A 72,089-nucleotide genomic window follows, 5' to 3' on the forward strand; every position below is an offset into this window, starting at 1 on the left:
GGTTGGTTTTTGGGTGCCAACAGTATCAGCCCACTGATTCCTTCCGGTTCTTGGTCAGAAATCTGAGGAAGAAAAAAGCGGCCGCTGTGTGTCTAATCTCTGTGTGTCTCTGTTTTTTGTGTCCTTTACGTGTCTAATAATTGTTATACTGGCAATGGGACAGACAGTGACGACCCCCCTTAGCCTGACATTAGGTCATTGGACAGAAGTGAGAGCAAGGGCGCATGACTTGTCGGTAGAAGTTAAAAAAGGGCTGTGGCAGACTTTCTGTACCTCCGAGTGGCCCAATTTTAACGTTGGATGGCCCCCGGAGGGGACTTTTGACCTCTCCACTCTGCTTGCAGTAAAAGCTGTTGTTTTCCAGAATTCAACTCGGGGACATCCGGATCAGCAGCCCTACATTGTGGTCTGGCAAGAATTGGTGGAAAATCCACCGTCTTGGGTAAAGTCCTGGGTGCGAAAGAAAGCGAACTCTCGAGTCTTATTGGCTCAGGCTCAACCTCAGGGAAAAGGGAACGAGACCACCAAAATACACAGTGACACTCAAGACTTGCTCAAGGTTGATGATCCCCCTTGTTACCCTCCTGCCTCTGCCCCGGCGCCCGAGGCCCCGGCGCCTGAGGCCCCAGTGCCTCCGGCCCCGGCACCTCCGATGCCTCTAGCCTCTGCTACCGAGGCATCGGGGCCAGCTCCGGGACCGGCCCAGGGAACTCGGCAGCGCTGAGGGGCCAAATTGGACCCATCAGGTATTTTTCCCCTCAGGTTTATGGGGCCCCCATTGTCGGGGAGGAAGGAGACCCGCCTTTCCAACCTCTGCAATACTGGCCATTCTCTGCCGATTTATATAATTGGAAAGCTAACCACCCTCCTTTTTCAGAGGAACCGCAGAGACTAATGGGACTGATAGATTCCCTGATGTTCTATCACCAGCCCACTTGGGATGATTGTCAGCAGCTCTTACAGGTACTCTTCACGGAAGAAAGAGAAAGGATCCTCCTGGAAGCGCGAAAGAACGTGCCTGGAGCTGACGGACGACCGTCGCAACTCCCTCATGGTATAGAAACGGGGTTCCCACTGACCAGACCCAACTAGAACTTTAATTCTCCAGAAGGTAGGCAGCGACTAACCATCTTTCGCCAGGCTCTGGTGGCAGGTCTTCACGGGGCTGCAAGGCAAAACAAGCAGCCCAGGGAATGAATATCTTACCCCTCCAAGTGTACCCGGAGGCCACTTGTATTAAGAGCTTCCAGTATACAGCCGAAGACCTCGCTTGTATAAACAAATTAGGGTTTAAAAATTCCTCACCCCAGGAGATATACAAGTCTGAAAAAGGAAGAGTTGTCCTGCCACAGAGAGAGGCAGAAGAAAACTTAAGGCAATTGCATCAATTGACACATTTGAGAGCAAAAAACATAAAGACCTTGGTTCAAGACTCCCCTTATCATGTTATTGGATTAGGAAAACTGGCTGACGAGGTTGTAAGAAATTGTGTTCCCTGCCAATTACTAAATGTGAGTAAAAATCCAGTAACATCCGGGAAAAGACTTAGAGGGGATCGCCCAGGAGCTTACTGGGAAGTTGACTTCACTGAGATCAAGCCTGCTAAGTATGGATATAAGTACCTTCTAGTTTTCCTAGACACATTTTCAGGATGGTCAGAGGCGTTCCCCACCAAAACTGAGACAGCTCAGACGGTGTCTAAAAAGATCCTTGAAGAAATATTTCCCAGGTTTGGAATCCCAAAGGTAATCGGCTCCGACAACGGCCCTGTCTTTGTTGCCCAGGTAAGTCAGGGATTGGCCAAGATTTTGGGGACGGATTGGAAATTGCATTGTGCATACAGGCCCCAGAGCTCCGGACAGGTAGAAAGGATGAATAGAACTCGAAAAGAGACCCTGACTAAATTATCCATAGAGACTGGTTTATATGATTGGTTGGTCCTCCTTCCCTTCACCTTATTCCGAGTTAGAAACACCCCCAGCCGTTTTAGACTAACACCCTTTGAAATAATGTTTGGAGCCCCGGCTCCACTAAATGCAGCTCACCTCCACGTATCCCCTGAATCTGTGACTAATAAGTTTCTGCTTGAAAGGTTACGGGCTCTGGAAGTTGTGCACAAAGAAGTGTGGGCCTCTATCTGAGAAGCCTATTGGCCAGAGGACATTTCAGTACCTCACCCGTTCCAAGTCGGAGACTCTGTCTACGTAAGGTGACATCGAACGGACAATCTTGAGCCTCGGTGGAAAGGACCCTTCATTGTCCTTTTGACCACACCTACAGCTGTGAAAGTAGATGGCATCTCTTCCTGGATACATGCTTCACATCTGAAGAAAGCACCTCAACCAGACCCGGACTGGCGAGTAATTCGAACTGATAACCCTCTTAAATTTCGCTTGTGTAAAAATGATTGTGTCACTAACAATTCTAATTCTAATGACCCAGTTACTTCCCACCTTCCAGAACCCTAACCCCCATGAACCCAGGTTGCTGAAATGGCAGGTTTTCTCTCAGACAGGAGAGGCAGTGTGGTCTGTTTCTAAGACTGCCCCCGTTAAGACCTGCTGGCCATCCCTGCACCCTGATGTTTGCGCCCTACTTGCTGGATTAGATACCTGGGACATACCTAATATACCTTGGATACAGGCCCACCTAATTCGACCACCAGACCGCGATTATTCGGCAGCCCAGAGCCAGGTTTCCTATGGAGACAGCGGGTGTATTTATCCCCGAGCACGCAATAGGATAAAAACTACTACATTCTGTCGGCCCCCGTGACGGACCAACCCACCAACAAGCCTGACAGTGTGGGGGCTTAGAATCCTTTTATTGTAGCTCTTGGGGCTGTGAAACTATGGGTAATGTTTATTGGAACCCCGTGTCCAGTTGGGACCTCCTTAAAGAAGTCCTGAACCAGACATCCCCCAACTGTGAGCAGACAGGGATATGCAACCCCTTAAATAACACGTTCAGTGATAAGGGGCGCCAGTAAGACGGATGGGTCACTGGACAACAGTGGGGGCTCAGATACTATAAATCTGGATATTATAAAGGCATTATATTTACTATCAGGCTCAAAGTTGAGACCCTTCCAGCTGCCCCAGTAGGACCCAACGCTGTCTTGCGGGATCAACCGCGTCTCGCAGCCCCAGCCCCAAAACAGGCCCTAGCCCCACCTATAGACTCTGCCACCACTCACTCCGCGTCCACTCTTGGCCGAGTCACCTCCTTTCCTAGCACCGGACAACGCCTTCTCAACCTCCTTGAAGGGGCTTTTCAGGTCTTAAATACCACCAACCCTAACACTGCTGAATCCTGTTGGTTGTGTTTCTCTTCTGGGCCGCCTTATTATGAAGGATTGGGATTGTTAGGCAGTTTTAACAGGACAGCCCGTAACGAGATCTGTAGCTGGGGAAGCAACAAGAAGCTAACTCTGACTGAAGTAACTGGAAGAGGAAAACTGTTTAGGTTCAGTCCCTCCCACCCATAAAGCTTTGTGTAATGAAACCATAGTTGTGACCTCCTCAGGTGAAAATGAGTATCTAGTCCCTCCTCCCGAAGGGTGGTGGGCTTGTAACACTGGAGTGACCCCATGTGTCTCTACTTCTGCCTTCAACTCCTCCCACGATTTCTGTATCATGGTTCAGCTGGTGCCCAGGTTGATGTATCATGATGACCTCTCATTCGTAGCTGAATTTGAACCTAGGCATAGATATAGGAGGGAGCCGGTCTCGCTGACCTTAGCTGTGTTGTTAGGGATAGGAGTTGCAGCCGGAGTAGGAACAGGGACAGCTGCTATTATCCAAGGGAACCAACATTATGAGGGACTAAGGACAGCTATTGATGAAGACCTAAAAACCGTAGAGCAATCCATTACTAAACTTGAAGAATCTCTGACTTCCCTCTCTAAAGTAGTCTTGCAGAACAGACGAGGGCTGGATCTGCTGTTTCTAAAAGAAGGAGGATTGTGTGCAGCTTTAAAGGAAGAATGCTGCTTTTATGCAGACCATTCCGGAATAGTAAGAGATTCAATGTCAAAGCTTAGGGAGAGGCTAGACCAGAGAAAGAGAGAACGAGAAGCCAGCCAAGGGCTATTTGAATCTTGGTTCACTAGGTCCCCGTGGTTTACAACCTTGATATCCACTCTGGCTGGGCCCTTACTCATCCTTGTGTTGCTCCTCACTTTAGGACCCTGCATATTGAATCGGCTGATAACTTTTGTTAGAGAAAGAGTGAGTGCCGTTCATGTACTAATGTTGCCGCAACAATATCATTCACTCACCCAACAGGAAGATACAAACATTCCATGATTGGACTGCCCTTAAAGAGAAGTGGGGAAATGTAGAACCTGAAGAATCAAAAGTTAGCATAAGCACAGCCATCTTAAAGGCTCAAACACCATTTTCTAACCTAGAAGGAGAAAAATTACTAGAACTTTGAAAAACAAGTTAGTCAGCCAGTGTTAATTGTAGTGACCTTTAGTTAGCCAACCTCAATCAGTTAAGCTTATCTTGCTAGAACCACCCTAAACATTCCGAAAGTGATTTTATGTAATCAGACCCCCAGGATGAGGCGTCAGCCGAAAATTTATGTGTCTATGAAAAAAAAACACTGTATTGTGACTGTAGAAAATACTGCCCCTTTGAAAATGCTATAAAAACTTCTGGCTTTGTGTGTTCGGGGTCCTTGTTGAGACCCACTGCATCGGGCTAACTCATGGACCCCAGTTAGCTGGCCTCTGAATAAATTCCTCTTGCTTGTTGCATCAAGAGACGCCTTCCATGAGTGATTTGGGGCGGCGTCCTCCTCTGGGAGAATCCAACACTAACTGTAGTCATTATGTCTTGGTCTGTATGTTTGTGTGTCTAAGTGTGTAAATAAAAAATGTTTTCTACCTCCGGATGGTATTAATTAAAGTTGATTTAAAAACAAGCGCTTGTGAAAATTGGGCATTCTAAAACTTCCAGAAAATCTAAGTAAAAAATATTATGCATTAATGCTAATTTAAGCTTAACTGATACGGACATGTCCTTATAGTTATTAACTGCCAAAGTTTACTTAAAGTCATTTAAGTTGATGTTACCTGTTAAATATTTCAAGAAGATGCTTAAAGAAAAGCTTGACTTTGATGTTTAGTAAAAGTTTTATAAGTAATCTGGCATGTTGCTAAAAATAAGTAAACAAGTGCAGCAAATAAACTTTTTAATATTACTGTATTAATGTATGAATGTATATATCTGCAAACAGCTTGGGAATTTTTGTGGTAACCGAAATTCTTAAAGTTTGCTAAGCTATATAGACATATATTGTACTTAATGAGAAATTGTGCTATAAGGCACATTTCCAAAAATGATAAAATATGATCATAAATGTATCAATCTGAAGAATGCTGGTGTAACAGTTTACAGTGGCCTATTTTTCAGTGTTCACTGAAAGTTAAAGTATCAAATAGTTTTAAGTTCTAATGAAAACTACTTGATATAATAAGGAAAATATTTTAGTATGTTAAGATGTGTGTTTTAATAAAAGAAAGTATAAAGAATGGAAATTCGTTTTCTTGAGAGTAAAAGAAGGTTAATTGTTCTAAAGTACAGCTATTTATTTAAAGGGAGACAGAGAAACAGAGCAGTGTGGTGGAGTAGCATGGTGCCTTTTGTGGCAGATCCGCTCAGCCTGTTGCTTTGGGGGAGTGTCAAGATGTTTAGAGATGAAGCGGGATAAACCCAGTCAGGCCCAGGCAAGCCCAGGCATAATTCTCACTGGCTTATGTGCTTGGGACCATAGGGCAAATGAAGAATAAATTACTGTATCCTTACAGATATAATCATGCTATGTGAAATTAAAGCAAGTGAGTCTTAATATCGAGAACACAGCAAAATTGGAGTTTTGTTTTCAGTTGGAAAGACAAAGTATTCTTTAACTGTCAGTCTGCTCTTAATATTGAAAGATTGCAAAGGGTCCTCTATTTTATTAAAACAGTTTCTTATGCTTAAAGTCTTAATGAATTGTCTGAGTATTTAAGAAAATAAGATCTTAATATTAAAAAGACTAAGCTAAGTGTTAACAACTATGTAACCTTCTGCATTTGCTTTTAAACTTTCTTATTATCATTCTAGTTAAATAATAAGTGTTATTTAATAACTATAATTCTATTTAGGCAAGTGCCTTAAAACCTTTTGACAACTTCCCAAGACCAAATTTAAAAAAGTATTTTTACCTCTCAATTAACTCTGATATTTTCCAGAGGGCCCCTGGAACATACCAGTAGAATTTCTTCTCATCAAAGAAAATATTTGACTAATTTGGCTTATTTACCTGATATATACTTACCTAAAAAGTGCTGCCAAAAGGAATAATGCTAAACTTTATTACTGAATGTTTTATGTTACAGAAAGGTCACTCTTCCCCCTAAGACGCTTACTCCTGATGCCCAATTACATTTACCTGTTAGTACAACTATAATTACTGATTGTGTATGTATTAATTGTACTCATGTACCCTCTTACTGTAATTGTACAATCAATGTAAAATAGTCCTCTAGATATAGACTTCCAAATGGTTAAGTATTTTTGTGTAATAACAAAACATATCAAGCCCTCTCTCCACACTATCAAAGTGTTTGTGGGGTGAGACGCATTCTTCCTGCTCTAATAGACCATCCTGAATATAAGCACAAGAGACTTCTCCAAGCTCTGCCATCTGACTGTGATGAAAACTTGAAGCTTTGAGTTCCTGCTGCTGTTGCAGTTGCAGCTGCGTTCCTCCTGCCGGTTCCTGGACTCGTCGCTGAAGTGCTAAAGGAGATATCTAAGCTAGCCTGCGCATATAGCAAAACAACAAAATTGACTGCTTCTGTATTATCTGAACTCCACCAAGAACTGAGAGAATTGCGAGCTGCGGTGCCTCAGAATCGCGCTGCTGTGGACTGTCTGCTGTTAAAAGAGCATGTAAGATGTGAACAGTTTCCAAGAATGTGTTGTTTCAATTTGTCTGATTTTTCTCAAACTACCCAAAATCAATTAGATGATATCCCTGGTCACCACAGAACCATTTAAATCCTATCTTATTTGCAGCCCAAACTGCATCTGATATATTAAATCAGATGAAAGACATGTGCAAAGAACCCCTGAATAGTCTCTGACACGCTGTCACACCTCTCTTAACTCTAAGCATTTTATGGCTTTTGTCGCTGTTACTAGGGCCTTGTGTCCTTCGCAGCATGTAGAAACTCATCCAACAAGCCTTAAGAGGCCTGCATCATTTGAAATTGCAGACGCCCCCCCCCCACTTGTAAATCATAAGATCTAAAGTCAAGTATGGTAGCCAATGACGGGTAAGATATGGTTGAATTGTAAATACCAACCTAAGACAGGGAGTGGTCGACAGAAGACTATAGCCCCATGACGGGTAAGGATTTACTTCAACCATACAACCTAAGACAGGCACCTACCTTGACCCAGTCTGAGTTAGACTGGTTGTTTTATTAAAGAGAAAAAGGAGATGAGATAGTCAAAGACGGGTAAGCACCCTAGAGCCTCTGGCAACCTAAGACAGGGCTTCCACACTGGAGTGGGAGTACCAATGACGGGTAAGATCAGAGTCGCTGCCTTGGGGCACCTAAGACAGGCACTGTCTTCTTATTATAAAATAAAAAAGGGGGAGATGTTGGGAGCAAACCTGTGGGCCTTTAGGCAAGCTTGGTTACAAAAGCCCCACCCTTAAAACCTCCCTCCCAAGGGCCCCCACCCACAAGATGGCTAACTCCCTGCTTCTCTTCTGGGTCCTCCGCTCCCGCCGGCGCCAGCCAAGGCTCAATCACCCCTCTGCACGTTCCTGCTGGCGCCACCTAAGGCCCAGTCACCTGACCCACCCCTTCCTCGCTACCTGTATAAATTGAGCCTGCAAACAATAAACTGTGTCAGCTTGATCAGACATCCTGTCTTGCTGTCCGTTCTTTGTGTCACTTGCCCCTTCATTCTCTCCTCCAGGTCGTCGACCCCCGTTGATAGTCCCGCGGGTCGGGACAACTCCAAAGGATAGATCCACCAGAAAGAATATAAGTAAGGACACAGAGGCACTGAACAACACACTAGAACAGATGGACCTAATGGACATCTACAGAACTCTACATCCAAAAGCAACAGGATACACATTCTTCTCAAGTGCACATGGAACATTCTCCAGAATAGACAACGTACTAGGTCACAGAAAGAGCTTCAGTAAATTCAAAAAGATTGAAATTCTACCAACCAACTTTTCAGACCACAAAGGTATAAAACTAGAACTAAATTGTATAAAGAAAGCAAAAAGGCCCACAAACACATGAGGCTTAACAACATGCTCCTAAATAATCAATGGATCAATGACCAAATTAAAATAGAGATGAAGCAATATATGGAAAGAAATGACAACAACAACACAAAGCCCCAACTTCTGTGGGACACAGTGAAAGCAGTCTTAAGAGGAAAGTATATAGCAATCCAGGCATGTTTAAAGAAGGAAGAACAATCCCAAATGAATAGTCTAATGTCACAGTTATCGAAATTGGAAAAAGAAGAACAAATGAGGCCTAAGGTCAGCAGAAGAAAAAAACAGAGAAGAATAAAACAATAGAAAAAAACAATGAAACCAAGAGCTGGATCTTTGAGAAAATAAACAAAATAGATAAGCCTCTAGGCAGACTTATAAAGAGAAAAAGAGAATCAACACACATCAACAGAATCAGAAATGAGAAAGGAAAAATCACAACAGACCCCATAGAAATGCAAAGAATTATTAGAGAATACTTATGAAAACCTATATGCTAACAAGCTGGAAAACCTAGAAGAAGTGGACAACTTCTTAGAAAAGTACAACCTTCCAAGACTGACCAAGGAAGAAACACAAAATCTCAACAAACCAATTACCAGCAAAAAAACTGAAGCAGTAATCAAAAAACTACCCAAGAACAAAACCCCCGGGCCATATGGATTTACCTCAGAATGTTATCAGACATACAGAGAAGACATAATGCCCATTCTCCTTGAAGTTTTCTGGAGAATGGAGGAGGAGGGAATACTCCCAAACTCATTCTATGAAGCCAACATTACCCTAATAGTAGAGCCAGGCAGAGACCCCACCAAACGGGAAAATTGCAGACCAATATCCCAGATGAGCATAGATGAAAAAATACTCAACAAAATATTGGCAAACCGAATTAAAAATACATCAAAAGGATCATACACCATGACCAAGTGGGATTCATCTCAGGGATGCAAGGATGGTACAACATTAGAAAATCCATCAACATCATCCACCACACACACAAAAAGACTGAAACCACACGATCATCTCCATAGATGCTGAAAAGGCATTCGACAGGATTCAACATCCATTCATGATGGAAACTCTCACCAGGATGGGTGTACAGGGCAAGTACCTCAACATAATAAAGGCCGCATATGATATGCCCACAGACAACATCATACTGAACAGGGAGAGGCTGAAAGCTTTTCCTCTGAGATCGGGAGCAAGACAGTGATGCCCACTCTACCCACTGTTATTCAACATAGTACTGGAGGTCCTAGTCACAGCAATTAGACAAAACAAAGAAATACAACCAATCCAAATTGGTAAAGAAGAAGTTAAACTGTCACCATTTGCAAATGACATGATACTGTACATAAAGAACCCTGGAGACTCCACTCCAAAACTACTAGAACTGATTGGAATACAGCAAAGTCACAGGATACAAAATTAACACACAGAAATCTGTGGCTTTCTAACTAACAATGAACTAATAGAAAGAGAATAAGGAAAACAATTTCATCCACAATGGCATCAAAAAGAATAAAATACCTAGGAATAAACTTAATCAAGGAAGTGAAAGACCTATACCCTGAAAACTATAAGACACTCTTAAGAGAAATTAAAGAGGACACTAGAAATGGAAACTCATCCCATGCTCTTGGCTAGGAAGAATTAATGTCATCAAAATGGCCATCCTGCCCAAAGCAATATACAGATTTGATGCAATCCCTGTGAAATTACCAACAACATTCTTCAACGAACTGAAACAAATTGTTCCAAAATTCATATGGAAACACCAAAGACCCCGAGGGGCCAAAGCAATCCTGAGAAGGAAGAATGAGGTGGGGAGGATCTCGCTCCCCAACTTCGAGCTCTACTACAAAGCCACAGTAATCAAGACAATTTAGTACTGGTGCAAGAACAGACCCACAGACCAGTGAAACAGAAAAGAGACTCCAGACATTAACCCAAACATATGTGGTCAATTAATATACAATAAAGGAGCCATGGACATACAATGGGGAAGTGACAGTCTCTTCAACAGATGGTGCTGGCAAAACTTGACAGCTACATGTAAGAGAATGAAACTGGATCACTGTCTAACCCCATACACAAAAGTAAATTTGAAATGGATGAAAGACCTGAACGTAAGTCATGAAACCATAAAACTCCTATAAAAAAACATAGGCAAAAATCTCTTAGACATAAACATGAGTGACTTCTTCATGAACATATTTCCCCAGGCAAGGGAAACAAAAGCAAAGATGAACAAGTGGGACTATATCAAGCTGAAAAGCTTCTGTACAGCAAAGGACACCATCAATAGAATAAATAGGTACCCTACAGTATGGGAGAATATATTCATAAATGACAGATCCGATAAAGAGTTGACATCCAAAATATATAAAGAGCTCATGTACCTCAACAAACAAAAAGCAAATAATCCAATTAATAAATGGAAAGAGAAGCTGAATAGACAGTTCTCTAATGAAGAAATTCAGATGGCCAACAGACACATGAAAAGATGCTCCACATCGCTAGTCATCAGAGAAATGCAAATTAAAACCACAATGAGATATCACCTCACACCAGTAAGGATCGCCACATTCCAAAAGACAAACAACAAATGTTGGTGAGGTTGTGGAGAAAGGGGGACCCTCCTACACTGCTGGTGGGAATGTAAATTAGTTCAGCCATTGTGGAAATCATTATGGAGGCTCCTCAAAGAACTCAAAATAGATATACCATTTGACCCAGGAATTCCACTTCTAGGAATTTACCCTAAGAATGCAGCAGCCCAGTTTGAAAAAGACAGATGCACCCCTATGTTTATCACAGCACTATTCACAATAGCCAAGAAATGGAAGCAACCTAAGTGCCCATCAGTAGATGAATGGATAAAGAAGATGTGGTACATATACACAATGGAATATTATTCATCCATAAGAAGAAAACAAATCCTACCATTTGCAACAACATGGATGGAGCTAGAGGATATTATGCTCAGTGAAATAAGCCAGGTGGAGTAAGATAAGTATCAAATGATTTCACTCATACGGTGAAGTATAAGAACAAAGAAAAACAGAAGGAACAAAACAGCAGCAGAATCACAGAACCCAAGAATGGGCTAACAGTTACCAAAGGGAAAGGGACTGGGAGGATGGGTGGGTGGGAAGGGATAAGGGCGGGGGTGGGGAGAACAGGGGCCTTATGATTAGTACGTATAATTTGCGGGGAGGCACGGGGAGGGCTGTGCAACACAGAGAAGAGAAGTAGTGATTCTACAGCATCTTACTACGCTGATGGACAGTGAGTGTAATGGGGGTTGTGGGGGGGGACTTGGTGAAGGGAGGAGCCTGGTAAACATAATGTTCCTCATGTAATTGTATAGTAATGATACCAAAATAAAAATTTAAAAAAAAGAAGCTTGTTGTGTAAGAGAAGACTGATGACTCACAACAAAATGACTAATGAGCACTGCTTTCTGCTCTTGTATGCATGACAAAGTTTTGTTTTGATCTGAATCAAAATGTTGATCACATTGATCTGAATGTGTACTCTTAAAAGGGACCATCACTTCCATGTTTTTGTGCTGCTTTGTGCATTTCATAACCATAGATATTGGAAACAAATAGAGTAATATGTGGTTCCTCACATTCAGAAAGGCTAAAAATCCTGAGACTTGTGTTGTTTTCTGTTATTTTTTAATATAAACTATGGATACTCTCATTAATGACACAGATAAGGCTAAGATAATTTTTTTTTGGGTGGGGGGCACTCGCACCCGTATCTGATATCTTTTTCTCATGCTGCTTTCTCCGAGGTCAGGCCGAAACTTGAGAGACCAATAATGTATCTTTTTCACCATGCTATCTTGGGTCCTATCTAGACAACCAGTTGGTAACACAGAAGTATTGCTTCCTGTGCTTCTAACACACACCATGGTGCTCAAAATCGATGCTAGAAAAATCAGATGCTCTGTTTTTTCTTAATTAATTCAACAGTATTATATTGGGTGACCTGTTTATTGAGCACAGAGCATGGGTAATATTGTAAAGAAAAGGGAAAGTGCCATTGATATATGTATTTTCCAGTGACCATATCTCATTTCAGAGTCAGTAAAAGTACACATATGTTCATGTACATCCGTTTTCAGACCAGTTGAAGTTACGTAGGCACAGCAGCTCATACAGTAACTGTCAACAAATTGATTTCTAATAAGATTTTTATCTTAGGTTTAATGTTTCTGCCAGTTGGCATCAGTGGTGTCAGGTGGCATCAGGATGGATTGGGATACACTGGAAATTCATATTCTCCATGATATGTCTTTCCCTTCAAATTGATCATCAACTGAGACCTTGTGGATTGGTTATGGATAATCCCCATTTACTTATGTTTCTCACTAAAGGATTCTATTCTCCATTCAAATGTTAATTACTAGAATAATTAATGACAGCCATTGAGTCTGTCAGCAGGTTTCTTATCTTCTCATACTTGACTACGAATGTCTGGCTACAGGGCAGAAACTGAGTCTTCTGGTAGAAAAATCAAAGAAAAGAAAGCTTTGGAGTTTCAATGGGGAAGAATATGCCAGGAATTCTTAACTATATTGCAGGGGAAAAGACTCTCAGTACTGTATTTTATTCACATTTCACTTAATATACAGCTCCCATCTCATTTTGCCGAAGTAGCCAGTATCATGCGGTCCTCTGTATCCCTTTTGTTCATATTTTCTGCTTTACCAAATATATGTGCATCCACAAACAATAGATCGTTTTCGTGTTTTTAAATGTACAGAAATGAAATCATACTGGAGTAATTATTCCAAGTTGCTGTTTTTCACTCAACTTTATATTGAGAAATTTAAAAAATATTATATTATGCAGTTACTATAATATTGTTATTGCTGTTTTTAAACCAATTATTATTATTTAAACGACAACTCCCATAACTTGGAGGTGGACAGGATGGTGGTGGCGAGTTAGCTGGTCAGTGTCCAGGAGAGTGTGGGCATTTCTGAGCACCAGCCAGATTCTGAACACAGAGTTTGTGAGCTCTTGTTGAATTTCATACTTCCCATCTTACTTTCTGCACCCCTAGACTGGGACCGTTTTCTCCCAGAAGTCTCCAGTTTGTCCGTCAATAATTAACTACGTAGGACTGAAGCAGAGACTAAAACCACCAATCAGAGAGAGCGGGAGGAGAGGCGAAGGGGAAGGGGAAGAGGTAGAAAATGGGAGAGGTGGCAGGAAAGGGATAGAGTGAGAGAGCATGAGAGAGAATTCTAACGGACCCTGCAGGAAACGAGGACACACTACCCTAATCTGAGACATGGTCTGTGCTTCATTCAAGCACTCATTTATTCATTCAGCAAACACGGAGGCAAACTTCGCTTGTGCTGGGCACAATCACACCACACTATTGTTTGTACGGGCGTCTTCGAAGCCTGGAAGGGCCAGGGGAAAGCCAGTACGCGCACGGCAGGATGCAGACAGAGCTCCCTAGTCAGCACAGAGGCGTTGGGACTGTGTCGCGAGCACCCTGCTTGTAACAGCTAACCTTGGCTCATGAGTTTTGAATCTCTGCTTGGGTGATAAAGTCTTCATTCCAGGAAAACCTCAAAAATAGTAATAGTCCTTACTCGTTGAGCATGGGCCGCAGCTTGAAGCAGGCCGCGGAAGCAACCGCAGGGCTCCAGTTGGGGAGGTTTCCGCCAGCTCCGTTCCCCGCCTGGCGCGGAGTAGATCTCGTCAGACCCGCGCAGAGGCGCCTCGTGCTTCGCGCCTTCCAGAGCTCCTACCCAGACAACCGCCCCATAAAGGAGGTCAAGGCAGGATACTCCACCAGAAAACGACACTCGCCCCTTTTTTTTGATTTCAAGAAGGGATTTGAGGGTTAAGCTCATTGCCTAGGAGTCTCCCTTTTCCTAGGCCTTGCGGGGACCGAGGAGACGGCGGGACCGTTGTCTAGACAATTTCTCCACCCCAAACTCCGTGCCGAAGAGATATTTATGAAAAACCCAAAGGGAAAGGCTCTACTGGTATTCGAACGCAGTACCATACTGTCTTATGCGAGAGGAGCTTTAACCAACTAAGTCACGGAGCTGAGCAAAGTTTCTCTTTTTAAAAAGCAACCTTTGTTTACTATACCATATTTCTTTTTTTCCTTCTAAACATTATTGAGTTCTTTTTGTTTCACTTATACACAGGCAATTTAAATGTGTGCATCTCAGTTGCTGAACAAACGGCTTGACGGTGTAGTGATTACTATGCCTCAACAGGAGCTAAAGTGAGACAGACACTATCTGAGTCCAGACTTTTTGATGAAAATAATATAAATAACTTACATTTCTATAGCACATTAGAACTCACCAAGAGCTTTAAAATTTATTTCCTCTTTGAACATCAATGACAACACCAAGTTACTGAGTGTATTATCATCCCTATTTTATATTCAATTCTAAAAAAATTAAGGGATTTGTTCAGGTATGCCCAGATTGAGAAACATTTAATTAAGACAAACTCATTTTCTGATACTAATTCAGTCACATTATCATTATAGCATTTTCTCAGCGCTGTGGGTACAAATCCCCCAAATTATACTGGCTTGCAGTAACAACTGCCCTCCCCACCTCCATCCTAGAGTCTTGCTACTCATAGTGTAGAATCCTTCACTAAGAATCAACCTTATTGAAGATAGAAAGTTAGCATAAGTATAGCCATCTTAAAAACTTAGACACCATTTTCTAACCTAGAAGGAAGAAAATAGGAAAATATTAGAACCTTGAAAAACAAGTTAGTCAGCCAGTGTTGACTGCAGTGACCTTTAGTTAGCTAATCTCAATCAGTTAATCATACATACCAAGCTTACCTTACTAAGAACCACCCTAACATTCCGAGGGTGATCTTATCTCACCAGACACCCAGGATGTGGCGTCAGCCGAAATGTATGTGTTTTTTGGAAAAACAATGTGGTGTGCTTGTGGAAAAATACTGCCCTTTTTGAAAATGCTATTAAAACCTCTGATTCTAAGTGCTCGGGGTCCTTGTTGAGACCCGCTGCTTCGGGCTGACACTTGAACCCCAGCTAGCTGGTCTCTGAATAAATTCCTCTTGCTTGTTGCATCAAGAGACGCCTTCTGTGAGTGATTTGGGGTGGCACTCTCCTCTAAGAGAATCCAACAATAGCATGATTTGTGAACAAGTAACCATTTGCAAGCTTATTAGAAATGCAAAATCTCAAACCTCACCCAGACCAACAGAATCAGTTTCTGCATTTTAACAACTGCCAGGTGATTCATGTGCACATTTTAGGTACAAAGCTTGGCCCTAGAACAAGTGTGCATCAGAATTACTTTCAGGGCTCATTAAAACAAATTTTGCAGTTTCTGAGCCCATACTCTTGTATGTTTATCGCTGTAGTTTCTTGTCAACTTCCTCATATCTTTCATTCCTTGGCCACCATTAAATTATTATTCCCGGTTTTCTCCACCGAAAGTACTCTGAATAGTCAATGACCTCTGTTTTTACAAAACTTAAAAACAGTATTAAGATTTTTGGTGACAAATGGCAGAAATCCTACTTAAACTAGCTTAAGCAAAGAGGAGTATTTATTAGCTCCTTTTAATAGAATCAAAGGAAAAGTCAAACAATAGAGCTTTGGAAAGGACAAGAATACAGCTCACCTTTGGCAACAACTGAAATCTGGGACTAGAGTGCTCTTTGCCAAGGACTCCCTATCATATCTGCTCCCTTCTGCATGTAAGCTTTGTTCTCTCTTATAGTAAAATAACTATCTTTACATGAAAGAGAAGCTCTCAAGTTTTATGTTCGGGTTTATTTCCCTTCACGACCAAAAATCCTTGAAAAGACAGTCAGGAGCCAGGAGCCTGGTTACATCAGGTGTGCAAAATGAATCAACCAGTTCTGGTCAGGTCAATGGGCTTGGGTAAAATAAAGCACCTGCCAAAGCATCCATGCGGATGTGTGTCTGTGTGTTGGGGGAGGGGGGGGGCGTGTAGAAGAATTCCCAATGGAAGGTTGAAGGAAAGGCTGAGCAGATTGTCTACTCACTTTAGACTCCCATTCGAACAATGTTGGATTCTCCCAGAGGAGGACGCCGCCCCAAATCACTCACGGAAGGCGTCTCTTGATGCAACAAGCAAGAGGAATTTATTCAGAGGCCAGCTAGCTGGGGTCCATGCATTAGCCCGACGCATCGGGTCTCAGCGAGGACACCGAACTCACAAAGCCAGAAGTTTTTATAGCATTTTCAAAGGGGCAGTATTTTCTACAGTCACAATACAGTGTTTTTTTTCATAGACACATAAATTTTTGGCTGATGCCTCATCCTGGGGGTCTGATTAGATAAAATCACTTTCGGAATGTTTAGGGTGGTTCTAGCAAGATAAGCTTAACTGATTGAGGTTGGCTAACTAAAGGTCACTACAATTAACACTGGCTGACTAACTTGTTTTTCAAAGTTCTAGTAATTTTTCTCCTTCTAGGTTAGAAAATGGTGTTTGAGCCTTTAAGATGGCTGTGCTTATGCTAACTTTTGATTCTTCAGGTTCTACATTTCCCCACTTCTCTTTAAGGGCATTCCAATCATGGAATGTTTGTATCTTCCTGTTGGGTGAGTGAATGATATTGTTGCGGCAACATTAGTACATGAACGGCACTCACTCTTTCTCTAACAAAAGTTATCAGCCGATTCAATATGCAGGGTCCTAAAGTGAGGAGCAACACAAGGATGAGTAAGGGCCCAGCCAGAGTGGATATCAAGGTTGTAAACCACGGGGACCTAGTGAACCAAGATTCAAATAGCCCTTGGCTGGCTTCTCGTTCTCTCTTTCTCTGGTCTAGCCTCTCCCTAAGCTTTGACATTGAATCTCTTACTATTCCGGAATGGTCTGCATAAAAGCAGCATTCTTCCTTTAAAGCTGCACACAATCCTCCTTCTTTTAGAAACAGCAGATCCAGCCCTCGTCTGTTCTGCAAGACTACTTTAGAGAGGGAAGTCAGAGATTCTTCAAGTTTAGTAATGGATTGCTCTACGGTTTTTAGGTCTTCATCAATAGCTGTCCTTAGTCCCTCATAATGTTGGTTCCCTTGGATAATAGCAGCTGTCCCTGTTCCTACTCCGGCTGCAACTCCTATCCCTAACAACACAGCTAAAGTCAGCGAGACCGGCTCCCTCCTATATCTATGCCTAGGTTCAAATTCAGCTACGAATGAGAGGTCATCATGATACATCAACCTGGGCACCAGCTGAACCATGATACAGAAATCGTGGGAGGAGTTGAAGGCAGAAGTAGAGACACATGGGGTCACTCCAGTGTTACAAGCCCACCACCCTTCGGGAGGAGGGACTAGATACTCATTTTCACCTGAGGAGGTCACAGCTATGGTTTCATTACACAAAGCTTTATGGGTGGGAGGGACTGAACCTAAACATTTTCCTCTTCCAGTTACTTCAGTCAGAGTTAGCTTCTTGTTGCTTCCCCAGCTACAGATCTCGTGACGGGTTGTCCTGTTAAAACTGCCTAACAATCCCAATCCTTCATAATAAGGCGGCCCAGAAGAGAAACACAACCAACAGGATTCAGTAGTGTTAGGGTTGGTGGTATATAAGACCTGAAAAGCCCCTTCAAGGAGGTTGAGAAGGCGTTGTCCAGTGCCAGGAAAGGAGGTGACTCGGCCAAGAGTGGAGGCGGAGGGAGTGGTGGCAGAGTCCATAGGTGGGGCTAGGGCCTGTTTTGGGGCTGGGGCTGGGAGACGCGGTTGATCCCGCAAGACAGCGTTGGGTCCTACTGGGACAGCCGGAAGAGTCTCTACCTTAAGCCTGAGCATAAACAAGACTCCATTATCATAGCCACTCTGGTAGAGTCTTAGTCCCCACATAAGCCTTTTTTCCCAGTTTGTTGCCCTTTTTCCTGCATCTGTGAAAGAGATGTCAACAGGGTTGCAGGTGGGATTAGTCGTGCATTGGGCACGAGCGGTATTCCACTGGATTTTTATGAGGCCTAGAGGAGATCTCCCTGCGCTTCCTGTCAGCCAATGGCATGTCCCTGTTTGTTCACAACCCCAATTTTTGCAGAAAAAATCTGTCTTCCCACCACACTGTGAGGCCTTGGCACTATCGGCTGAGGGGGCTGGGCATACATAGAAGCAGGTATTCTGGAGCTCTTTCATGGTCCCAGAGCCCCAATGCACTGTATAATCTCGAGTACCACATCCGGGTACCCCAACTTTATCTTCATACCATGGATCTTGTTTGAAGAGAGTGCACAAATCTACAGTGAGGGTAGGCCACCAAGTTCCCCTAGGGTGTTGTCCTGTTAACTGGACTACTACTTGTTGGGAAGCCGGGGTAATGATTTGCCATGTCAGTAACCTGGGTTCATGGGGGTTAGGGTTCTGGAAGGTGGGAAGTAACTGGGTCATTAGAATTAGAATTGTTAGTGACACAATCATTTTTACACAAGCGAAATTTAAGAGGGTATCAGTTCGAATTACTCGCCAGTCCGGGTCTGGTTGAGGCGCTTTCTTCAGATGTGAAGCATGTATCCAGGAAGAGATGCCATCTACTTTCACAGCTGTAGGTGTGGTCAAAAGGACAATGAAGGGTCCTTTCCACCGAGGCTCAAGATTGTCCGTTCGATGTCGCCTTACGTAGACAGAGTCTCCCACTTGGAACGGGTGAGGTACTGAAATGTCCTCTGGCCGATAGGCTTCTCGGATAGAGGCCCACACTTCTTTGTGCACAACTTCCAGAGCCCGTAACCTTTCAAGCAGAAACTTATTAGTCACAGATTCAGGGGATACGTGGAGGTGAGCTGCATTTAGTGGAGCCGGGGCTCCAAACATTATTTCAAAGGGTGTTAGTCTAAAACGGCTGGGGGTGTTTCTAACTCGGAATAAGGTGAAGGGAAGGAGGACCAACCAATCATATAAACCAGTCTCTATGGATAATTTAGTCAGGGTCTCTTTTCGAGTTCTATTCATCCTTTCTACCTGTCCGGAGCTCTGGGGCCTGTATGCACAATGCAATTTCCAATCCGTCCCCAAAATCTTGGCCAATCCCTGACTTACCTGGGCAACAAAGGCAGGGCCGTTGTCGGAGCCGATTACCTTTGGGATTCCAAACCTGGGAAATATTTCTTCAAGGATCTTTTTAGACACCGTCTGAGCTGTCTCAGTTTTGGTGGGGAACGCCTCTGTCCATCCTGAAAATGTGTCTAGGAAAACTAGAAGGTACTTATATCCATACTTAGCAGGCTTGATCTCAGTGAAGTCAACTTCCCAGTAAGCTCCTGGGCAATCCCCTCTAAGTCTTTTCCCGGATGTTACTGGATTTTTACTCACATTTAGTAATTGGCAGGGAACACAATTTCTTACAACCTTGTCAGCCAGTTTTCCTAATCCAATAACATGATAAGGGGAGGCTTGAACCAAGGTCTTTAGGTTTTTTGCTCCCAAATGTGTCAATTGATGCAATTGCCTTAAGTATTCTTCTGCCTCTCTCTTAGGCAGGACAACTCTCCCTTTTTCAGACTTGTATATCTCATGGGGTGAGGAATTTTTAAACCCTAATTTGTTTATACAAGCGAGGTCTTCGGCTGTATACTGGAAGCTCTTAATACAAGTGGCCTCCGGGTACACTTGGAGGGGTAAGATATTCATTCCCTGGGCTGCTTGTTTTGCAGCTTGGTCCGCCCTTCTGTTTCCTTGAGCTATTAGAGAGTCACTTTTTTGATGCCCAGGGCAATGTATTATTGCCACTTCTCTAGGTCTATGGATGGCTTCTAACAAATTTAGAATTTCTTGTTTGTTTTTAACATCTCTCCCGGCAGAAGTCATTAACCCTCTCTGTCTATAAATAGTCCCGTGTATGTGAGCGGTGGCAAAAGCGTATCGGCTGTCGGTATAGACGTTAAGTCTCTTACCTTCTGCCATCTTTAGAGCCTGAGTCAGAGCAACGAGCTCCGCTCGCTGTGCAGAAGTGCCCATTGGAAGTCCACTGGCCCACACGATTTGGTTATCATCCACTACTGCAGCTCCCGCCATTCTCTTACCGTCCATAATGTAACTCTCCCGTCTGTATACCAAGTCAGGAGTCCTGGTCCTTCTAACGGCTGATCTTGTAAGTCCTGGCGGGTCCCCGCCTCCTCAGCCAGGATTTCCTGGCAGGTATGAAGTACTTCTTTTTCTAAATCGGGGAGCAGAGTAGCTGGGTTTAGGATGGCGGGTGGGGCAAATTCCACACGATCACGATTCAGGAGTAAGGTCTGGTAGTGAGTCATTCTGGCATTTGACATCCATCTTTCGGGTGGTTGCCGGATTATGCTCTCCAACGCATGTGAAGCAACCACAGTGAGTTTTTGTCCCAGTGTTAGTTTGTCAGAATCTTTAACTAGGAGGGCCACAGCTGCTACTACTCTCAGGCATGCAGGCCCCCCACTACTAACGGGGTCTAATTTTTTTGACAGATAGGCGACAGGTCTCTTCCAAGGTCCCCATTGTTGGGTCAACACTCCTCGAGCTACTCCGCTCCGTTCGTCCACGTAAAGGTCAAATGGCTTAGTTACGTCTGGCAATGCTAGAGCGGGTGCTGAGAGGAGGGCTTTCTTGATATCATCAAAGGCCTGTTGATGCTCAGATCCCCAAACAAACGGGGGTGTCCCCTTGGTAAGGGGGTACAGAGGGGCGGCCAAGGAAGCATATCCGGGTATCCACAATCTACAAAACCCCACTGTCCCCAGAAACTCGCGAACCTCGTGTGCTGTAGTGGGGACCGGAATCTGCGTCACAGTCTGCTTCCGGGCTTCAGTAAGCCACCTTTTCCCTTTTCTCAGGGAATATCCCAAATAAATCACTTGTTGTTGGCAGACCTGTGCCTTCTTAGCAGATGCTCTATACCCTAATTTGGCAAGTTCAGTCAAAAGGGCTTCAGTGGCCTCTTGGCAGGTCTCCCGGGTGGGAGCCGCTATCAATAAGTCATCAACATATTGCAGCAAAGTTACCTGTGGGTTTGAAGCTTGGTAGCAAGCCAAGTCCTGATGTAGAGCCTCATTGAAGAAGGTGGGCGAGTTCTTGAATCCTTGTGGCAAATGAGTCCAGGTCAATTGCCCAGTAGTTACTGTGGTGGGATCTTTCCACTCAAAGGCAAACAGCTGTTGGCTGTTCTGGTGCAAGCGCAGACAAAAGAAAGCATCCTTTAGATCTAAAATTGAATACCAGATGGTTTTTTGGGGCCAGGGAGCTTAGTAGGTTATAGGGATTTGGCACGGTGGGGTGAATGTCCTGTGTCCTTTTGTTAACTTCTCTTAAATCTTGTACTGGTTGGTAATCTCCGTTCCTGCCTTTTTTACAGGCAGCAAGGGGGTGTTCCATGGGGATTGACATTTTACTAATATTCCCTGTTCCATAAGCTTCTGGATATGTGGCCTAATTCCATCCCTGGCTTCTTTACTTATTGGATATTGCCTCACAGTCACTGGCAAGGCCGAAGCTTTTAGTTCTATGATTAGAGGGGGCTGGTTCTTGGCGAGCCCCATGCCCGCCGTCTCCGCCCAGGCTCCTGGGAATCGGTCGAGCCACTCCTGACTAATTCGGGAGAGCTCTGTTTCCATAAAAAGACAGTATTCGTCTTCCAATCTTATGGTCAGAATACTCAAGCTCAAAGGCTTATTTTCCTGATTAGTCACCAGAGGTTTCTCAGCTTGAAAAGATATTTGGGCTCCTACTTTGGTCAAGATGTCCCTTCATAACAGGGGCGTAGGGCATTCCGGTATAATGAGGAACGAGTGACTTACTCATCCTACTCCTAAGTCTACTGCCCTTCGGGTGGTCCATGCATATTGTTTCTGGCCTGTAGCTCCAATCACCCAAGACTTTTTGCCAGAGAGAGGGCCCTTGTCTTTAGTTAATACAGAATGTTGAGCACCGGTGTCTACTAGGAACTCAACGGGTTGCCCCTCCACTTTCAGAGTTACCCTGGGCTCGGGGAGGGGTTCCGAGCGCCATGCTCCCTAATCTTCGTCTTCCAGCAGAGACAACACCTTTTTTGGAGGCTTCTGCAGTGGCTTTTTAGGGCATTCTTTCACCCAATGTCCTTTCTCTTTGCAGTATGCACATTGATCTTTATCCAAAGGAGGCCGGTTGCCCAGGTGCCGTGCCTTACTAGTTCTACCACTAGAGGGCGGGCATCCCTTACCTTCTACTACTGTGGCCAAGATTTTTGTTAAATTTCTCTCATGCTTCCTATCCCTCTTTTCCTCTTTACTTTCTTTTTCCTTTTCCTTCCTTAATTCCTTCTCTTCCTCAGTCTCTCTCTTATGATAAACTTTCTCAGCTTCTTTCACCAAATCTCTCAACGACAAATCCTGTAAGCCTTCTAGTCTCTGAAGCTTCTTTCTAAAATCAGGTGCTGATTGCCCAATAAAGGCAAGAGCCACTGAAGCACTGTGTTCCTCAGAAGTGGGGTCAAAAGGAGTATACCGCATGAATGCTTCCATCAGGCGTTCTAAGAACACTGTGGGTACCTCAGCGGCTCCCTGACTAACCTCCTTTACCTTGGCCAAATTGGTGGGGCGCCTTGCAGCCCCGCGAAGACCTGCCACCAGAGCCTGGCAACAGGTGGTTAGTGGCTCCCTACCTTCTGGAGAATTAAAGTCCCAGTTGGGTTTGGTCAGTGGGAACCCCCTTTCTATATCATGAGGGAGTTGCGACGGTCGTCCGTCAGCTCCAGGCACGTTCTTTCGCGCTTCCAGGAGGATCCTTTCTCTTTCTTACGTGGTGAAGAGTACCTGTAAGAGCTGCTGACAATCATCCCAAGTGGGCTGGTGAGAGAACATCAGGGACTCTATCAGTCCCATTAGTCTCTGCGGTTCCTCTGAAAAAGGAGGGTGTTTAGCTTTCCCAATTATATAAATCGGCAGAGGAGAATGGCCAGTATTGCAGAGGTTGGAAAGGTGGGTCTCCTTCCTCCCCGAGAATGTGGGCCCCATAAGCCCTGAGGGTTAAAATACCTGATGGGTCCAATTTGGCCCCTCGGCGCCGCCGAGTTCCCTGGGCCGGTCCCGGAGCTGGCCCCGATGCCTCGGTACCAGAGGCTAGAGGCATCGGAGGTGCCGGGGCCGGAGGCCCCGGGGCCTCGGGCGCCGGGGACTCGGGCGCCGGTTCAGAGGCAGGAGGGTAAGGAGGGGGATCATCAACCATGAGCAAGTCTTGAGTGTCAGGGTGTATTTTGGTGGTCTCGTTCCCTTTTCCAACTCCTGAGCCAATAAGACTCGAGAGTTTGCTTTCTTTCACACCCAGGGCTTTACCCAGGGCGGTGGATTTTCCACCAATTCTTGCCAGACCACAATGTAGGGCTGCTGATCCGGATGTCCCCGAGTTGAATTCTGGAAAACAACAGCTTTTACTGCAAGCAGAGTGGAGAGGTCAAAAGTCCCCTCCGGGGGCCATCCAATGTTAAAAGTGGGCCACTCGGAAGTACAGAAAGTCTGCCACAGCCCTTTTTTAACTTCTACCGACAAGTCATGCGCCCTTGCTCTCACTTCTGTCCAATGACCTAACGTCAGGCTAAGGGGGGTCGTCACGTTCTGTCCCATTGCCAGTATAACAATTATTAGACACATAAAGGACACATAAAACAGAGACACACAGAGATTAAACACACAGCAGCCGCTTTTTGTCTTCCTCAGATTTCTGACCAAGAACCGGAAGGAATCAGTGGGCTGATACTCTCGGCGCCCAAAAACGAACCCTATCTCATCCGGTTCACTTTTGCGGAAAAACAGGTGGGAGGCCACCAGGCATCCCTGGCCCTCCAAACTCCCCGGGGTGTCCCCCAGGGTTGCAGCCTGCGGTGCTCCAAGTACGTCTACCCACCGCAGTCGCGACCCCTTACGGGACCGGGACGGCTGCCAGACAGAGGGTACCCTTTCCAGAACTCTGACCGGTCTCACTGAAAAGCAGAACACAGAACACAGACAACTCAACTTGCCACTAATCTTACCTCTTCCTCCAAGAACGGCTTCGGGAGTGAAGCGGGGTGAGCGCACGATCCCGGACGAGCCCCCAAATGTTGGATTCTCCCAGAGGAGGACGCCGCCCCAAATCACTCACGGAAGGCGTCTCTTGATGCAACAAGCAAGAGGAATTTATTCAGAGGCCAGCTAGCTGGGGTCCATGCATTAGCCCGACGCAGCGGGTCTCAGCGAGGACCCCGAACTCACAAAGCCAGAAATTTTTATAGCATTTTCAAAGGGACAGTATTTTCTACAGTCACAATACAGTGTTTTTTTTTCATAGACACATAAATTTTTGGCTGATGCCTCATCCTGGGGGTCTGATTAGATAAAATCACTTTCGGAATGTTTAGGGTGGTTCTAGCAAGATAAGCTTAACTGATTGAGGTTGGCTAACTAAAGGTCACTACAGTTAACACTGGCTGACTAACTTGTTTTTCAAAGTTCTAGTAATTTTTCTCCTTCTAGGTTAGAAAATGGTGTTTGAGCCTTTAAGATGGCTGTGCTTATGCTAACTTTTGATTCTTCAGGTTCTACACCAAGACTTCATCTTCCCAGCTTTCATTTTACCAAGGATTTTATGTGGTTGCTAATTACTTTCATGCATATCTTTCATTCCTTGGCCACCATTAAATTATTATTCCCAGTTTTCTTCCTACTTCTTAATATTCCTTCTCCACATCTTGTTGAGTTCTGTTTTTTCTGTCGGACCTTTATATGTATGCAATATTCTGAATGTTTGGCCTTAGAAATTTCTTTTATCATTTCATAATTCTCCTTTAAATTATTTTATTAAATTTCATACTAGTCAAAAACTTTCATCCTAGCTCCAAACTTATAGTTTAACCTTCTGTTGGATTCCTGAATTCCTCAACAAACACTTCATTCTCCATTCCTCCCAAACAGGCCTTCCTTTTGTCTTGCTCCTCAATCAATGAAATAACATCTGTAACTTCCTTGATGTAAAATAGAGGTCAGATTAGACAAAATTTTTATGCTAGTATTAAGCACATATCCTTATAAAATTAAATATTTTGAAAATAAACTACTACTATGTATAAATATATTTTCCTTGTGAAGAAAACTTAAGATTTCATCTCTGCAACAGCTGCTTTCAGCTCATCATCCTGAAATACGAAGAAAATGTCCTTCTCCTTTAAACGAGGATGGATCTGTATCAAGGATTTGGACAATATACTCTTCCTAACCCACAAATAATTTTTGGTTTAAATATATTAATGAAATTAAGTATCACAAGATCAGTAAGTTCCCAGTCAATGGGTTAATTAACCAAGGTTTGCATGGAAATTCATTGGAAAAAGCATAATTTATAACTCTAAGGGACAAATCCAATTTTCTTTAACATATATATTTAATAAATGCAATTTCTTTTTTAAAAATTTTTTTATTAAGGTATTATTGATATACACTCTTATGAAGGTTTCACATGAAAAACCATGTAGTTAGTACATTTACCCATATCATCAAGTCCTGACCCATACCCCAATGCAGTCACTGTCCATCAGTGTAGTAAGATGCCACACATTCACTGTTTGCCTTCTCTGTGCTACACTGTTTTCCCCGTGACCCCCCACACCATGTGTACTAAACATAATACCCCTCAATCCCCATCTCCCTCCCTCCCGACCCGCCATCCCACACCCCTCCCCTTGGTAACCACTAGTCCCTTCTTGGAGTCTGTGAGTCTGCTGCTATTTTGTTCCTTCAGTTTTGCTTCATTGTTATACTCCACAAATGAGGGAAATCATTTGGCACTTGTCTTTCTCCCCCTGAATAAATGCAATTTCTTATGATATATTTTATTAACAATTCCTAAAGGTAATTACTATTAAAATCTTTGAATTTCATAGGAGAGCTTCTTGCTCCTCTCAGCAAATAAACTAGCTAGAAATTCAATTTCTTCATGACAAGATAAATATAAATGTTTATATACTGTTACTATATTATGTATCATGTTATATATATTACATATTATGTTAAATATTTCTTTAACCCTACCTGGTAAATGTTCTATATTTTTGTGGCAATTGGGATGTAAATATTTTCCAATCTTCTCCCCTTTCTTTATAACAAAGAGTAAAGACTGTATTTTCAAAAGCACTTGAGTCAACCATCATCTTTCCTTTTCAAGATGTTAAAATTATATTCTATTGTGATTACAGTTTTAAAAATAAATTTTATTTTAACCACAGTTAAGTTAGAGTATTTTAAGTTTATAAATGTATATTCCTAGACACATTTTCATGACTTAATGATTTTTCAGAGGTCTCAAGGAACATTTAAAAAATAGGTGAGAAAACTTTCTTTTGCTCACCTCAAACATCAAAATTTACAATAAAGCTATAGTGTTTAAGACAGGGTTTTATTAATACAGCAATAAAGGAACCATTGGAGTCAAATAGGGATCCCAGAAACAATCTTGTTTCTATATGGAAACTTATATGTCAGAGCTACTCCCACTCAGTGAAGAAAAGAACAAACTGATTATTTGGGAGAAAATAAAATTGGATCCCTACATTATAAATATACTAAAGACTTAGAAGTGAAATGCAAAGCTATCCAACTTCTTATATATTATCTAGTAATGTTGAAGATGTGCATTCCCTACAGTCTTACAAATCCACTGTTAGTTATATGTCACATATCTGAAGGACCCATGTATTTGAATGTTTATAACATCAATGCTTATAAAAGCCCAAATGGGAAACAACTCAAATGTCCATTCACAGAAGAAAATGTGGGAGGATGTTTTTAAACATGAAAAAGGAAATGATGTCTTAAGATGCAAAAATGCAAATCATAAAAAATCTAGCTATATTAAAGTTAATAGCTTCTGTTTCTCTGAGTACACCACAAAATATGAAATCACTTAGCAAAACTGGGAGTGTGTATCGGCAACACATATACTTGACGAAGGACTATTATCCAAACTAAGGATTATTGTTTAAAATATAAAGAACTGCTGGAATCAATGAGAAAAAGACAAGTATCTAAATTTAAAAAAAATTAGCAAAATAAGCACTTCAAAGCACAGAGAACCTGAATAGCCAACAGACAGAAAAAACATTCTCAAAATCATTTGTAATCACGGAAAGCATATTTAAATTACAATGAAATGCTGCTTTGCACTTGCTAGATTAGCCCACATTAAAGTATCAACTGTGAAGAGAATGTGGATCAACTAAAGCTCCTACACTACATATTTTATGTACATGTTGGTACAACCACTTTGGGAAACAATTTCACATATCTAGTAAAGTTGAAGCTGTGCATACCCTACAGTCTTACAACTCCAGTGTTATAATGTCAAGCATCCAGAAGAGCCATTATTTGAATGTTTATAACACAGATGCTTATAAAAGCCCAAATGGGAAATAACCCAAATGTCCATTCACAGAATGAAATGTACTATGTTTATTCAACAACTGGAATATATTAGTAAAAATGAGTCATCACTGAAAAAATTTTGGGCGGTGATAAAATATTCTATACTATATCTTGATTGTGATGGTTTTATGTATATATATCACCTAGTATATTGAAAAAACATTAAGTATTTGTCACAATTTATCAAATTATGTAATTAAAGTGGGTACATTTTGCTGTATGTAAATTATACCTCAATAAAGTTGACCTTAAAAATGAGTGACCTATAGTTCACATATCAACATGGATTAAATTTAAGAATATAAAATTTAAAGAGAAGGCAAAGCTGCAGAAGAATACTCAACTATTGTTCCATTCATATATAAAGAAAACTTTATAATAAGTTCTAAAAGTGTGAGAACCTAAACAACCTAAACAGCACAAATCAGAGATACTTTGTGGTAAAAATATAGAGAAAGGGTATGAGCACAGAACTTTGGACTAGAGTTACCTGTGTTGACTAAGGAAAAGGAGGAGGAGGTTGTGATTTTGGTAGAGTCAGTCACTTAGGCCATAATCTGTTTAACATAGGTGGTGAGACAAAGGTGTTCAACTTACTGTTTTTTTTTAATGCCTTGTACATATGTTATATTCTTTGAAATTACAATTGCTTGGAATGCCTTACACTATCTATCCCTCCCTGCACTGATTTCTTATTCTCCTTTCCTGCCTTATTTTTCTCCATCAATCCATTTTGTATTCTTTTCTGTTTTCCCACTGGAATATAGTATCCATTGAGAGGTTGTGTTTTTAATCTATTTTATTGATTGCTGTATCCTTGTGTCCTAGAAAAATGGCTAACATGGTAATGCTCAGTAAATATTTGGTGAATAAATGGGTAAAATAGATGTCAATTTGGGGACTAAGGAATGTATTAGTATTTTCCATTGTAACAAAATTAGTATTTTTCCAATATCAGTTCCTCTTAGGATAGTCTACCTTACATTTTGCATGCACAAATTGCCTTCATAAGTCAAGGCAAAATTGTATCATAAAGATATTTCAAAACTGAATAAAACTTTCCCATGGGACAAGAGGCTAACTCTTTGGAACAAAGTAAGGTCTTTATTTCACCATTTTCACCAAAATAAATCCTGGATATATTATTGTTTAAATGTACTTCTTAAATGTTATGGCAGATTTAGATGCATAATTTTTCAAAATAGTAGGAAGGAAAAGACATCAAGGGATGATTCCCAGGAAAGTTACCATAACGAAGTAAATTGCTGGATTTGACCCTCTTGAAAATTTATAATTCTATATTTTAAAAAGCTACAAATATCACTAAACTATGTTTTCTACCTTTATCTTGTATCTACCTACCACTTCAGCATTTTATTAAAAAAAATAATAATAGAGAAATGTGGTATCCACATATAAATCAAGTATAAAAACCAAATGAGTATTCATATTTGAACTGTTTATAGTTCATAATGCATGAGCAAAACCGAAATTTTCTGTGATGACTGTCCTTGTACTGTTCTCTGTGTAACTTATTCATTATGTAAGAATTTGTTCTCCATGTAAGAACTTGTTTGTTATGCCTCAGAAGATTGGAGACTGATGAAAATTAGGCTTGGGGTGGATTAATGATGGTGCATTGAGCATTGACTCCCCTATACAGAATTTTATTGTCGTTAACAACCATTTGATCAATAAATATGAGAGATGCCCTCACAAAAAAAAAAAAAAGGACAGACTTCCAATGGTAAAATAAATAAGTAACCGGGATGCATAAGGAATATAGTCAAGATATTGTAACAGCTTGGTAGGGTGATAGCTGGAACCTAGAATTGTGTATATAAATGTTTTATCACTGTGTTGTACACTTGAAACTAATGTAATACTGTGCGTCAACTACCCTTCAATAAAAAATAATTATCTATAAAAAAAAGCTACAAATATGAAAATAAAATTAGTAATTAGGAAAACATTTTAAATACATAATAAATACGCTTATCTATTACGTTTGTATAAAATAAATTTGACAATGATCTTTTTGAACAGCCTAAAACAAAAAATGAAGTGTGGGTGGAAGGAGGGCTGCATGATTCTGACCTGAAGCTTTAAAAGTCATGGTAAAGTTATTCAGTTCCTCTGCCTCCTATTAAACTGAGAAGAGCATACCAGGTAGCTGCTGATTTAGACTGAGGAGACATGAGACACACAGATAACAAAAGCCCAGCCAATCCCAAATGAGGCTACCAGGGCTTAGCCAGCTGAGACCAATAAATGACAAACAAATGTCTCTTACTTTAAGCCTGTTACTTTGATATATTTAAATACTAAGCCGTCTTAATAACTAAAATTTAGTTGTATTTTCTTCCATGGGAGGCTTGTTAAAATATTGTGTTAACTGAATAAAGGAGATTGTAATCATAATCACACTCTTGGAAGTCCATAAGAGCCTCATGCTCTTTCCCTTTATGTATTTTTTAATGAGTTCAAGGTTTAATTAAAACCATAATTGTACCAAACATAACAAACTGACTGTAAATTCACTTTAACACAAATATATCAGAACACGAAACAACAGAACAACAGTGTATTCTTTGAACCAGGAAATAAATGTTTTATTTTCTAATCATAATAATTTCTAATTGCATGATGTTTAGAACCTTCACAGTCATCTATCTTGGTGAACACCAGAAAAGGCATTCTGGAGGTTATTGTTTAGGAAAGCCCAGAAAGGGTAAAAACTAGGCTAGTTTCCCTATCCAGTCTTCAAAGTTCCTAACAGACACACTGTAGAACGTGCATAGCCATACCAGAGAAGGGGTCTCTTTTTAACTCCTTTAACACCCAACACAAAATCCTTTTCAGTCTCAGAAATATCCCAAGGAGGCAGTCAACCAGGAACAGATATTTCCAAAGGCCTAGGGTTTGACTGTACTACTTCCCCTCAAGTATTCCCTTTCTACTCTACTTTCCCTGCCACAAAGCCCCATCCTGCTATCAGCCCTCACTCTGGGTCTTTTGCTGAGCTTCTCACCACTAGAGCTGAAGGGAAAGAGGTCCTCTGATCCAGGCAAGTCTGGACTGGGGCACTATGGAGGACTCTTGGGTATAAAGTTGAGCAGACCCTTTAGTGACTTCCCTGTGCTTCAGGGTTAAAGGTCAGACTCCTTAACTTGGTTCATCTTTATAAATTGGCTTCTGTTCACTTGTGCATCCTCACTTGCAGCCACATTTTCCCAGCCTGCAGCACTCCCATTCCCCTATCCTCAACTGCAAGTCCCTCTTGTCCTGCTTCCTCTAGATGTATACCTATTCACAGTAAACCTTGCTAGGTTTCATCCAAAGACTCGAAAATGTGTACACACACACACACACACACAATAAGTAAATTGATAGGTTTCATCCAAAGACTCGAAAATGTGTACACACACACACACTAAGTAAATTGATAATTTGCCCGCTGACTAAACACTAGAATTCTGGCTTTCTCCTGGAAAACATGTGAGAATTTTTCAGGACATTTCTGTGGACCTTGACAACAAACATATGCATAAGAAAATAGCTTAACCTTCAGTTTAACCTCTATCACCTCTTTCTGCTTCCAAAAGCTATATATCAACTGCCTTTGTTGGGGAATTCTCCTGGCTGGGGGACAGTTTTCCTGAGTGGGACACTAGTTGAGGGCTTAGACTTAACATTTCTTGGTGTCACCTGATCCTCAGAAAATTTGTATTTCTTTGCCACCTCAAATTGTGGGACTGCAGGCTGTCCTACTCCAAGTTTAACTCTCTCTCTCCAACATTTTTTTTTTTCCTATTGGGGTCAGAGAGCAGATGAGCAAGTCTGCTTTCTAAATTAACACCCAATCTGCAAATAAAATGCAAGTCTCCTCTTCCTGAAGGCACCTCTACAAGTGATTTCTTGGCAGAAAGCACAATGTTGGAAGCCAGTTCTACCACTTAGTCATCCTTCAAGACATGTCTGTGTGATGTGTGTGTGTGTGTATGTATGAAGTGGGGGGTGGTTCTAGTTCTGGTCATTACCAGATTTCTTTAGGATATGAGGTACTTAGCTTCTCCTTGATCTATCTTTGGCCCCTCCCTAGTTGCCATTCTTTGGGTAATAGTAAAAGTTCAACAAAACATCCAGTTACTCATAACTATAAATAAAATGATAAAAACGGTACATACTAAATGCTAAATGAAAACACATAGTAGTTATATGTACACACAGGTAATATGCAATTACCTTTGCAGTGTATATATACCTAATGTCTATAGACATGAGAACTTGCTTTGTAAACAAACATAAAATAGGAAGAAAAAGATCAGGAGAGCTATAGAATCATCAGTTGTCAAATTTCTGTAAAGATTTCATAGTATGTAAGCTATATCTTAATAAAGCTGTTGAATTAAAAAAAGTATAGTAAGTACAATAAAACAAACAGGGAGTAGGGAAGGGAGGGAAGACAAATGTTTCTAAGTCTTAAAAAGGTAGAGGTAAAGCAATTCAGCCTCCTGCTACTGAGTCATCCACCAGAAAAAACGTCAGTCACCTAATTCAAATATCTGAGGTGTCACACCAAAAATTTTGACCAGATGATTTTAATTGTTCTCAGATATCCAATACTTCATATTCTTAAAGAGAAAATAAGGGAATTTAGTTTTCTATTAAAATGTACTCTTTATGTCCCTCTCAGTTTATTTTCTCCCATACCACATTAGGTATTTATAGAAATAAATATAAAACCACCACATATACTGCTTTTTGAAATTAAAAATCAGAAGCACAGTACTTTATTGGAAACACAATCGGTAAAACAAATGGTACAAAATTTTAAATGTAAATTCCTTAGTTTCAAAAGAGAGAGGACATCTAAGATGTAGATGGGAGGAATTCAACCACTGTCTTCTGAATCTATCCACCATTACCAAATTTTTGTTTTGAAAAGCTATAAGACTTAAAAAAACATGCATAATCCTATTAAAGTGTCAGAACCGAGTGTGAAAAATGTTTCCTTTACTTTTTAAACTTTTGGGATCCAGTCCCTTGAAAGTCTTTTTAGTCAAAAGGTTAAATTAACAGTGACATTTTGTACTACTTTCCCTTCTTCAACTTTCAATGTTACATTTCTTTGAAAAGAAGCACTTAACGATGAATTGCTTCCCTGTCTAGGAAAAGCCTCATTTTCTTCAAGAATTATGGCATGTTTTACTCTAAAAAAACCGTTTTCAGTAATTTTGAGTAAGTACATCCAGATAGCAAATATGTGTGGCATTTTTCGGAATCATCTCCAAACAAAAGAGGTTGCTATACTTGAGGTTCCAATAGTACCTGACTTTGTCGCAGAGATTTTTAAAGGCAATCAAAGTCTAAAAACCTTTACCTGGCTTAATTTTGCCACTAGGGCCCAATCCCCCACCATTATGAAATAAGAAATTATCAGTATGAATCCAAAGCCATAACACTGTTACAAGATACTGCTGCCCCCTACCTCACCCACTTAACCACTGTGTGTAAACTTGCACCTATAAAGCAAACTTCACATCAACTTTCAACATAACCACCCAGGACCAGCTTAATAAGTTTAGTCTTACTGACTCCCTCCCATGCATTCAAATTCTAATTCTACCCCTTAAATTCATTTCCCTCTACTGATTCGGCCTGCCATTTCAAAGAAATCATTTACCATCCTGAAGTCTTCCTCCAGTCTTAATAGTAAGTGAAATATAATAAAAAGACATACAAAATACAAGACCAAATTATTTAATATTAGACTCAATAGATTTAAAATTACACTTTAATATAATAGGGAAAAGAATTATAGAAACTGTACACTTTGAAAGTGCACATTTTAGTCAATTTATATAAATTGCTATTTTAATCATAGATTTTCATACTTCCATAATGCCTATATTTATTCTTTAAATCAACACCTTATATATCAGTATTTAAAGTTTTTAATGTGATAAGTGAGCTTGCTTCTTGCTTGTTAATTTGTCTAATCTAGGTTGGATTGATGACAATGCTACTCTCAAGGGATAATGTATATTTAAACTGTTTCTATGTTTTGTTTTAATAACACTTAAAGTAGAGAACCCAGACTCACAGAGGTATGTTGAGGGGAATAGAAGAAGAGATTTTAAAGCAATTTCAGCAAGCTCAGGATATTCATTTTTAACTTTTACCCAAAATGAAGCAAGTGATGCTGTACTTTCGAAATTCAGTTTCAATCCTTCATCAGCAGCCAGCTTCAACAACTTATCCTGTAGGGTTATAGTTAAATTTAAATTATCTTTTGATGAGAGAAATGGATTTTGGATCCATGAATTTCCCATGCGTGGATCTTCTTTTGATGGAAAACACAATTCAAAACAATCTAACAAATTCGTAAGATGTTCATTGATAACTTTTTGCAAATGTGCAATATCAAGATCACTACCTACTTCATTAATAATTGTTGTTAAATTATGGAACATGTCATAACAATCTTTAGAAACTCTGTTTTTCCAAGCTTTTAGCTTTTGTTTTTGTCCTTCAATCTTATCTGCCATTGAAAAACACGTTGCATTCTTTCCTTGCATGGAAACATTAAGATCATTAAAAGTACTGAAGATATCAGATAAATATGCAAGTCTGGCACTCCAATTCACATCTCTGAAAAGTTGGGACCAAGCTGGTTTCTTGCTTTGCAGAAATACTAAGAGTTCATTTCGTATTTCAAACACTCTTGATAGAACTTTTCCTCGTGATAACCACCGTATCTCAGCATTCAATAACAGTTGCTTATGATCATTTTCCATATTATCACACAATAAAGAGAATAATCTTGAATTTAACACATTAGATTTTACATAATTCACTATTTTTACAATGTCAGTAAGCACACTATTTAGTTCAAATGATATTTTTTTCATAGCAAGACTTTCTCGATGAATGAAGCAATGTGTTACTTTACATTCTGGAGCAAGTTTCTTAATCTGGGTAACCACTTCAGAATGTTTTCCTGTCATTGAAGCTGTACCATCAGAACATACTCCTACACAAAACTTAAATTCCAAACCACATTTGTTAACAACATAATTCTTCACAGCTTCGTACAGTTCTGAGCTAGTTGTGTTTGTTGGTAAAGAGGCTGAAAAAAAGAATTCTTCCCTTATATCATCATCATGTTCAAACCTCACATATACTAGAAGAATTATCATGTCAGCAATATCTCTGCATTCATCAAGTTGCAATGAAAAATACTTTGCTAGTTTTATTTGTTCTATGAGTTGGTCTTCCATATCATTAGCCAGTTCCTGAATACGTCGAGCTATGGTGTCATTGGAAAGTGGTACTTGAGCTACCTTCTTTGCTGCAGATTCACCCAACATTTCCAAGCAAACTTCCTTGATGCAGTCTTTCACTAGTGTCTCGGCAATTGTGTATGGTGTTTTAGACTTAGCAACCGGAAGTGCCACTTTATAAGAAGCCCGCAAAGCACTAATGTTTATATGAGAAACATTGAACATCTGCTTTGGTTGGCTTTTTAATTCACTACTCTTTCTTTCAAAATATTCTTTTGGTTGTGAACTTAATTCTTTATGTTTTGAATATAAATGCCGCTTAAGTTTTGATGGTTTCATTGCTTCATTAGCCAGTACATCTCCACAAATAATACACTGTGGTTTTAGCACTTCACCGTCAATTACAGCTACAAAACCAAACTCAATATATGAGGGATCATATTTCCGAGTAAAACTAGTATGAACTCTCTTGGTTTTCACTTCATCAGGATGACTTCCATTGTTACCATTTCTTTTATTACTACTTCCGTACTCGGAAAAGGTGTGTCTTTTCTTGACAAAAAAGTCCAGTGAAGCTTGTTTCTCCATCTGCAAATTAGAATTAAAAATAAATGATACAAATTTTACCTTCCTCCTTTATCTAATAACATTAAACTATAAATTAAAAACAAGGCTTGATTAAAAATAGAAAATGATTTTAAAATTAAGTTTTAAAGAAACATAAATGCTTACATTTTCTCAGAGTTTTATATACTTTTGGGTTAAGCAAACTAACTGTAATATATCACACATTGTGATGAGACTTTTGTGCTTGACTAGTGTGCAACTCCCACCACATGTGACTCACCTTGAAAGTTTAACAACAACTCAAACTGGTCTATATTATTGAAAAATACAAGTTAATTAATCAAGTGCTTGGGTGTTAGCAGCAATGTCAAATTGTTATAAGTTCCTAAATACTCTCAATTTGTATACTTACCACATTGAAGACTGGTATAAATAGTTTGCAGACCAGCACTGGTCTGAAGATCACATTCTTGAGTACCACTGGCCCCAATCATGTGTAACCTCCATATTCAAAACTCTAACCTGAATACACATTAGCTCAACTTTATAAAACCTACTGATTTAAATCTCTTGGCTTTATGCTCTCCATTTAAATCCCAAAACTGAAAATTCTTTCCCAAAACAAACCCTATCTCCCAATCAAATTTATCATCCCTTGCCCTTCCTAAATATTTCTTCACTTGACCCAAGATGCCCTTCCTTAGCTTACCTCTCCACCCAAATCAAATACAATTAAATAAAGTAACATTAATTTGTTTCCTTATTCATCCTTCTGTAGAAACACACCATCAAAAACACAATTTATCCCCTGGATCATAGCTTTCTCATTCTTCAAGAAATACCTCATATTAGAAAGGAGTAGAGATATTGTTTATCACCCCAGAACAATATATAAGGCAGCATTCAAGGTTATAACTTCCAGCTTGAAAAAGGGGAAGGGGGAACATTAAACTAATTGGACGTTTTTTGAAGAAAATATATCCAAGATGGCCACAGTTGTCCTTTAGTATGCATATATATAGTGTATGTCAAAAAATTCTCACTCATCATGATCACAGTAAAGTGTAATGAGGCTCTTCCCTTACTTTGATCTACAGCAGTTATTCAAACTCTTACCCAGCCTCCTACTTTGTCTGATGAAAATGGTATCTCTGATGACTTTAAAATTTTGGAAGGTTGAACAGTCAAACTTCTTTGAATCTCATCATGTTTCCTTTTCATTGTAGTGGTCTCATAGCAAAGACTACAAGTTATTCTGTGAGGATAGCCCTCAGTCTCATGTTGAGAGGGCACTCCACAGATTGCATGGACATTTCTATCACATGATATACAACTATTAGCACCTGTACATTCTTTTTCACAAACTACACAGGATAAAAATTTTAGTCTTCTTTCAGAGGGTGTTTTTCTGGCCACCTTAGGAGTATTAGAAAGATTCTCTTCAATATCACTACTATCTGTTCCAGACTCGAAGTTTTCTTCATACTGTGCTCTTAAAGTACTTTCTAATTCCCTGTCAGCCTGTTGTAATTCATTTTCTGTGTTCAGACTGGCAACAAGTTCTTCAGTCAATGGAGAATGAGACAGGCCCAGTTTAGCTTCAGAGCTAAATGTATCACATGGAGTCTGTTGCATGCTTCTGTGATGGGGTTGATTTTGGGCCATCTGAATGAAACACAGAAATTCAGCCCAGTGTGATGAATTGTTAATTTGCATCCAGGAGACAATCCTATTTTGGATATCCTCACTAGTTTGATTTATAGAACTTTTACTTTGGCAGGGCTGAGGCTTCCCATGGACAATTTTCAATTCTGGCCAAATATTACTGAGTTCACTGACAATTTGACTTGAAAATTCCCTCCCATTGTCAGATTGTAGGACGCTGGGTGCTCCAATAATAGCAAAAATATCTAAAAGAGCATGTGCAACTTCCTTAGGCTCTTTAGATTTTAATGACCGCAAAAAACTCAACTTTGTACGAAGGTCTTGATAATGCATAATAAATTTATACTCCCCATCAGGATTAAATTGCATGTCTATAAGATTCACTTGGCATCTTGAGTTAACTTCTTTACTGGGCTTTGATGTTAGGACTTTTTTGAGTTTTGAATTTTTCTGTTGGCATAGTTTGCAGAATGTCAAGTATAGCATTATAACTTCTTTTGTGATGTTCTTGTATTTTGCTTGTAACTCCTTTTCCATTCGGGTACGTCCACCATGTCCAACTCTGAGATGTGTATCATGCAGAATGTCAAATAACTCCTCACTGTGTAAATAATACCGTATTTTATCTGTTTCCCCATTTACAGCCTCGATCAGCTTTTCATTACCTTGTACAAGGATCACATCAAATCTAGCCAAGCAACGGTAGTCAACTGATTCCTTTTTTGCCTTAGCTTTAGCCTCTTTTACTTCCCTTATTAACTGACAGTACTTTGCTTTAGAAAATATCCTGGTGTTGTTACTTTTATTTTCCAGTAATACTGCTAAGCTTCTGAAGAACTTTTCTCTCATATTCTCTGGTTCACTTTCTGTTTCATTAGTATCTAAGCTACTGAAGTTATCATCACCCATCCTTTGAGACATCATGGAAAGCCACAAAAATGACCCTAAAATATAAAGAAAAAAATCAATTAGAATATCTGGGACTAGAGCTTGGGGTAGAAATAGAAGGTTGGACATATAAGAGAGGGGAATACAACTTTGGTTAGGGAGTCCAGCTGCTGGGGAATGAAGGTAAATGAAGAGCTCTAGCCAGGAACAAAAAGTTCTAAAATTGTGAAGAATATTAAGCCAGGATGTGACTTTCCAGAGCAGTATCAGGATTAGCCTTAAAATGAAGCACTGTTTTATGTAGAATAGGAAGCAAATTGATGTTATTATTTTTACTTATTTATTTACACAAGAAAAATATTTTGGCTCGGCAGTACAGTAATAAGTCTTTTTTGAAAGCCTCATACTATACCACATTTTATTTTATATAGTTCAGCTGTTACAGCAACATTTGGGGCCTAAGATTCAGTTCATATATTTACATCAGCTGCCTTTTGGAACTTGTAAAACTATAAACCCAATACATATTATTAATTTTAATACAGAGTAGCAGATGATCCTAAAGTAGGGTAAAATCTCTGACTGAATATAATGTTAAAATAAGTGCTTAGAGTATTCATTAAAAAAATTAGAATAATTCAAACTTGACTAGTCTTAAAGAAACTAATTTGAAAAAATAAAAAAGAATAACTTGTAATCAACATACCATTTCTAGACAGTCTTATAGCTGCTTGAAAAAAATACTTTCTCTAAAGTCAACATTGTTTATACTATCAATTTGCATACCAAATATTGAACTGGTAAATTTTAATTGTTCTCAAATGCTCATAATTTCCAAAACTTATGGGTTCAAATTAATGATGTTATGATGTTACTGTGTGTTTTGGCCTCACTTAACTTACAAAATCATTCCAGTAACACTTCCTTAACCATTTAATTAAAGCTTACAGTGAGTTCTCCTTGCCTGAAAAGCAATTTATCTATAACACAAATAGGCTCTGTAGGCATTTTCTTCTTAAACTATGTCATATATAGAACTAACAAGATTGTAAGTTTATAAAGAAGCAGGAACCACTTATTTCTCTGGTATCTTTTCCATTATCTAACACATTACTACATGGAATAGTGTTGGTTTAAAATTTGTTGATTAATTTTATAAAGATGACAACACTCATGGTAAGTACTATCTCAAAATGTGACTTTATAGAGCAATGTAGATGAGAACCAGGAGAATATGAGCTCCAGTAGTCAGTAGAATCAATATTAGTAGGTCTAGGATAAACATGGAATAGGGAGTTGCTAGGGCTAAAAGAGAGGGAAAAAATTTATCAATTATGCTTCAGCCTTTTGGAAAAACAGCCGCTCTAGAACCAGGCCAGCCTGTGCTTCTACCTCCCCTACACTATACTATTAATAGTCTTCAAATCAGTAATGGACAACATAGACTTCAGAAATTTCATTTTCTTCAGAAGAATTTCTAAGTAGTATTTCCAAGTCTTAAACAGTCCATATGTGACAAAAATTGGGGGCAGAAGCTATAGAAATGGGACCTATGGCTGCATTGACAAGTGCTAAACATTTACATACAGAGACAGCTCCGATTTATCCACAGGTACTTAATTCTATTGCAAAATACCCATGGAAAATCTTGTGTTCAACTGTTTCTTACAGTATTACCTACCTGCTTAAATTCAACTCCTTTAATAACATTATACTATACTGGCTGATTTTTCCAGCTACATTCAGTTGAAGCTGCAGTGAAGCAAGGTTTGATAACTTTTCAATGGCTAGACCTTTCCCTTTTCCAAAGCTCATCTTTCCAGAGACTAAATTATCCTCACCATTATCATGAAGTGGGTGTGTCTCTGGAGATTCACATTCCATTCTGTCTTCCATAGACTGGAGCTGGGTATCTAAGGACTCCTTTATAGTATCCAGAGGGATCATTTCTTCCATAGGAACTTCTTGCACATATGTGTCCTGTGGGACCTGGGGACAAATACATTTGGAAATTAATACAAGTGATCACTGTACAAACCACAGCTAAACCTCAAAATGTTCTTCTACTGAGATAGAATGTAAGAAAAAAAAGTCTTTACTGAATTAAGAGAGTGTAAAATGGAATAAGAAGAGAAATAAAAATGCTGGGATTATTAAAGCCAGAGCCATACAACAGAAACTGTCTCCATTGGACAGGAAATGATGTGCATCTCTGTGGTTCCTATTTTGTGGAGTAACAATGGAAACACATTAAAGGGATCTTTCCTAAATTGTGATAACTGAGAGAAAATTATAAATGAGTTACAGTGTGAGCAATTAAATTTTTAGGGTGGGGAGTATGTAAACTATCTAATAGGGACTTATGAGCTGTTTAACCCAGGAAAGAATTTGGCAGTTGTTTTAGACCAAATGTGGAAAACATTATTCCAGTGTGTTATGGATGGGGGGAAAAAAGCCAGTCAGGTTGGATAACTGTGCTGGGTGAAAAAGAAAACATTATCCTCTCCTAACAACTAGTATGTGGTTTATAATTAAGTTTCCCCAATTATCTGAAAAATATATTTTGTGTTTTTTTAAGTCCATGATCCAAACAATATTTATACATTGTTTTTGGTTATTATATCTTTTCATCAAAAATAGTTTCCTTCCTTTTTTATGATATTATAGTTTGAAGAGTCAGAGCTAGTTAATGTTTTTATAGAATATCCCACATTAGACATCTGTCTTATTGCTTCTTCACAGAGTCCGGGTAAACATTTTTGGAAGAATACTACTTAAGCAACGTGTACTTATGGCATCATATCACAGGTACATGCTCTCAAGTTATTTCATTGTTCATAATGCTAAATTTGACCACTGGAGATACCACCAGATATACGCATTCAAAAATATTTTTTCCCACTGTAATTGATAAGTGATCTCTAGGATAATAATTTGGAAGTAAATATCCAATTCCCCAATGGTTTTAGCATTCATTAATAATTTTTGCCTGAATCAGTTTTTATTCTGGGATGATGACTTCCTACTTGTGTAATTCCTCACACATTTATTTGCTACCAATTTTCTGTAAGGAGCTTTCTGTTCCTCCTCCTCTATCTTTCTTTTTGAGAATCACTGGAGACTTATTTTCATCCTCATTCACTTTGATGTTCAAACTGTCTCAAATTCAGCCAGTGAGAGCCACTTTGATCTGGTTCCTGCATCCTTTTGACATGACCCCACTAGTTTTTTAGCACATTCATTCTTTCCAGAATTGTGTATAATACAGGGGCCACATTGTATTCTCCCTGTCCCAGATCTAGTTGCAACTGTTATTGCAATAAGCCTTGATTCAGTTTAGAGGGCAAGAGTGTTTAGTAACAAACATTAGGCTCACTGTTACTGAGGTATTGTCTCCTCTGGGCCCTTTCAATCATTAGAGCTGGTAAGTACATTTATAAAGTATCACCATTCAATTTAAATTCAGAATTTTCCTCACCATTCCATATTAATATCTCCCTTCTCCCAGAGCAAAAAAAATGTTCAGAACAATGTATATACATATTTAATTGTCTGCTCTAACCTACAATAAACACAAAATTGTTTCAAAATCACAATGCTTTGTGTTGTAAATCACTTCCAACAATATACATACTAAGTAACATTCAATATATCTTTGTAGCTTATGTGTCCACAGACAGTATCCCACCAAGAATGTTTTCAGAATCTGTGTCCAAGTCACCTGAATTAATTTTTCCTGTGATGTTAATAAACCATTTTTCTGTTGTTGGTGATTTACCATTTTTTGTGAAAACATTATCTATATACACATATACACACACATTTGCTTGTACATGTATACATGTGTATATACATTTGTGTCTACATAAATATAAATTTAATGCAAATGTGTATATACTTATTCTCAGACTATATATAGTAGTTCATACCTTCCTTTTTTTCAACTAATATAAAAATGTTATCTGGAAATCATTTCATACCAGCTCATAGATATCTTCCTCATTGCGTACATAGTACAACATTATACTGATGAACCATAGTTTACAGTCACTATATATGGATAGGCATTTAGGTTTACAATATTTTGCTTTTACAAATGGTGCTTCAGTGAAAAACTATGTTGTTGTCTTCTTTGTAGACATGTATTTTCAAAGTAAATTCCCACAATTGGTATTGCTGGGTCAAAGGGAGAATGCTTAAATAGGTGTTATGGTACCAAAATTCTCTCTGTAGGAAAGGTACCGTTTTATTATTTCTACAAAAGTACACATAGTAATGTATGAGAGGACCTGCTTTCCCAGTCAGGCCAAATTATTGTGTTGCCAAGCTTTTGAATTTCTGCAATCTGATAGGTGGTAAATGGTATTTCAGTGTAGTTTTGATTTGCTCTTACTATGATTGACATTGACAATTGTTTCATATAGGTAAAAGCCATTCGTTTTATGTTTATAAATGCTGCTTATGTCTCTAGATCATTTTTATTGCATTCTGTTAAGCTTTTATCTATGATAGATACTGCAAATATTTTCAGTAATTTATTATTTTGACTTGCTTGTATGTTTTTATGCTGCATTTTAAGAATGTTTCATTTAGAAAATATTATTTTATTAATATTACTTCTGAAGTTTGAATAATTCTACACACCCAGTTTATAAATCATTCATGTTTTCTCTAGTTCTTGGATGTTTAAAATTTTATATCTTGATCTCTGACATATTTGAAGTATATTTTAGTTCTTGCTTGTGGTATGAGGGTATGGATTTAATGTGTTTCTTTTCAAAATGGCTATCTCTTTGTCCTGACACCATATGTTTAAAAGTCCACTTTCCCCCACAATGATTTGAGAGGCACATGTATTATATACTCATTTTTCATGCAGGCTTGAACCTACTTTTGTACTTACTATTGTTTCATTGATGTATCTATTCATGTACCAGTACCACAATTTTACCTACAGCCTTTATGGTATGTTAGTATCTAGTAAGATTATTACCCTCTTATTAACTCTTCAGGTTTTTCTCCTTTCATGCTTACTTACACATATGAAGTTCATATGTTTTAACCCTATTTTATAACTATGCAATTAGTTTTGTTTTTCGACGATAAAGGGTAGAAATTCCTTTTGACTTCTTTAAGTTTTAGGTTCTAGGCAGCACATATTTCCTCACTGGCTACAGATGAATCTACAATATAGTAATATCTGATTAAGTTATTACCTAATATTGTAATCCTGTTAGAATTCACTTCAGTGGACATTAGCTAGTTGGTAATGTTCCTCAGGTTCCTGGGGTTGTTTGTTTACTTCTCTGTATTTCTTATTATTGGCAGTGATATCTCTCTGACTCTGCTATGGTCTAAAAGTTTGTGTCCCCACAATTTACATGATGGAATCCTAACAATGTGATGGTTTGAGAGGTAAGGCCTTTGTAAGGTGATTAAGTCATAAAGGTGGAGCTCTCATAAGTGGGATTAATCTTTTATAAAAGGGATGGATGCACAGAGCTCCTCAGCTCCCTTCTGCCCGATGAACATATAATGAGAAATCTGCAACCAGAAGAGGGCCTTCATCCAACCATATCGGCACCCTGATCTTGGACTGCTAGCCTCCAGAACCATTCTTTCTATTCATTTATAAGCCACCCAGTCTGGTATTCTGTTACAGCAGCCCAAACAGGTTAGGACAGATTCATTTTACTAATGGTATGGTTAAATAAAAGAAGAGGTTTAACAGGAGAAGACATTAATGATCACAAATAGATTTATCTGCCATGAATATTCAGAAGAAAAGTTATATCGCTGACTTTGAATAAACACTGCCTTTAACATAAAGGCATGTTTACCTCTAAGTAATTCATATGGCACTCTTTGTTACACTGATATTTGATTAGGTTCCACTTTCTTGGGAAACCAGAAATAAGAACCTATTTAAAGCTCTAATGCACCCCTTCCTTTAGCGTTTGTATAAGTTAATTTGCTAAATATTTTTAAAATATGAATCTGTAAATTCAGTTGTCACACCATCCAATATGTATATTTTTATGGATTATGTGACAGTCTAATATCTGATTAGGCTAAGCCTAAAAATGATAGTGCATTATAATGCAATCTTTGCAATAATCTAGGAAGATGGCTAACAGCTCACTGGCAGTTTGTTAGCAATAACCCTCCACATTCCTTTTGGGAATTTCAATCACTGTAATGCTGTATTTGTGTTATAAATTTTTCCATTAAAACACTGTGTCTGCCTGTAACTGTAAAGATGAAGTCTGAAGTGTCAATGCCATTTACCAGAAGAAAAAAAAGAACTAATAAAAATTGTGTTTCATAAATGTAAATGGACTGAATGCACCAATCAAAAGACACAGAGTAATAAAATGGATAAAAAAGCAAGACCCATCTATATGCTGCTTACAAGAGACTCACCTCAAACCCAAAGACATGCACAGACTAAAAGTCAAGGGATGGAAAAAGATAATTCATGCAAACAACAGGGAGAAAAAAGCAATAATGATAAAGGGATCAGTCCAACAAGAGAATATAACCATTATAAATATATATGCACCCAATACAGGAGCACCAATATATGCGAAACAAATACTAACAGAATTAAAGGAGGAAATAGAATGCAGTGCATTCATTTTGGGAGACTTCAACACACCACTCACTCTAAAGGACAGATCCACAAAACAGAAAATAAGTAAGGACACAGAGGCTCTGAAGAGCACACTAGAACAGATAGACCTAATAGACATCTATAGAACTCTATATCTAAAAGCAACAGGATATACATTCTTCTCAAGTGCACATGGAACATTCTCCAGAATAGACCACATACTAGGCCACAAAAAGAGCCTCAGTAATTTCAAAAAGATTGAAATCCTACCAACCAACTTTTCAGAGCACAAAGGTATAAAACTAGAAATAAATTTTACAAAGAAATCAAAAAGGCTCACAAACATATGGAGGCTTAACAACATGCTCCTAAATAAAAATGGATCAACGAAGAAATTAAAATAGAGATCAAGTAATAAATGGAAACAAATGACAACAACAATACAAAGCCCCAACTTCTGAGGGACACAGTGAAAGCAGTCTTAAGAGAAAAGTATATAGCAATCTAGGCATATTTAAAGAAGAAAGAACAATCCCAAATGAATAGTCTAACTTCACAATTATCGAAATTGGAACAAGAAGAACAAATGAGGCCTAAAGTCAGCAGAAGGAGAGAAATAATAAAGATTAGAGAAGAAATAAATAAAATTGAGAAGAATAAAACAATAGAAAAAAATCAACGAAACCAAGAATTGGTTCTTCGAGAAAATAAACAAAATAGATAAGCCTCTAGCCAGACTTATTAAGAGAAAAAGAGAATCAACACACATCAATAGAATCAGAAATGAGAAAGGAAAAATCACGACGGACCCCATAGAAATACAAAGAATTATTAGAGAATACTATGAAAACCTATATGCTAACAAGCTGGAAAACCTAGAAGAAATGGACAACTTCCTAGAAAAATACAACCTTCCAAGACTGACCAAGGAAGAAACAGAAAATCTAAACAGACCAATCACCAGCAACAAAACTGAAGCAGTAATAAAAAAACTACCCAAGAACAAAACCCCTGGGACAGATGGATTTACCTCGGAATTTTATCAGACATACAGAGAAGACATAATACCCATTCTCCTTAAAGTTTTCCAAAAAATAGAAGACGAGGGAATACTCCCAAACTCGTTCTATGAGACCAACATCACCCTAATACCAAAACCAGGCAAAGACCCCACCAAAAAAGAAAACTACAGACCAATGTCCCTGATGAACGTAGACGCAAAAATACTCAAGAAAATATTAGCAAACTGAATTCAAAAATACATCAAAAGGATCATACACCATGACCAAGTGGGATTCATCCCAGGGATGCAAGGATGGTACATTAGAAAATCCATCATCATCCACCACATCAACAAAAAGGACAAAAACCACATGATCATCTCCATAGATGCTGAAATAGCATTTGACAAAATTCAACATCCATTCATGATAAAAACTCTCAACACAATGGATATAGAGGGCAAGTACCCCAATTTAATAAAGGCCATATATGATAAACCCACAGCTAACATCATACTGAACAGCGAGAAGCTGAAAGCTTTTACTCTGAGATTGGGAACAAGACAGGGATGCCCTCTCTCCCCACTGTTATCCCAGCCACAGCAATTAGACAAAACAAAGAAATATAAGGAATCCAGATTGGTAAAGAAGTTAAACTGTCACTATTTGCAGATGACATGATATTTTACATAAAAAACCCTAAAGACTCCACATCAAAACTACTAGAACTAATATCGGAATTCAGCAAAGTTGCAGAATACAAAATTAATACACAGAAATCTGTGGCTGTCCTATACACAAACAATGAACTAATAGAAAGAGAAATCAGGAAAACAATTCTATTCACAATTGCATCAAAAAGAATAAAATACCTAGGAATAACCCTAACCAAGGAAGTGAAAGACCTATACCCTGAAAACTATAAGACACTCTTAAGAGAAATTAAAGAGGACACTAACAAATGGAAACTCATCCTATGCTCTTGGCTAGGAAGAATTAATATCGTCAAAATGGCCATCCTGCCCAAAGCAATATACAGATTTGATGCGATCCCTATCAAATTACCAACAGCATTCTTCAACGAACTGAAACAAATAGTTCTAAAATTCATATGGAACCACCAAAGACCCGAATAGCCAAAGCAATCCTGAGAAGGAAGAATAAAGTGGGGGGGATCTTGCTCCCCAACTTCAAGCTCTACTACAAAGCCATAGTAATCAAGACAATTTGGTACTGGCACAAGAACAGAGCCACAGACCAGCAGAGCATATTAGAGACTCCAGACAGTAACCCAAACATATATGGTCAATTAATATTCGATAAAGGAGCCATGGACATACAATGGGGAAATGGCAGTCTCTTCAACAGATGGTGCTGGCAAAACTGGACAGCTACATGTAAGAGAATGAAACTGGACCAATGTCTAACCCCATACACAAAAGTAAATTCGAAATGGATGAAAGACCTGAATGTTAGTCATGAAACCATAAAATTCCTAGAAAGAAACATAGGCAAAATCTCTTAGACATAAACATGAGCGACTTCTTCATGAACATATCTCCCCGGGCAAGGGAAACAAAAGCAAAAATGAACAAGTGGGACTATATCAAGCTGAAAAGCTTCTGTACAGCAAAGGACACCATCAATAGAACAAAAAGGTATCCTACAGTATGGAAGAATATATTCATAAATGACAGATCCGTTAAAGGGCTGACATCCAAAATATATAAAGAGCTCACGCACCTCAACAAACAAAAAGCAAGTAATTCAATTAAAAAATGAGCAGAGGAGCTGAATAGACAGTTCTCTAAAGAAATTCAGATGGCCAACAGACACATGAAAAGGTGCTCCACATCACTAATCATCAAAGAAATGCAAATTAAAACCACAGAGAGATATCACCTCACCCCAGTAAGGATCGCTACCATCCAAAAGACAAACAACAACAAATGTTGGCAAGGTTGCAGAGAAAGGGGAACCCTCCTACACTGCAGGTGGGAATGTAAATTAGTTTGACCATTGTGGAAAGCAGTATGGAGGTTCCTCAAAAAACTCAAAATAGAAATACCATTTGACCCAGGAATTCCACTCCTAGGAATTTACACTAAGAATGCAGCAGCCCAGTTTGAAAAAGACAGATGCACCCCTATGTTTACTGCAGCACTATTTACAATAGCCAAGAAATGGAAGCAACCTAAGTGTCCATCAGTAGATGAATGGAGAAAGAAGATGTGGTACATATACACCATGGAATATTATTCAGCCATAAGAAGAAAACAAATCTTACCATTTGCAACAACATGGATGTAACTAGAGGGTATTATGCTCAGTGAAATAAGACAGGCGGAGAGAGACAAGTACCAAATGATTTCACTCATATGTGGAGTATAAGAACAAAGAAAAACTGAAGGAACAAAACAGCAGCAGAATCACAGAACCCAAAAATGGACTAACAGTTACCAAAGGGAAAGGGACTGAGCAGGATGGGTGGGAAGGGAGGGATAAGGGTGGGGAAAAAGAAAGGGGGCATTACAATTAGCATTTGTAGTGAGGGGTGGGGGCACTGGGAGGGCTGTACAACACAGAGTGGGGATTCTGCAGCATCTTACTACTCTGATGAACGGTGACTGTAATGAGGTTTGTGGGGTGGACTTGGTGAAAGGGAAGCCTAGTAAACATAATGTTCTTCATGTAATTGTAGATTAATGATCCCAGAATTTAAAAAAAAATTGTGTTACAATGTGTTATACTACTCTAGGAGAGTTTTCTTTGACTTACAGACCTTATTTCTACATATGAATCTGTTAGTCATTTAAGCAACCGGTAAACTGGGAGTGAGGATGTGTTAGGTAGGTTCTATTCTGAATTGTCACAATTGTTAAATCTAATGAAAATAGTTTCCTTAATGAAAATACTCAATAGCCAATAATCTCCTAAAGCTGGTTTATGATAAAGCAGTCTCCAGGATTAATCACATCTCTATAGGTCAATTCTAAAACTGAGGAAGAATAAAAGTTACTTAAAAAAAAAAGCTGTTATGTCCCTGAGGACAGAAGTTCTACTTTATATTTACTTAGTACACCTTACAGTAAAAAGAACACAAATAACAGGCTTGGACTCTTTAACTTGAGACTTTGAGTATGGCATCCAGTTCCACCTCTTTGAGTGCGCCACTTACAGAGAAGTAGCCGGGCCACTTAACATTCCTGCCAAGCCAAATCTTGCAAATAGCCTTGTAGAAGCCATACTGCCCAAAGCCAAATATTTCAATAGTTTGCCTTGCCAAATATTCTTGAGGACAAAGAAAACAACTTAGTTTTTGAGTATCTAAGACTCTAGCATAGAAATCTATCAACCCATTCTTGGCCATATACTTAGCATTAATTACCCTTGCTCTGCACCTAACTTGCAAAACCCAGGTAAAAACTTAGCTCATCCTCTGGTGGGTATTTATGAACTTGGTTACTTCTGAAAATTTCCCTCACTAAACACTGCCTTTACAAAATTTCTCATTCACATGACACTTGAATCTAAGAATGTGCATGCAGTCAAGTACCCTACCCTATCATGCATGAGACATCACAATGGGATATTTTTTAATAAGATTTTAAAACTTGAAGTATTAAAAAGTGCACAGCTTGCAAGTATAGAGTTCAAATGACTTATCACAAAGTACAGCACCGAAGTCAAAAAGCAGAACATTATCAGCATTTCAGGCTACTTGTGCGCTACCCGTTTCCCCAAAAGTAACTACTACTCTGACATCTATCACTACAAATTCATTTCACTTTTTGAACTTTATAGAAGAGAATCATACAACATACATTTTTGTTTGGCTTCTTTTGCTCAACATTATGTTCGGGAAATTCATCCACATTATTGAATGTAGCAGTTGTTCATTCCTTTTCATTGTATAGTATTTAAATGTAGAAATACACCATAATACATCCATTCATTCTGCTTTTAATAGGCATTTGAATTGTTTAGCGCATTTGGCAATCATAACAATGCTGATATTATTTTACATGTTTTTGTTTTTCTGTTAGATACCTCATGGTAGTATGGAGTATAGAGTATGGTTATACATGGAAGTAGTCATAGCAACTTATTCCTACCAATAATACATAAACATTGTGGTAGCTCTGTATCCTTACCAAAATTTGGTTATGTCAGCATGTTTTCCTTAATCCACTCTGGTTGGAATAAACTGGTACCACATGTTTTAATTTACATTTTTCTGGTTACTAAGATTGTTTCACAATTTTATTGGCTAACTGATTATCCTTATTTTGTAAAGTACCTGTTGATTTGTTAGTCTTTGTTAATTTTTCTATAGGGTATCTTCTTTCTTGTTGATTTTTAGTACTCTATACATTCAGATATGAACTTTTTGTATGTAGTTTGTCTGGATCTGGCATAGTGAATATAAATCTGGAAGATTTTGTTGTTTGGGAGTAATGCTTTCACTGACATCTGAGCTGGTGTTAAGAATTTTCAAGTCTATGTAGTGACATTTCTGTCCTCAGAGAGATAATAGCTTTTTTTTAAAGTAACTTTTATTCTTGCTCAGTTTTAGAATTAACCCATAGAGTTGTGAAAGCAATAGAAAACAATTATAATAGCAAATTAAAATAACAAATTTTTTAAAGCTTTTTATCCATAATGATCTATAAAATGAGAAGTTGCCATGAAATGAGTATAAAAGCCAATTATATAAAAAATCATAAAGTCAATTATAATGCACATATAAATTAATAGTCTTAGAAATATTACTCATTAATCATCTAAATTACCAAAGTCCTGAAAGAAATTGTGACACAACCGAAATTACTGTAAAACACTATTGAACTGCATGTCCTGATTTATTTAAGCTGAATGGCTAATTCCCCATTTGTGTCCACTGAAAAGCAATGCTAGGTTAAATAATCAAGGGTTATCTTACAATTCACAATAGAACATAGAATTATCTAATTTTTGCTGCATTAGGAAAGTTGATGTATTAACTTGTGCATTAGTGACATCCCACCATTTCCTATGTTAAATGCTATTATGATTTTTTTCTCTTTAAAAATGAGTAAGAAAACAGGCCATGCCAATATTCAGGTGTCAGTGAAAATGTTAGGCTTTAAAATGTACAGTGTATTACAGATGATTTTACATTCATCAGCAATATCTATGGAGAGAAATTATTTTGTTTTTGGTATTGATATCCTAGACTCCAAAAATTTATCCTCAGTTGAATAAAGAAGTTTCTGAAATGATTTTGCTGTGCATAGTGATTAGTATTAAAAATAAGACATTATGGAGAAAATTTTCCCGACCCACCTAACATTAAGCCATTGCTATTTTAAACTGAATGACAATGCTGACCTTTTCTTCCCTCCTAATTCTACAGATCAGTGGATCAGTAGAGAACAAATACTGTCAGACTATGAATGTTATTAATTTAGATTCACCAAGCAGAACAAAGTGCTCAAATAGTTAAAGTTAATAGTAAATGGTGTCAGTGGCAGAACTTACTCTGTTGCATGTCCGGAAAATGTCCATGGATACTGAACCCAAACTGCACATGAACCAAAATATTCCAAAAGGAAATATTCAATGATATATGAATAAATCAAAGCCAAGGTATATTATAACATCACAGTGGGATTTAAGAAATTCATGTGTCATGCTTGTTTCTCCCAAGCTGGACCTTTTACTCCCTCTTCTTAACTGTGCAAGTATGTAAGAAACCAAATTAATTTTCTTTTAAAACAAAATTCAAAATGGTTGAGTCGGTTTCCTTTGGTACATTTTCCCCCCTATCTGATCTTCTGAAGGTTCAAAGCTTTTAGAATTATAAATTAAATCTGAGAGAACTTTATGCCATGCCCCATGCAAGCAGATTTTTGTGACTTCATTCCAGGCCTCTACAGTAATACCAACTGGAAGTTTGATGTTGTATTGATTACGGAATTCAAAAACTGTGTTGTGCTTTGTCATTCCCTGTAGAAGCAATAAACATTTTGAATGTTCTCCTTAAATAATAAGCTTTAAAGGTTGCAATCACACCCTGATCAATGTGCTGAAGTAAAGAAGTTGTATTAGGAAGTAATAAGAGAACTTTTATATTTGAAGAAAGCTCAGCAACTGTTGGAAGATGGCTTGGTGTATTACTTGAATTGTTTAAGAATTTTGAAAAGACAAATTTTTTCTCTTGCGATGTATTTTTAAATCATCTACAAAAACATCACCTAGAAGGTCAGTAATTATCCACCCTGTCAACCAGGCTCTCTTGCTAGACATATAGTAGACACCAAGGCTAGTCTTTACGATTTCTTTCAAAGCTTGCAAGTTGGCAGGCTTTAGCTTTAAATCTCCACTGGTATTTGCACCCTGCGTCACAGTTGGTCTTTTGTCCTTAAACCCTGGAGCTTGTATTTCTTCCTTCCAGATATAGGCCCTTGAGAGCCTTTGTTTTCAGTAGAGACTGGTTTCATCAAGATTAAAATCTGATCCAGGGTATAGCCTTCTATATCAATCAAATTTCTTAACACTGGGAGAAAGGTCTTTCACATCTTCATCTCGCAGCTTGACCAGAAAGCTTAACACTATGGAAAGCATAGTGGTTCTTGAAGCCAGTAAACCAGCCACCACTTGCACTAAATGAAAGCACTTCTACAGAATTTTCAGCTTTTTTCTTAAGGTCTTCACATATTGCGAAGGCCTCTTTAATTTTGAGAAAGGTTGTCCTGATTGCTTCTTTGCTTGGTATTCAATGCACATACTTAACAAATGTTCCACTTCTTTCCATTTCCTTATGCCTTGTTCTAACAGACTTTCTAGCTCTAGCAGTTGATCAATCTAGATAACTTTATTTTCCTAGCACTGTCTCTAATTGTACACAAAGTTGACTACATTTTGTTGTGGATGACCAATGTCACAGGTTCTTTCATTTCTTGTAAAACATCTTATAATTTCAAGCTTTCCTTCAATTGTTAAAATTTTTATTTTTCACACTCACTAGCAGAAATTTTATCACCAACATGCTTCTGTGGCACTTGCAAACCCCTTTGCATGCTCATTTTCTGGAATACAAAAAAGTTTAGCAAAAAATGCACAAAATGGGAGGGAACCAGGCAAATAAGCACTTGCAAAATAGAGACTGGCCAAGACACACAAGAGGAAGAATGTGGAGCTGAACAGGCATTATGTACAGTCTGTACATCCTCACAGCTTGCATTCAGCTATAATCAGATACTTTGCATTCAACTGCTCTTACTTGGTGGCCTAAACCATCAACTTGCTGGGAAAATTCATGCATAAGCCAGCACAATTTCAGCATTATATGACTCACTTCCCTATTTACCAATCTCATAGGAAAGATTTTGCATTCCAGAAGAATGTTTTAACAGATCAGACTGTATACATAATATGTTCATATTTTATAAGAATTCAGATAAATGTATGGATAGTATCATTATAGAAATGTAAGCATGTTTGGCAATATCCATAATGTTCTAAAATTACTGTCATATAAGGCAAATACACTCTCTCAAAAATAAGCTCTAGTATAATAGTGAAGGACAGAATACTGGGCTCAATAAACCTCACATACCAACAACTCCAAGTACTGAAAAGTATCTAGAAAATGGTACAATTAATCGCTTCATTGTTCAGATGAAGACATTAAAGCCCAGAAAAGGTGTGCCCTTTTTTAAAGCCCAAAGTTACACAGCTTAGTGACAAAGCCTATCATAAAACTCAGATATTATAATTCACTGTTTCCTGATGTTTCCATTAAATCAGGCTACATATCCATCTATTCTAGAAGGTATTCTTTATATTCTTATACTGATTTGTTTTCGTATACAGGAGAAGTAGTGGGCATCACTTAAGAAGAGACAGCTACTTTAATCTCAGTCACTAAATAAAAGATGATTTCTACTGTGAAGCAATAGATCAAGTCTTCTTGTTTAGTTAAATCACCTACTTATTTGGATCAGCTATCACGTAAAAACTGTTATCCCCTAAGCATGAATCTATTCATCTACACCAATCAAATAATAATGTCCCAAGACAGAATTCGCAGCCACTAGCGTAAACTAATCACCCTTACTCCACATTGGACCCATGCATTCAAATTCTCCACAGAAGATGGCATCTCCAATTTCTCACCTGCTGTCTAGGTTCATCAAGCTCCCTCTCCAAATCTTCCAGCACTGTCACCACTTCCTCTCCACTCTCAGGGTTATGCTCCCACACCCAAGGCTGGAGCTCCTCAGGCAGGATAGTCAGGAACTGCTCCAGCACCAACAACTCCAGGATCTGCTTCTTGGTATGAATCTCAGGGTTTAGCCACTGACTGCATAGATTCCGCAGTTGGTTCAGAGCCTCTCTGGGTCCAGGTGTCTCCTGATAGCAGAACTGCCTGAAGCGCTGACGAGAGAGTTCCCTGGTATGAGATAAACTCTTCTGCGGGCATGATTCCTGACCCCAAATATGGTCTTCTTCTTTAACCTTTACTTTGATAATCTCCGCCTGTTCCTCTGAAACCTGGCCAGCCAAAGCTGGGAGGGCTCTGGAGGCTGCCGCCATCCTGAGTTTAGACAGCTCAGAGGAAGGCTTTCTCCAATTGGAGTCTAAGCAGATGAGTGACTTTACTGGGGTCTCCACTCAATCCTCAGGAAAGTTTTCGATATAAGAAAACACTGTTGACACAGAAAAATTACGGACACGGTTAAAACGGATTTGTTTACGTGACAACACAGGGCAGTTACTCAAATGATTCCATCAAAAGTGAAGCCATCCACTAACAAGACTGGAAATATTGAGCACAGAAATACTCACTAAAGCTGCAGGGTCACAAATTGAGCCGCAGGTTCCTGGCGAGACAGAAAACTGAGGTTATGAAGGACACTTTGGCCTTAAATAAAGCCTGGGTATACGAGCCCAGGCAAGAAAACCAGAGGGAAGGTTGTTCCTAAACCGAAGCCCCCTGTAGCCCAAACCGGGGCGGACAAGGAAAGCGGCTCCTTCCAGTATCGCGCAGACGCACTCTTCCCTCAGCCGCAGTTTCCACCTCTGAAGAGCTCAGACCCTACGCGCAAAGCCGGAGAAGTGGGCCTAGGACAACACTCTCCGGCCGAGGCGACGGCTCCCCTGAAAAGACCAGCCGCAGGCTCCAGCACGTTCCCGCCAGGCCAGGGGAGCTGGGCTCATTTCCGGTCCGCTCTAGGATCCAGGTGGTGCAGTAGTCTCGGTGGGTTTTTTGTTTGTTTGTTTGTTTGTTTGTTGGTTGGTTGGTTGGTTGGTTTTGTTTTGTTTTGTTTTGTTTTTTTTAACCCGGACTGGTGAACTTGGGGAGGTACGTACTCTGTAAACTGTACAGAGATTTCACTCTTCAGTTTCCCAGTTACATGTCATCTGGTCAAAAGAGTTTGACGGTGTGAGTAGCGCTAACGTAGAGGCTGCTCTAGGTTTTCATGCCACAGTGATAAACTGTTGCAGTCACTTCCGGCTGCGCTCACAGCAGCGTCACAAACAAAAATAGTAGAGAATCCTCGGTAGGAAGGCCAAGTCAGCTAATTTGTAGGCTCCACCCGGCTTTTTCTAGTTAGCTTTTGGTACACCGTGTTCTTTTCCCAGTTTCCGTAGGTCAGACTTGAAAAAGAACTGTAAGATTTAGTCCCACCTTTCCATTTTACGGACGGGAAAACCAAGACCTGTAGAGAGTGAGCTTTTCCCTCAACCGCTCCAGAGAGTAGCTACATCTGGCTGCTGTAAACAATGGTGGGAAACTGGCCCCAGAAAACTTACACACGAACTCTGGACGTGTGTTCAGAGCCTAGAGAATCGCGAGTGGAGCAATCAAAAAGTTCCAGCTAGCTCAAGCTCCTTCAGGCAGCGAGTCTGCTGGCAAGATATTTGAAGATGCACGACGCTGACAATACTGGAATGGATGCAGTTAACCAAAGAACGAGCCACTGCAAGAAGAAAAAGCTGTGGATTCTGCCTCGGGTTTAGAAGCACAGGAATCTTTGCAAGTGCCAGCCTTGATGCCTCTTCTGCCTCCCCACCCAGCCTGCCCCCACGGACTTGTTAAGAGCGCTCAATAAATAATAGATGCCTAAGGAATATTTGTGGAATTGCTGAATGGCTCCCTTTCCCACTCTCTTTCCTTCTAATTTGGTCCCTATCGATTACTCACATTTTAGCATTCCTGATTCAAGAGGTTTGACGAATCAGAGCATTTCTTTTGGAAATTTCTGAATCAGAAATTCTTACCCTTGAGTGAACCGCTAAACCGAAAGAAATTGTATATAAAATTTTTTGTGTGTCTGAACCATCAGATCCTCAATGGATCGAGGTGGGGCCTCCCGATTTATTTTCCTAGCCACGTTAACACATTGTACTTACCCTTACGGTTTTCCCCAAACCAACTGTTAATGTTTTTGTGGTCAGGAATTCTATCTTGTACCTCATTCATTTTCTGCATGCTATGATCATAACTGTACTGAGCACAAGAAGCAGTCAACATGGAGTAAACATGACTTCTAAGTCCTCTACCTAAGAGCATTAATTTTTTTTGTAGATTTGCACTTTTAATGAATTAAGTGATATACACCTGTGTATCTAAAGTGATATATAAATATATGTATATATCACAAAAGTGAACATGGCAAAAAGTGAAAAGCTGCTTTCCTCCCTGTGGGGAAAGTTAGGGTTTCTGTGGCCAGGATCCTCACCTGAACCTAAACTGCTTGATGATGTAACTGGCCTTCTACTAGGCTACTGCTTCCACACCCCTAGGTAATAAACTATTATTAAGAGCTCTGCCCAGTGCCTTGGGTGGAGGCAGAGAGGAAGGAGGATTACAGACCTGCAGACTACTGGATGCAAACATAATTCTAGTGCTCTACCTAACACTGGGAGAACAAGCTGGGTAATAAATCCTTTCATCCCAAGAACATTCCATTGTCATTCCTCGGGCTCACTGAATCCATAGTGAACTTGCCCAGGGCTGTAACCCACTGGCAAGACTCCCCAGTTCCATTTCTCAGAAAAATTTCTCAAATTAAAAAAAAAATGAATAAACTCATATATTATGATTTACAAAAATTAGGTCTTATATATTACATTAAATGCTTATATATTACAAATCAGCAAATTGCAGGGATTTGTGTGTTTTAAATTTAACTTAAATCTTCTTCAGAAACTGCCAAGTTTAGCATGTAGATACTATAGCTAGCTCATTCTTTTTAGTAGCTTTATATTATTTCAATTCAATGGATGGGCATATTTTCAAGTTTCTGATTCCGCAATATATTACAATGAACATTCTTAGACATGTATATATATTGTATTTCTGTAGGATGCCTTTTTAAAGAAAAATTGCTGAGGTAGAGATTATTTTGATGGATACTGACAAAGAGCCCTTAGGGATATTTATCAAGAGTCTCCCCAAGCGCTGGCGAGACCCTTCACTTGCATGGGCCCTTTCCAAGGTCCTGGAAGGGGATAGACATGTATAAAACATGTTTTTGTAAAACTTGCAAAAGTATATTATTATGGAAATTATTTAAGACTGTTAACCTCTTTCCATTCCAACTTATCCTCAGATCTATCATGTATGTCTTGGAGTGGCTGTATCTAGTTCTGTGTTGATGTTTATTGTTTTTCTTAAAGAGAACCTCCTAAGTAGTGGGAGCTTCAGAACTCACAAAATTTGGATCTGCCCTGCTGTCTTCCGAATGCTAATTCATGCTCCCAACAGAAGAGCAAGAGAGAGTGCTCCTATTACCCTGAATTGTATCTCGCGCATTGCCTCTTCTTCAGCAACAACAAAACATCAGATTTCTTTAAAAGCGTGGTCTTACTGAAGCCTGACCTTATTCCTCTAGGTTGGAGCTACTGCAAAATTGTTAGGTAGATATGTAATCATGAGTAGGAAAGACCACTCTTCTCTCTGCTCGGTCCCATGGTGTAACGGTCACATTCTGGTCTTTGAATCCAGCGATGATCCGAGTTCAAATCCTGGTGGGGCCTCTCACAACAGCGTTTTATAGTTCTGGGATGGCGTGGGAACGTGAAATAACGCATTTCTCTCTGCTTACACATTTGGGGTCGTACACAGTAGTACTCCATTCTCCTGCTTTCTCAAGCATAACAACCAAATACTTTCGCCTGGGAAGTAACGGATTCGTTTAAATAATCTTTCAAAGTGCGCAAAATTCACCGGCAAGGAGACTGACTTTAAATGGTCCCCGCTCTCAGCGACCTCGCGAAATTTCAGTGGGCGGGTGGGCCAGCTCCTGCAGAGCTCAGTTCCTGTAACGGAGAGGACATCTCCTCAAAACCTCCTCGGCTCCTCGGCCTGCACCTTGCGCACGGAGTCGCCGAGCCTCACCCGGGCGCGCTGCGACTGTCATGAACCTCACGTTTGGACACGTCTCTCCTCACCCTCTCTGCGCATCCCTATTTCACTTTCTCTCGTCTGCCTGCTTTCATTGCTTCGCGTCCTGGTTCTCACCCCCACCTCACACTCCTCGAAGGTCTTTCGAGCCGCCCGGGGCGAGAACACCTCACCTCCGGCGGTCATCGGCGCGACGCATTCCCACCCGGTTACAAATTGCCAGTGTCCTTATGAGTAAAGCGCACAGCAAGGGCTAATGGGCGATGGAGGGGCCCCAGGAGGAAACTAAACGTGTGTGGGAATCAAGGCAGTAGGGCTGGAGCATTTCCGCCTTCCGCCACTCTTCGTGTGTGTCCCCCCTCCGCCAGTGGACCGGAGGGAAAGGAGTTGACCCGCGACCGCATCCTCCCCAGAAACTGCCGAACACCTGCACCGGAGTACCCGGGAAACAACGCGTGTCTCCCCAAGAAACTACTCTCAATCTGTGGTCAGGGAACGAGTTAAATAAAGACAACTCATTCCGCCTGTAAGATGATGAGATGTGGGCCAGACAGAGGGAAGATCTTGGGGATAGGAAAGATCTGGCAGGATAGAAACTATTAGGAAGATACGGGGATGTAGATGCCTCAGTAGTTAACTTTGTAGATGCTTCAGCAGTTAACCTTGCTATAACTTAGTTCTTGTCTAAGCTTAACCTATCGTCGAAACTAGTCTAAGAGAATAGAACAATGTGTTGCGTCTGGAATCTGATGCGTCATAAGGTTCTCGTGATCTTTTCTGAGGCAAACTCAGGTAAGAAACACACCGTGGGACTCATGTAGCCAGATGACTTGATGAAACATAAGAGAAACTTTAAGAAATAATTAGCTTGTAATTGTTTAGTCTGATGAAAATATTCATCTTATAATTATTGATTGATTATTGTATTTTTGCTTGCTGTAACTTAATAAAAGCACAAGGGAGCACTGACTCGGTATTTAGTCTCTAAGGAAGTCTAAGCTCTCTGCATAAAGCATCATTCTCACTCAGTTTCTCATTTTTGTGGTCTCAGACTGCAACATCTGGTGATCAATGTGGGGCCCGAGAGTGACAGGCTTCGTTTGACTTCAGGCCGGTCAGAACCGAAAGGGAATTGTACGCTCAGAGGTAAGCGGAACTTTCAGCAGCATTCTGCAGACCCATGGGAAATTCCCAGACTGCCCAACAACAATATGCTGTTTTATTGCATACTTTACTTAAAGGTTCTGGGGTTAAAGTAAAAGAATCAACCGTAATAGAGTTATTTGAATTGGTTAAAAAACATTGTTATAGATTTAATCCACAAGGGAAAGCTGTATTGAATTTAAAAGTCTGGGGACAGGTTTTGAGAGCTCTCCACCGAGTTCACCAGCAGGGGGAGCAAATTCCCTTGTCTGTCTGTTCTCTGTGTAACAATTAGTTAAGCCCTAAGAACCTTTACAATCTAAAATCTGAACAATCTTAATGTGTGAGGGTGGTCAATGCTGAGAATACGAATGAAGACCCAGAAAAAACTGGGGGAGCGTCCTCGTACTTAGGAATCTCATGCAGGTCAATATGAAAGTCTAGGGACTTTACATATGGAATCCTTATTTCCTGATGAAGATTCAGATATGGAAAAGGATTTGGAGATGGAACTAACAAGGGATAGGAAACGTAGCTTTTCTCAGCTGCGTGCAGAAACTCTATCTTTAAAAAATGACTCTCAGCATTCGATTGAAAAACAAATAGCTACTTTGACAACATTATTGGATTTGCTAATTTCCACGCTAACTCCATTAAAAAATAAGGTTGATAGCTAAGGGGCAGAGACAAGATGACGGTGTGAGTGTAGCAGCAGAAATCTCCTCCCAAAACCACAAACATTTTTGAAAGTACAACAAAGACAACCCTTCCTAAAAGAGAGAGCAGAAGACACAGGACAACAGCCAGACTACATCCACACCTGTGAGAACCCAGCCCCTCGCGAAGGGGGTAAGATAAAAACCGCGGCCCGGAGGGACCTGAGCGCCCCTCACCCCAGCTCTTGGCAGGAGGAGAGGAGTCGGAGCGGGGAGGGAGGGGGAACCCAGGACTGCTAAATAGCCAGCCCTAGCCATCCACACCAGAGTGCAGACACAGTGTGTGTGGTGTACTGAAAACTAGGGAAACAGGAGAGTAAGACCTGTGAGCGGGTCCCCGCAGCCGGTGCCCTGGGGACAAAGAAAAGCGAGTCCTTTTTGAAAATCTTAAAGGGACAGGGACCCCACAACTGGACGGAAGCGTCCCAGGACACATAGCCCAGCAGCTGGGAATCCCGGGGAACTCAGGGCACACTAACGCCCTGGCAGTAGCACACCTCGGAGACCCCTCATGGAGATAAACAGCCTCCCAGCCATATCCCCTATGACTCAGCTCCACCATATCAGTACAGCTGCCTGAGGCAGGCCACACCCACAGCATCTGCAGAGGTAAACTCCACAGCGGCCGAGCAAGAATCAGACACCCTGTCCGTGCGCAGCTGCCCAGCAAAGCTGCTAGAGGTTGCTGTTCTCCCAGGAGAGGAGGGCCACAAACCAACAAGAAGCCAGCTCCGCAAACAATCTCTATCACCATGAAAAGGCAGAATTTGAGACAGACCAAGATCACAGAGTCAACCCCTGAGAAGAGATAGACCTAACCAGTCTTCTGGAAAAGAATTCAAAATAAAAATCATAAACATGCTGATGGAGCTGCAGAGAAATATACAAGAGCTAAAGGATGACATTCGGAGGGAGATTACAGAAGTGAAACAATCTCTGGAAGGATTTATAATCGGAATGGATAAGATGCAAGAGGCCATTGATGGAAAGAAACCAGAGAACAGAAACGCATAGAAGCTGATGCAGAGAGGGAGATAAAAGGATCTCCAGGAATGAAACAATATTAAGAGAACTGCGTAATCAATCCAAAAGGAACAATATCTGCATATAGGGGTACCAGAAGAAGAAGAAGAGAGAAAAAGGGATAGAAAGCGTCTTAGAAGAAATAATTGCTGAAAACTTGCCCAAACTGGGGGACAAAGTAATCAATCAGACCATGAAAGCAGACATAACTCCCAACAGAAGGGACCCAAGGAGGACAAAAACAAGACACATAATAATTAAAATGGAAAAGATCAAGGACAAGGACAGAGTTTTAAAGGCAGCTAGAGAGAGGAAAAAGGTCACCTACAAAGGAAAACCCATCAGGCTATCATCAGACTGATCAACAGAAACCTTACAGGCCAGAAGAGAATGGCATAATATATTTAATGCAGTAAAACAGAAGGGCCTTGAACCAAGAATACTGTATCCAGCATGATTATCATTTAAATATGAAGGAGGGATTAAACAATTCCCAGACAAGCAAACGTTGAGGGAATTTGCCTCCCACAAACTACCACTACAGGGTATTTTAGAGGGACTTTCCTAGATGGGAGAACTCCTAAGATCAAACAGATGTAACCAGAGAAAATAAAATCACAGCAAAGAAAGCAGACCAACCAAATACTAACTAAAGGCAAAAAATAAAATCAACTACCCACAAAAACAGTCAAATGAAACACAAAAGAGCACAGAATAAAACAACCAACATATGAAGAATGGAGGAGGAGGAATAAGAAGGGAGAGAAATAAACATCAGACCGTGTTTATAATCACTCAATAAGCAAGTTAAGCTAGACAGTAAGAAAATAAAGAAGCTAGCCTTGAACCTTTGGTAACCAAAAATGTAAAGCCTGCAATGGCAATAAGTACATTTCGTTCAATAGTCACCCTAAATGTAAATGGACTGAATGCACCAATCAAAAGACACAGAGTAATAAAATGGATAAAAAAGCGAGATCCATCTATATGCTGCTTATAAGAGACTCACCTCAAACCCAAAGACATGCACAGACTAAAACTCAAGGGATGGACAAAGATATTTCATGCAAACCACAGGGAGAAGAAAGCAGGTGTTGCAGTACTAGTATCAGACAAAATAGACTTCAAAACAAAGAAAGTAACAAGAGATAAAGAAGGACATTACATAATGACAAAGGGGTCAGTCCAACAAGAGGAGATAACCATAATAAATATATATGCACCCAACACAGGAGCACCAGCATATGTGAAACAAATACTAACAGAACTAAAGGAGGAAATAGAATGCAATGCATTCATTTTTGGAGACTTCAACACATCATTCACTCCAAAGGACATATCCACCAGAGAGAAAATAAGTAAGGACAAAGAGGCACAGAGCAACACACTAGAACACGTGGACCTAATAGACATCTATAGAACTCTACATCCAAAAGCAACAGGATACACATTCTTCTCATGTGCACATGGAACATTCTCCAGAATAGACTACATACTAGGCCACAAAAAGAGCCTCAATAAAATAAAAAAGATTGAAATTCTACCAACCACCTTTTCAGACCACAAAGTGTAAAACTAGAAATAAATTGTACGAAGAAAACAAAAGGCTCACGAACACAAGGAGGCTTAATAACATGATCCTAAATAATCAGCGGATCAATGACCAAATTAAAACAGAGATCAAGTAATATATGGAAACAAATCACAGCAACAAAATAAAGCCCCAAATTCTGTGGGACACAGTGAAAGCACTCTTAAGAGGAAAGTATATAGCAATCCAGGCATATTTAAAGAAGGAAGAACAATCCCAAATGAATAGTCTAACTTCAAAATTATCAAAATTGGAAAAAGAAGAACAAATGATGCCTAATGTCAGCAGTTGGAGGGACATAATAAATATCAGAGAAGAAATAAATAAAATTGAGAAGAATAAAACAACAGAAAAAAATTAATGAAACCAAGAGCTGGTTCTTTGAGAAAATAAACAAAATAGATAAGCCTCTAGCCAGACATACAAAGAGAAAAAGAAAATCAACACACATCAACAGAATCAGAAATGAGAAAGGAAAAATCACACGTTGGACCCCACAGAAATACAAAGAATTATTAGAGAATACTATGAAAACCTATATGCTAACAAGCTGGAAAACCTAGAAGAAATGGACAACTTCCTAGAAAAATACAACCTTCCAAGACTGACCCAGAAAGAAACAGAAAATCTAAACAGACCAATTATAAGCAATGAAATTGAAGCAGTAATCAAAAAGCTACCCAAGAACAAAACCCCCGCGCCATATGGATTTACCTTGGGATTTTATCAGACATACAGAGAAGACATAATACCCATTATCCTTAAAGTTTCCCATAAAATAGTAGAGGAGGAAATACTCCCAGACTCATTCTATTAAGCCAATATCACCCTAATGCCAAAGCAAAGACCCCACTAAAAAAGAAAATTACAGACCAATATCCCTGATGAACGTAGATGCAAAAATACTCAAGAAAATATTACCAAACCGAATTCAAAAATACATCAAAAGGATCATACACCATGACCAAATGGGATTCATCTCAGGGATGCTAGAATGGTACAATATTCGAAAATCCATCAATATCATTCACCATCAACATCCATCAACATAAACAAAAAGAAGGACAAAAACCACATGATTATCTCCATAGATTCTGAAAAAGCATTTGACAAAATTCAACATCCATTCATGATAAAAACTCTCAACAAAATGGGTATAGAGGGCAAGTACCTCAACATAATAAAGGCCATATATGGTAAACCCAAAGCCAACATCATACTGAACAGCGAGAAGCTGAAAACTTTTCCTCTGAGATTGGGAACAAGACAGAGATGCCCACTCTCCCCACTCTTATTCAACTTAGTACTGGAGGTCCTAGCCATGGCAAGTAGACAAAACAAAGAAATACAAGGAATCCAGATTGGTAAAGAAGAAGTTAAACTGTCACTATTTGCAGATGACATGATATTGTACATAAAAAACCCTAAAGACTCCACTCCAAAACTACTAGAACTAATATCGGAATTCAGCAAAGTTGCAGGATACAAAATTAATACACAGAAATCTGTGGATTTCCTCTTCACTAACAATGAACTAATAGAAAGAGATATTAGGAAAACAATTCCATTCACAATGGCATCAAGAAGAATAAAATACCTAGGAATAAACTTAATCAAGGAAGTGAAAGACCTATACCCTGAAAACTACAGGACACTCTTAGAGAAATTAAAGAAGACACTAACAAATGGAAACTCATCCCTTGCTCTTGGCTAGGAAGAATTAATATCATCAAAATGGCCATCCTGTCCAAAGCAATATACAGATTCAATGCAATCCCCATCAAATTACCAACAACATTCTTGAACAAACTGGAACAAATAGTTTAAAAGTTCATATGGAGAACATGGTGGCGTGAGTAGGACAGTGGGAATCTCCTCCCAAAAACATATATATTTTTGAAAATACAACAAATACAACTAATCCTAAAAGAGAGACCAGAAGACACAGGACAACAGCCAGACTACATCCACACGTGCGAGAGCCCAGCGCCTGGTGAAAGGGGTAAGATACAACCCCCGGCCCGGCAGGACCCGAGCACACCTCCCCCCAGCTCCCGGCGGGAGGGAGAAGGAGCCCAGGACTGCTAAACACCCAACCCCAGCCACTCGCACCAGAGCGCAGACACAGTACATGGGTGGAGGGCTGGAAACTAGGGAAATAGGGCAGCAAGACCTCCGAGCAGGTTCCGAAGCTGATGCCCCTGTGACAAAGAAAAGCAAGTGCTTTTTGAAAGTCTTAAAGGGACAGGGACTTAACAGCTAGACGGAAACAACACAGGTCACAGCCCAGTGGCTGGAAATTACAGGGAAAACCGGGCGCACTAACCCCCTGGGCAACAGCTCTGAGACCCCTCATGGAGGTAAACAGCCAAACATCCCTCCCTTCCATTACCCCTCCGGGCGCTGGGAAAGCAGAGAAACAGCCTAAGGCAAACCGCGCCCACAGAAAGGGAGATCCCTTCATATCGGCCGGGCAAGACAAAAAGACCCAGCCTACAAGCAATTACCCAACACAAGCCACTAGAGGTCGCAGTTGTCCCAGTAAAGAAAGGCCAGTAGCAAGTGAAAAGTTTGGCCCTCCCAGCTGACAGTTAATAGCACCTGTCAACAAGAAAAGGCAAAAAAATATGATCCAGACAAGACTAACCCAGACAGCTTCAGCATCTGCTCCATCTTCCACTGAGAAGGAACCTGGGGAGATAGATTTAACCAGTCTTCCTGAAAAAGAATTCAAAACAAAACTCATACCCATGCTGATGGACTTGCAGAGAAATATGCAAGAACTAAGGAAGGAGAATACAGAAATAAAACAAGCTCTGGAAGGACTTCAAAACAGAATGGATGAGATGCAAGAGACCATTAATGCACTAGAAAACAGAGAACAGGAACGCAGAGAAGCTGATGCAGAGAGAGATAAAAGGATCTCCAGGAATGAAAGAATTTTAAGAGAGCTGAGTGACCAATCGAAATGGAACAATATCCGCATTATAGGGGAACCAGAAGAAGAAGAGAGAGAAAAAGGGATAGAAAGTGTCTTTGAAGAAATAATTGCCAAAAACTTTCCCAAACTAGGGGAAGAAATGGCCTCTCAGACCACAGAGGTACACAGAACTCCCTTGACAAAGGATCCAAGGAGAGCAACACCAAGACACATAATAATTAAAATGGCAAAGATCAAAGACAAGGACAAAGTATTAAAGGCAACCAGAGAGAAAAAAAAAGGTTACCTACAAAGGAAAACTCATCAGGCTATCATCAGACTTCTCAACAGAAACCCTACAGGCCAGAAGAGAATGGCATGATATACTTAACGCAATGAAACAGAAGGGCCTCGAAACAAGACTACTGTATCCAGCACGAATATCATTTAAATATGAAGGAGGGATTAAACAATTCCCAGACAAGCAAAAGTTGAGGGAATTTGCCTCCCACAAACCACCTCTACAGGGCATCCTACAGGGACTGCTCTAGATGGGAGCACTCCTAAAAAGAGCACAGAACAAAACACCCAACATATGAAGAAGGGAGGAGGAGGAATAAGAAGGGAGAGAAATAAAGAATCATCAGACCACGTTTATAATAGCTCAACAAGTGAGTTAAGTTAGACAGTAAGATAGTGGAGAAGCTAACCCTGAACCTTTGGCAACCATAAACTTAAAGCCTGCAATGGCAATAAGTTCATACCTTTCAATAATCACCCTAAATGTAAATGGACTGAATGCACCAATCAAAAGACATAGAGTAATAGAAAGGATAAAAAAGCAAGATCAATCCATATGCTGCTTACAAGAGACTCACCTCAAACCCAAAGACATGCACAGACTTAAAGTCAAGTCAAGGGGTGGAAAAAGATATTTCATGCAAATAACAGAGAGAAGAAAGCAGGTGTTGCAATTCTGGTATCAGACAAAACAGACTTCAAAATAAATAAAGTAACAAAAGGCAAAGAAGTACATTACATAATGATAAAGGGCTCAGTCAAAAAAGAGGATATAACCATTATAAATATATATGCACCCAACACAGTAGCACCAACATACCTGGAACAAATACTAAGAGAACTAAAGGAGGATATAGAATGCAATGCATTCATTCTAGGAGACTTCGACACACCACTCACTCCAAAGGACAGATCCACTAGACAGAAAATAAGTAAGGACACAGAGGCACTGAACAACACACTAGAACAGATGGACCTAATAGACATCTGCAGAACTCTACATCCAAAAGCATCAGGATAAACATTCTTCTCAAGTGCACATGGAACATTCTCCAGAATAGACCACATAGTAGTCCACAAAAAGAGCCTCAGTAAATTCCAAAAGACTGAAATCCTGCCAACCAACATTTCAGACCACAAAGGCACAAAACTAGAAATAAACTGTACAAAGAAAGCAAAAAAGCTCACCAACACATGGAGGCTTAACAATGCTCTCCTAAATAATCAATGGATCAGTGACCAAATCAAAATTGACATCCAGCGATATATGGAAACAAACGACAACAACAACACTAAGCCCCAACAACTGTGGGACACAGCAAAAGTAGTCTTAAGAGGAAAGTATATAGCAATCCAAGCATATTTAAAAAAGGAAGAACAATCCCAGATGAATGTAATGTCACAATTATAGAAATTGGAAAAAGAAGAACAAATAAGGCCTAAGGTCAGCAGAAGGAGGGACATAATAAAGATCAGAGAAGAAATAAATAAAATTGAGAAGAATAAAACAATAGCAAAAATCAATGAAACCAAGAGCTGGTTCTTCGAGAAAATAAACAAAATAGATAAGCCTCTAGCCAGACATACAAAGAGAAAAAGAAAATCAACACACATCAACAGAATCAGAAATGAGAAAGGAAAAATCACACGTTGGACCCCACAGAAATACAAAGAATTATTAGAGAATACTATGAAAACCTATATGCTAACAAGCTGGAAAACCTAGAAGAAATGGACAACTTCCTAGAAAAATACAACCTTCCAAGACTGACCCAGAAAGAAACAGAAAATCTAAACAGACCAATTACCAGCAACGAAATTGAAGTGGTAATCAAAATCTACCAAGGAACAAAACCCCCGGGCCAGATGGATTTACCTCGGAATTTTATCAGACATTCAGGGAAGACATAATACCCATTCTCCTTAAAGTTTTCCGAAAAATAGAAGAGGAGGGGATACTCCCAAACTCTTCTATGAAGATAACATCACCCTAATACCAAAACCAGGCAAAGACACCACCAAAAAAGAAAACTACAGACCAATATCCCTGATGAATGTAGATGCAAAAATACTTAACAAAATATTAGCAAACCGAATTCAAAAATACATCAAAAGTATCGTACACCATGACCAAGTGGGTTTCATCCCAGGGATGCAAGAATGGTACAACATTTGAAAGTCCATCAACATCATCCAACACATCAACAAAAAGAAAGACAAAAACCACATGATCATCTCCATAGATGCTGAAAAACCATTTGACAAAATTCAACATCCATTCATGATAAAAACTCTCAGGAAAATGGGAATAGAGGGCAAGTACCTCAACATAATAAAGGCCATCTATGATAAACCCAAAGCCAACATCATATTGAACAGCGAGAAGCTGAAAGCTTTTCCTCTGAGATCGGGAACTAGGCAGGGATGCCCACTCTCCCCACTGCTATTTAACATAGTACTGGAGGTCCTAGCCACGGCAATGAGACAAAACAAAAAAATAAAAGGAATCCAGATTGGTAAAGAGGAAGTTAAACTGTCACTATTTGCAGATGACATGATACTGTACATAAAAAACCCTAAAGACTCCACCCCAAAACTACTGAACTGATATCAGAATACAGCACAGTTGCAGGATACAAAATCAACACAAGGAAATCTGTGGCTTTCCTATACACTAACAATGAACCAACAGAAAGGGAAATCAGGAAAACAACTCCATTCACAATTGCATAAAAAAAAAAAATACCTAGGAATAAACCTAACCAAAGAAGTGAAAGACTTATACTCTGAAAATACAAGTCACTCTGAAGAGAAATTAAAGGGGACACTAACAGATGGAAACTCATCCCATGCTCGTGGCTAGGAAGAATTAATATAGTCAAAATGGCCATCCTGCCCAAAGCAATATACAGATTTGATGCAATCCCTATGAAACTAACAGCAACATTCTTCAATGAACTGGAACAAATAATTCAAAAATTCATATGGAAACACCAGAAACCCCGAATAGCCAAAGCAATCCTGAGAAAGAAGAAAAAAGTAGGGGGGATCTCACTCCCCAACTTCAAGCTCTGCTATAAAGCCATAGTAATCAAGACAATTTGGTACTGGCACAAGAACAGAACCACAGACAATGGAACAGACTAGAGAATCCAGACATTAACCCAGACATATATGGTCAATTAATATTTGATAAAGGAGCCATGGACATACAATGGCGAAAAGACAGTCTCTTCAACAGATGGTGCTGGCAAAACTGGACAGCTACATGTAGGAGAAGGAAAATGGACCATTGTCTAACCCCATATACAAAAGTAAACTAAAAGTGGATCAAAGACCTGAATGTAAGTCATGAAACCATTAAACTCTTGGAAAAAAACATAGGCAAAAACTTCTTAGACATAAACATGAGTGACTTCTTGAACATATCTCCCCGGGCAAGGAAAACAACAGCAAAAATGAGCAAGTGGGACTATATTAAGCTGAAAAGCTTCTGTACAGCAAAAGACACCATCAATAGAACAAAAAGGAATCCTACAGTATGGGAGAATATATTTGAAAATGACAGATCCGATAAGGGCTTGACGTCCAGAATATATAAAGAGCTCACATGCCTCAACAAACAAAAAACAAATAACCCAATTAAAAAATGGGCAGAGGAACTGAACAGACAGTTCTCCAAAAAAGAAATACAGATGGCCAACAGACACATGAAAAGATGCTCCACATCGCTAATTATCACAGAAATGCAAATTAAAACTACAATGAGATATCACCTCACACCAGTAAGAATGGCTGCCATCCAAAAGACAAACAACAACCAATGTTGGCGAGGCTGTGGAGAAAGGGGAATCCTCTTACACTGCTGGTGGGAATGTAAATTAGTTCAACCATTGTGGAAAGCAGTATGGAGTTTCATCAAAATGCTCAAAACAGACTTACCATTTGACCCAGGAATTGCATTCCTAGGAATTTACCCTAAGAATGCAGCAATCAAGTTTGAGAAAGACCAATGAACCCCTATGTTTATCACAGTACTATTTACAATAGCCAAGAATTGGAAGCAACCTAATTGTCCAATGATAGATGAATGGATAAAGAAGAACTGGTACATATACACAATGGAATACTACTCAGCCATAATGAAAGGGCAAATCCTACCATTTGCAGCAAAATGGATGGAGCTGGAGGGTATTATGCTCAGTGAAACAAGCCAAGTGGGGAAAGAGAAATACCAAATGAATTCACTCATCTGTGGAGTATAGGAACAAAGGAAAAACTGAAGGAACAAAACAGCAGCAGAATCACAGAACTCAAGAATGGACTAACAGGTACCAAAGGGAAAGGGACTGGGGAGGATGGGTGGGTAGGGAGGGATAAGGGTGGGAAGAAGAAGGGGGTTATTAAGATTAGCATGCATGGGGGGGTGGGAGAAAGGGGAGGGCTGTACAATACAGAGAAGACAAGTAGTGATTCTACAACATTTTGCTATGCTGATGGACAGTGACTGTAAAGGGGTTTATAGGGGGGACCTGGTATAGGGGAGAGCCTAGTAAATATAATATTCGTCATGCAAGTGTAGATTAATGATAACAAACAAACAAAATTAAGCAGTTTCTGTGTGGTGACCTCCAATGAGTTCTACACAATGGTATAAAGGGCATATAAAAGTGTAGGCAAAGGTTCTGTTTGTGTTTATATAGAGGATTAAAGCCTAATTTGGCTACCCCGAAAATGAACTAAGATTCGATATGAAAAAGAACTTCCAACATCAGCACACTCTGGAAGACTCATGCCAGAAGATGATCATCAAAAAGCCCCAACAAAGATCCACGTGCTGCTACAGGTGTACATGCACTCATCCCACCAGTTCCTGGACTTGCCATGGGAATGAAGAAGGAGATATCTAAGCTGGCCTGTACATACAGTAAAACAACAAATTTGACTGGATCTATACTGTTGGGACTCAACCAAGAATTAGGAGAAGTGCAAATTGTAGCGCTCCAAAATCCTACAACTACAGACTATTTACTGTTAAAAGAACACATGGGATGTGAACAGTCCCCAGGAATGGGTTGTGTTAATTTGTCTGTTTTCTCTCAGACTGTTCACGTTCAGTTGGACAGTATCCACCATATCATAGATAAATTTTCACAAATGCCTAAGGTGCCTAACTGGTTTTCTTGGTTTCACTGGAGATGGCTGGTAATTACAGGTATGCTTTGGTTATGTAACTGTACTCCTATTATGTTAATGTGTGTGCACAATTTAATTAGTAGTTTAAAACCTATACATGCTGAAGTTACTCTACAAGAAGATATGTCAAAGAAATAATCAATCTTCCCATGTTTTCTTCCAACTGCTACTTCTATAGCTTTTCTTCTTCCTTCCTAATTACAACCCTTAAATAGAATTTGTGCTTCATATCGAATTTACTGAGTATCATAATTCTCCCAAGTGGTAAAGATGCCTCAAGACAAATGCTGGGCATAGAAACCACAGGGCATAAATATGCAAAGAAGTAAAAAGCTTTTCAAACAATAAGGCTTCTCTCTCACTTACCAACTTTACATTTCCCTGTATTGCCCTGGAAGATGACTGGTTAGCCAGAGACGGGTAAGATTCCTCAAGGGAGGAACAACCTAAGACAGGCACAGTCGCAGGGGGTTCATCAGGTGACAAATTGGGGATCAACAGATGTGAGGCTTAGAACCTCACCCCCCCTGTTCTGAGAGAAATCTTCTGTATATGTGGATGTTTTATTGCCCTGGTGTAGCTTGGATTAACACATAATCTACAGGCACACACCTGATCATCTACATTTGCTCTCTTACAACACTAAACTATGTTTTCTACCTTTATCTTGTATCTACCTACCACTTCAGCATTTTATTAAAAATAATAATAATAAAGAGAGAAATGTGGTATCCACATATAAATCAAGTATAAGAATCAAATGAATATTCGTATTTGAACTGATTGTTTATAGTTCATAATGCATGAGCAAAACCAAAAGTTTCTGTGATGACTGCCCTGGTACTGTTCACCATGTAACTTATTCACTATGTAAGAATTTGTTCTCCATGTAAGAACTTGTTTGTTATGCATCAGAAGATTGGAGACTGACGAAAATTAGGCTTGGGATGAATTAATGATTGTGCATTGAGCATTGACTCCCCTATACAGAATTTTATTGTTGTTAACAACCATTTGATCAATAAATATGAGAGATGCCCTCACACACACAAG

General features: G+C 39.6%; 1 protein-coding gene across 5 annotated transcripts; it reads right to left on the reverse strand.

Annotated features, from left to right (window-relative positions):
- Positions 1–33,477: 33,477 nt before the first annotated feature.
- On the reverse strand, positions 33,478–55,008 carry SCAND3 (SCAN domain containing 3). Of its 5 annotated transcripts, XM_057494182.1 has the most exons (5): positions 54,583–54,992; positions 53,911–54,443; positions 39,978–40,125; positions 36,700–38,192; positions 33,478–35,604 (listed from the first exon to the last, which is right to left on the reverse strand). In XM_057494182.1, the coding sequence occupies exons 2-5, from the start codon at positions 54,328–54,330 to the stop codon at positions 33,688–33,690; spliced, it is 3,978 nt and encodes a 1,325-aa protein (XP_057350165.1). In that variant the 5' UTR covers positions 54,331–54,443; positions 54,583–54,992; the 3' UTR covers positions 33,478–33,687. The 5 variants fall into 5 exon arrangements, with proteins under 5 accessions (XP_057350165.1, XP_036762952.2, XP_036762951.2 ...); XM_036907056.2 differs by having other exon boundaries at positions 35,402–38,192; positions 54,583–55,008; XM_036907058.2 differs by lacking the exon at positions 36,700–38,192 and having other exon boundaries at positions 35,468–35,604; positions 54,583–55,004.
- Positions 55,009–72,089: the final 17,081 nt, after the last annotated feature.

The sequence above is a fragment of the Manis pentadactyla genome, chromosome 16 (assembly GCF_030020395.1).
Source record: "Manis pentadactyla isolate mManPen7 chromosome 16, mManPen7.hap1, whole genome shotgun sequence".
In the NCBI taxonomy this organism is placed as follows: Eukaryota; Metazoa; Chordata; class Mammalia; order Pholidota; family Manidae; genus Manis; species Manis pentadactyla.

What these genes read in the sequence shown, in the direction of transcription:
- SCAND3 (XM_057494182.1), bottom strand. Translation starts at nt 54,330, where the DNA reads ATGGCGGCAGCCTCCAGAGCCCTCCCAGCTTTGGCTGGCCAGGTTTCA. An exon ending in ACACCCACTTCATGATAATG is followed by an intron (nt 38,193 to 39,977) that starts GTGAGGATAATT and finishes TTTATATTTTAG; the next exon opens with GGTCATTTTTGTGGCTTTCC. An exon ending in CAGACAAAGTAGGAGGCTGG is followed by an intron (nt 35,605 to 36,699) that starts GTAAGAGTTTGA and finishes TCTAATTTGCAG; the next exon opens with ATGGAGAAACAAGCTTCACT.